This window comes from Quercus suber, unplaced genomic scaffold (genome assembly GCF_002906115.3).
Source record: "Quercus suber isolate HL8 unplaced genomic scaffold, Cork oak 2.0 scaffold_243, whole genome shotgun sequence".
NCBI classification, from domain to species: domain Eukaryota; kingdom Viridiplantae; phylum Streptophyta; class Magnoliopsida; order Fagales; family Fagaceae; genus Quercus; species Quercus suber.
In genome coordinates, this window is record NW_027069700.1 from 844,654 (window position 1) to 898,808 (window position 54,155).

The 54,155-nt window shown below is 34.7% G+C and overlaps 3 protein-coding genes and 1 pseudogene across 3 annotated transcripts; 1 reads left to right on the forward strand and 3 right to left on the reverse strand.

Moving 5' to 3' along the window:
• Positions 1-3,827: 3,827 nt before the first annotated feature.
• Positions 3,828-10,858, reverse strand: LOC112004114 (protein trichome birefringence-like 2). Its single transcript, XM_024036332.2, has 5 exons — positions 9,624-10,858; positions 8,688-8,880; positions 8,401-8,591; positions 5,261-5,419; positions 3,828-4,437 (listed from the first exon to the last, which is right to left on the reverse strand). The coding sequence occupies exons 1-5, from the start codon at positions 10,595-10,597 to the stop codon at positions 4,092-4,094; spliced, it is 1,863 nt and encodes a 620-aa protein (XP_023892100.1). The 5' UTR covers positions 10,598-10,858; the 3' UTR covers positions 3,828-4,091.
• Positions 10,859-21,293: 10,435 nt separating this feature from the next.
• Positions 21,294-29,202, reverse strand: LOC112004125 (replication protein A 70 kDa DNA-binding subunit B-like; annotated as a pseudogene).
• A 1,453-nt stretch (positions 29,203-30,655) lies between these two features.
• LOC112012778 (replication protein A 70 kDa DNA-binding subunit B-like) lies at positions 30,656-31,425 on the reverse strand. The gene is made up of 3 exons (XM_065780713.1): positions 31,325-31,425; positions 31,108-31,234; positions 30,656-30,820 (listed from the first exon to the last, which is right to left on the reverse strand). Exons 1-3 carry the CDS (start codon positions 31,423-31,425, stop codon positions 30,656-30,658), a joined length of 393 nt encoding a protein of 130 aa, XP_065636785.1.
• Positions 31,426-47,978: 16,553 nt separating this feature from the next.
• Positions 47,979-50,361, forward strand: LOC112008451 (uncharacterized). Its single transcript, XM_065780714.1, has 3 exons — positions 47,979-48,210; positions 48,450-49,017; positions 49,239-50,361. The coding sequence occupies exons 1-3, from the start codon at positions 47,979-47,981 to the stop codon at positions 50,359-50,361; spliced, it is 1,923 nt and encodes a 640-aa protein (XP_065636786.1).
• The last annotated feature ends 3,794 nt before the right edge of the window (positions 50,362-54,155 follow it).

A 54,155-nucleotide genomic window follows, 5' to 3' on the forward strand; every position in this document is an offset into this window, starting at 1 on the left:
TGAGTGTTGGGGGAGAAAAATTTTGATGGGATACATTATTTTGAGAACTAGCTTCTGCTATTAGTTATTACACTGAAATTCTGATTAAAATGTCATCATGTTGATTATGACATATTAGAAAATAGTGTTTGCTAATAATTTAGCCTTTAAATATTTTCTCTAATGAATAGAAAATAAAAAATTAATACCCACAAAATCAATCACAGTAGTGATTTTTAGTTGGATTGCATGACCATTTGCAATCTTGTAGATTTATCATTTATCACAGAAATGTTTTTTTTAATTACTATTTAACAAAAAATCAATTTCTTTTTTAAAACTGTGGTGGAAAAAAACTGAATTTTATGGTAATATATATATATTTATATCTTGATTTTTTTTTCTTTGAAGAATCTAGTATATTGATATTTGATATTTTTTTTTTTTTTTTTTGAGAATCTTAAACTGGGAAACTTTTTTTTTTTAGAGAGTTTTTAACCTATGGTGTCCGCTCCTAATGATAGCTCTTTATCATCAAACCAAAGATACCAATCAATTTTTAGTATAAACGGAGATTGAACCCCTGATTTCTTATACAACCATAAAAAATTTTACCAGTTGAGCTAATTGGAACCCACATCGGGGAAACTAAATATACAAAGTGTCAAGGTTTTACCAAGATAATTGAAGCATACTAAAATCGAGTGTCTACCTAACAATGGCTATCTAAATCGACATCATTTTCCTGGTGGGTTTTGAGAGAATCAGAGAGTATCTTTCAGAGGGAGAAGTGTAGAGAAAAGGGGCCCCAGAAATTGATTCAGAATTGAAACAATTCATGGGCGGCTTTCAATTATTAGTGGAGGGTAGCAATGATGGTCACTATGATAGTGATATAATGGCTGTAATTATTCAAAAATTAAACCCAGATTAAACTAAGCATTACTTTTCCAGAAGTAGTCATAAACCAATAAGCCTAAAGTATGTTGGTCACCTTGTCATTTTGATAGGACATAATTTTCTCATTATTGCACCTTTCCCTGGACTTACCTAAATTGGTTTGTTCTTCTGTAATAATTGTTACATAATCTACTAGTAGTTCTAATAATACATATATTGTCACAATTTTTATCACAACTATCTTACGTATTAAATTGTGATTGGCTGCTTCTTACTTTCACATGGACCCACCACTTTTTTTTCACAATTCATAGTATGCCATATGGACAGTTGTGGCACAAATTGTGCCATTTTACATGGTCTTAATTTTTTTTTTTTTTATTATAGAATCTCTCTCAAATAAATATTCGCCAAATCTTTCACTATGTGTAGCAAATTTCTTGATGTGGAATTAACAAAACTCTAAGTGCAAACAAAAGAAAATAAACAAATTAGCAAAGTGAGATTCTATAATGCAACACAAAAGTGATTGTTTTTTGTTTTTTTGCATTGGAAAAATAAAGCAAATGGAAAGCATTAGTGGGTACCCCAACTGTTATAATTGGGTGCATTTCTGAGGAGGAGATCACTTCTTTTTGCTATAGAGTGAATTTGAGTACCTAAAAAAAAAAAAAAAAATTGGCAATCTATTGCAAGTTCAACCTATGAATTGTAATTTCCATTTCATATGAAATAGAAAATTCCATTTTTTGATTTAAATTATGTTATTTAAACCTAAAGGAATATGTGATATCATGTCAATATGTCATCTAAAATTAGGTCATAGCACGTTTAGTTGTTCATCAATAATGAGAACAGTGTAAAAATCCATTCAAAGAGAGCCCCATATATAAGAGATTTTGGCTTTGCTTAAATCAACTTGGCTTTGGATAGAAAATCAGCTTGAGATGGTGATTTGTTGGTTCAAAGTTTGAAATACAAAGGGGAAACAAGCTTGTTGATGATGGTTTAGTGAGTCAATGAGCCGTGTCCATGGCTCACAAAAGCAAAGCTTGGTTGGCTGCCACAGAAAATGGGGGATTAGTGGAGAATTAGGAGGATTTTGGAGTTGGAAAAAGTAGTAGCTGAGCATCAGTTAGTGGATCCACTGATACAATACAAAAGTAAAGAAAGTCTCCACTCATCTTTTGTTATATTGACCATAATATCCTTTTGTTGCAATAAAACTTTTTTTTTCTTTTTTCTTTTTTTGCATAGAAATGCCATATTGACTTGTCAAAATAAGTGATATATACCAATACCTCTTTATCAGTGAAATTACAATTTGGTCTAGCGGGACTATATATTTGGGAGTAATCTTCCAAACACATCATTTTCAGAGTCATTGAATTGACAATTAAGTCTTAATTTTATATGGGTTCATTACTAATGTTATTTTATTGTTTATTATTAACAATTTACTTTCTTGACAATTATAAAAAGTGATGTGAGAATAGTTATTATGACACTTATTAACTAATGAAACAAAATTAATGAATAACAGTAGTTAGTTGTAACTTGTAAGTAGTAGTCTAAAACCATAGTTTCAAATTTGGATTATAGGCTTCTGACAAGCTTACGTTCTAATTGGTGTTTTAGTCTGATGATAAAAAACATTATAGATCAAACGCCATAAAAGTCCACAAAAATATGTTCACCAAAACACATAAATGTTTAACAAATTCTGGTATTTGGGCGAGTGGGTATGATTGTCATATGATGGGAACAAGTACAAATTATTGGTAGCTTTTCCTACCATTGCAACTTTCGATGGTTAAAGTTTAAAGAGAAAAGCAAGAGTGATGTTGTAGATAATGAACAGGTAACATATCAAGGTGCATATGACATACCACACCACTTCTCAAACATCAGCTATTTAAAGGCCACACAGCCAGAGAGTAACTTCTCCTACCATTGGAATCTTGGATGTCATGTAAGCTTTACATACTTATCAGATTCTTGAATCTGATGAGTATGGAATTCTGCTACTGATATAAATCCATCCATGGGTCCTAAAAAGGCATGGGGTCTGAGTGAGGGCTTCATCACCCTCACTCTGCTCCTACATTCAACAGTTTGCCTTTGCATAGTCATTTACCTCAGCACATGAAGAAGAAGAAGCACATTAATTCTCTTTTAGTGGTACTGGTCTTTGGTTGAAGCATGGCAAACCGGCAAGTCAGAAAACGGCATCAGATTTTGAAGTCTTTCTAGCTCTCTCTCTATATATATTTCCTTCTGTAATGTTGGTGTAGTTCTTGCGTGAGAGCAATAAAAGTAGTGTGTGTTAAGAACTTGTTTCCAGATCTACCAAGGTGAGCCTTCAGAATTATTCCATTTGCAGTAGACTAAACTATTGTTTCCTGCAAATTTGAGTAATGATGTGACCACCTCTCTTTCTGTGTGTGCGAGTCCATGCATATGTGTGTTTCTGTAATTCAAATACGATTGTAATATCCTATATGAGCGGTTGAGATCTTATTTTGTTTTCAATTGGTAGTCCATCAACCAATAAAAGCTAAGAACTTCGACAAAAATTCATTCTGTTTGAGATATGTTCTACTGCATGATATGGGACATGACTGAATTTCTCTTCTGAAGAGCCAATTTCACCTTGTACTTGATCTATTTAATTTATATTCTTTCGAGTTTGAATTCTTCAAAGCAAACATTGATTATATTCTCAGGCTACAGTATGGGAATCGGTCAACACATTCAGTACCATAAACCAACGAAAATTCTGCTTGTTTTTTGGACAAGTAACTAATGGCTGGTTATGGAACTAACATAGAAAATCTCAGAATTTTGAGCTTCTTTTGACTGCTTTCAACCAGCACGTGTAAAATTCAGTACATGCAAAACTTTAACTGCAATGAACTCGATCTATACAATCCAATAGAAATTGCAAGTAAATGAAAAAATTCATCTCATTTCTGATATATTGAAATGCAAAATGTACATAACTTGTGACAAGTGACTGTATATCCACCCACTTTGCATAGACTAAAACTCAAGACAACCCATTTGGCCATCTGGATCTATAGCCTAATAAAAAACTCACAACACATATGAGCTCAGATAGGATATCAAATTACCAAAAAGAAGAAAAAAATGGGTTGTGGATAAAGAATAACAAATTAATATGTAACTGGCAGCTTGTGTACGACCCTCATTCAGTTTTTCCAAGGCCCCTTTCCTAACTTTAAAAGAGAAGCATATAGCAATTCATTCCAAGTATCTGGTACTCCAGGCAAGCACCAATGGCTGCAATCTTGAAATTGTTCAGCGGCAGCATTCTGTTCTTCTACTGTCTTGTATTCCCTTCTGTAAACGGACGGGTGTCCATCTTTTCTGTAATCCGTAAGCCTACTTATGTTCATATATACTACAGGAGATCTCATGCTTTGGAGCACGTGCTCTAGAGTTCTCATCTTTGAAGGGTACTTTGCTAAGTATGTTTCATTAAAGATTGGCTCAGTTTCTTTGTGGCACTGTCCTCCTGAGTTCCATTGACCCCCTCTGCAGCAACATCAAACAGGTCAGTGGTGCAATACCACAGGTAGAGGCAGAACAGGTCTAACTTCCATTATTCATATCTACATCCCTTACAGTGAAAGAAAATATCAAGGATGACATAAGTTTTTGCCAGGTTCGGAAAATGTTTTAGCCTTTTCAATGTAAAGCAGCATAGATGAATTCAAATGTTGAAAAATGTTCTCTTAGACTCAATATAAGAGGACATCATTACATGAGAGAATATTTACTTCATCAAAAAAGCTCAGAACTTGATAAGCTTGAAAATTATTTGGTACAGCACTATATAAAGTCAGTCCACTCAATTTGAATGTGTCAGGTCCATGAATAAAAATATCTGACAGAACTGATGGGAGGTTTGCAATTACTACTTTATTTAGTTGTGAGGTTAAATTTGCAATTGACTAGTAAATATTTCTTCTGAAATATTCCATAAGTTTTAGCTATGGTTCACTACAAACAAAGACTTCCCGACATAGTCCAGGTATTTATCTGTTAATTCAATTTATCAAAAAATTAAAGTATTTTACCAGTTAATTCTAGACATCAAAATTCCAACAATGAGCTTATGCTAAGTTTCAATAATAAATCAACACATAAAGATTAGGTCCACTATGCAAGTTTGCAACTCAAGATTTTGAATGGTCAATTATGCAGAGTTTAGCTGTACAAAATTCCTTACTTAGCCTAATAACTCAAAAAGCTACTAGAGTACGGCACTGTGAAAATGGAGCAAAGAGAAAAATGTAGGTTGTTAGTGCTTAGCACATAAGTGGAGGTAAGCTAGAGTAAAGAAATAGTCCTAAACCTGAAATGGGTGACTGAATATCCTCTGAAGAAAACCTGAGTGCGGTTGAAATCAATGTTCTTGTCAACCCATCTAGCCCAAGTGGTGAGAGCCCTCTTGTATGCTTCCAAAGCCTTGAGTCTTGGGTGCACATAGTTGCCTTCTTGATAATAGTCTTCACTGTAGGACCACCAATGCAAGAAATCAAGAACACACAAGCTTATTTTTCATGATCACAATAACAATCATGCGATACAGATAATAGTAATATGGTAATTTAAATGCAAAATTCTATTATTTGTTCCTAAATTACAAAACAGGCTAAAATAGATTTTATTGCCCCTTAGCTTTAATGTCGTTTCTCATTTTGGTCCCTAATGTTACATTTCAAAACTTACAATTAACTTCTTAAATTTTCAAATTTGGAGAAGGTGTATGACAAGCTTGAATGGAATTTTATAAGGGATATGTTAATCAAAGCTAATCTTCTGGAGGATCTCATTGACATCATAATGAGTTTTGTTTCGACCGTGTCAACATCCATTATGGTTAATGGAGAAGCTTTAGACCCAATTTATCCTTCGAGAGGGATAAGGCAAGAGGACCCCTTATCCCTGTACCTTTTTATCCTTTGTATGGACTTTCTTGGCCAACTAATAGAGGAGAAAAGTAGTATGAAGGAGTGGCAGCCTGTTAAAGCTTCGCAAAGTGGCCTGGCCTTCTCCCATTTACTCTTTGCCGATGATTTGGTATTCTTTGCTAAAGCAGACCATGCTAATTGTGCTGCCATTAGAGAGGTTCTTGATGTTTTCTATGGTGTTTCGGGGCAAACTATTAGTGAAGCTAAATCTAGAGTGTATTTCTTGCCTAATGTGGATGATGTTACCAAGGAGTCCCTTTGTGATGTTTTGGGTTTTGCCTCAACTCCGAATCTTAGCAAATACTTGGGAATTCTTATTAAGCACTCCGGATTATCTTCCCAAAACTATAATTTTGTCCTAGATAGAGTAAAGCAAAAGCTAGCTGGCTGGAAGTCTAATTTGCTCTCCATGGCTGGTCGGAATGTCCTCATTCAAGCCTCTTTAGCAACAATCCCAGCCTATGTCACGTGGTGTGCCCACCTTCTGGGAAGATTCTTGATGGGCTGGATAGGGTTAACAGAAACTTCTTGTGGGGTACATCGGAGGCAGCAAGGAAGATTCACTGGGTTGGGTGGCATAAAGTGACCAAACCGAAGGATAGAGGTGGTCTTGGCCTGCAAACAGCCAGGGGCAGGAACACTGCCCTTCTTGCCAAATGAGACTGCACAATGAAAGAGGCACCTTATGGGCAAAAGTGCTTGATACAAAGTATTGTACTAGCAGAAGGCGCAATTCTAGTAATGCTGATAGGCTTCCTTGCTCAAGGATTTGGACAGCCATCAAAAAAGGAAGGGAGGTTTTTATGAAGGGTAGTAGGTGGACGGTTGGTAAGGATAGCAAGATCAGCTTTTGGTATGGAAATTGGACTAAACAAGGTCCTATTTCGACAGTTGATCCAAGGACCCTTAATTCAAGAAGCATCCATGCTAGAAATTAAGGATATGATACATGACTTGGGATGGAATTGGAACAAGCTGCCTTTTGAGTTTCCTTTGGATTGCAAGTTAATTCTTCAAGTTATTCCAATTTCTTTTCAAGGAAGAGGCGGTGACAGATTAGCATGGGTGGAAAATCCTAGGGGCATTTTTGATTTGAAAAGTGCTTATGGGATTGCAATGGGAGATGATACCAATCTGCCCTTCACTGCAAATTGGATATGGAAACTAGCGACGTTAACTTGTATCAAGTTTTTTCTGTGGAGGTGTGCCCATAATAGTATTGGAGTGAAGGATTGCCTCGTAGGGTGAGGGTTGGGCAGTGATAATCAGTGTTCTATATGCCAAGGGGTGCAAAAACCATACTCCACGCTTTAAGGGACTGTCCTCGGGTTCAGCTTATTTAGAGGCAACTAGGAGTGCAGGATACTAATCATGGCTTTTGGCGGTCAGAGTTGCAGGATTGGTTGAGTTTAAATGGGAAGTTGTGCAAGAGTGTCATTGATGGGCACCCTCCCGGGAAGTTGCTGTACTACTTTGCTGTCTGGCATATCTGGAAGAGTAGGAACAATTATGTTTTCAATGGGAACCAAATCCAAATCTGGCTACTGAGATAACCAACCAATCAATGGAATTCATGTATTGTTATTCTTCTTCTAAAGCTCCTAATGGCAGTACAAACAAGCTGGTGCAATGGGAGAAGCCACCAAGCGGCTGGACAAAACTGAACACGGATGGGGCTTCTTTGGGCAACCCGGGTGTAGCAGGCTGTGGCGGTGTTGTTCGGGTTGAGAGTGGCAACTGGATGGCTGGGTTTGCAAGGAGGATTGGGATTACCAGCAGCTTCGAGGCAGAGTTATGGGGCCTGCGGGATGGGCTTACTCTGTGCAGCAATTTAAATATCTCTGCTCTTATAGTTGAATTAGATGCTAAAGTGATTGTTGATATTTTTCACAATGTTAACCATGAGAATAATATTCTATCTCCCATTTTGGACGACTGCAGGCAACTCATGTCCAGGTTTGAACAGGTCCAAATTAAGCACATTTATCGCCAAGCTAATTTCTGTGCGGACGCTCATGCTAGGATGGGTGTTGAGCAGGATAGTAGTTTTCTATCTCTTACTTGTCTGCCTGTGGACATGAGAAGTAGGTTGGAATTTGATGTATCTGGTTTGTACTCAGTCGGGCATGGCCCTGATTTGAACTCTGTTATTTAGTTTTAATGAATTCGTCTTTTAACCCAAAAAAACAACATCATTCTGTTAAAAAAAAGGGAGGACTGGAGGAGGGGTGGGGGGGAGTAAACCTAAGCAACCACAATGACAGCAATTCAATAACTTGGGGTTAATTGCAATTTTTAAAAATTGAAGGACCAAAATAATAGTAATTCGAAAGTTCAGGCAATTGCACATATTGAAACTTGGGGACCAAAAATGACAGCAATGCCAAAGTTTAAAGGAACTAAAATGTATTGCAGCCTAAAAAATATTGTAACCAATGGCTTTCAGCATTTTCAATACCACAATGCTAGGCATACACAACATAGAAGCAAGCTTTTTTAAAACCAGAATGACAGCACTCACCCTCTTGATGTTTTCTCATGGGTCCACCAGTGGCCTGTATTGAAGACTAAGACATCGGCATCATGATACATTGAAGTTGTCTGGTCCATCAAATCCAATCTTAATGTCTCAAATGACCCATTTCTACCTTTGAAAGATGATTCTCTAACAAGGAATGGAGAAGGAACAAAATCCAGAGAACAGTTATAGTCCTAAAATACAGCAAATGCATGGGGAATTAGAGGGTTACATGCCAACATCTTAGATTATGTTTTAAGGATATTAGGATAATACTCTCAGAAACTTGCCTCAAATCTGAAAGCATAAATGCCCTTCTTCTTGAATTCTGTCCTTCCTGAGATCTCATAAACCTTATCCTTGTTTTTGGCTGCATGGCGGAGTATACACACCAAAGATTCCCACATGTTCCTATTCAGTGAATCTCCCACAAAAGCCAGCCTCTTTCCTCTCACTCTCTCCAGATAATCAGTGGCATTCAGGCTGAGAATAACATCAGAAATTAACAGAGGAATAAGAACAAGGATTTTATATTTTTAGTTCATAATAGACAAAATTTGATAAAGAGGTTCCCATATTAACAACACTGCACTTCAAACATCAACCATACTACACTACAGGGGAAGATCCCCTACCTTATAAGTCCTCCAATTCTCTCCAAAATTTATCCAGACATGAGACACATGGTATTCAGGAAATTCAATGGTCTTAAAAAAAACCTATGAAACCACACAAAGACCATCGGCTTTTTTAAACACCAAGTGCCTTGGACTTCAGGATAAAAATAAATATAGAATATCGACATTATAAAGATTTGGTCAATTATCCATAAATAAAGTTGATTAAAAGAACAAATCTGGTAAATTTTTCATATAGGAAAAACCAACCATTTGATATGCTACCAAACATTGGGTATGATTCCTGCACCTTGCTATGAATTTTATCCCATTCACCAATTTCTAGTACCCATGAAACCATGCCGAGTAACAAGTAACAAGTAACAATACTCACTAAAGATGGCACCAGATTTTCCCGGTCACCTCACATTAAACTCTAAGTTTGTATAACCAACTTGTAATTATGGAACACATCGAGCTAACAATGTAACTTCCCTATTAAGTAACTGTTTGTTCATTCTTTCAAGAACACTATGCAATTAAAAGTTGAATTTTCAATTGAATTTTTCTTGCTTACAAAATCACCAAAAGCATCAAGAGAGACCATACCTTGGGATGTCACACCCATTTGGCTGCCATTTCCATTTTAAAAATCCATCATCGGGCCTCTGATGTAGGTGGCAATCAAAATCCCTATCAATATGAGGGCAAGAACCAGCAGGATAGTAAGGCTTTGAATCATCTCTCACCCATCTACCATCAAATATGTCACATTTCTCATTAGAACCACCATCCATTTTCCTTAGTAGAGAACCATAATTAGAAATTGTGCTTTTGTTCTTCTCATCCGAATTTCCTTCTTGACTTGCCTTGTAAGCAATTTCTTTACTAGTAGCAGCTTTATCTAGTCCTGCATTGTACGAAAAATTGCCCACATTCTTATTTTCTGTGCCATTATTCCGATTACTCGAATTCCTTGCAGATTTCCCTGCTACTGAATTCATATCTTTTACGCTAGAAAGGCTCAAATTCTCAATAACAATTCCTTCTTTACCACGCAAGCTTTCATCTTTCACAGTCTTAGAGAAGTTACCAGAATTATTCTTCCTTAAAATCAATCCTCCATCTGAAGCCAAAGAATCGCCCACTTTCTCTTTATCAGGAAAGCTTCCATTTTTAAGGCTCTCAGTTAAATTCCCAAAATGGGTTTTCCCTGAACCCATCCTTGCCTCCTTAAGATCTCCCACTTTAGTGTCCCCTGAAACATTTGCTTCATGGGTTTTGTAGGGCAGATGTCCTTCTTTACTCCCTTGAAACAAACCCACATCGCTCTCCACCTTTGAAGTAGCATTAGTATTACTAGCAAAAGATGATAGAGACCCAGAAGTACTTGAAAATGACAGTGTAGAATTAACACCAACACTATCAAACCCTTGCAACCAAGGTTTGCCAACCAATGACTTATTCAGCAAAAATACAACAACAAGAAGAAGAGAAACTCCAATCCCCAAACCAAACCCAGAAAATACTTTTCTTCTTGGCAGTACAAACTGCTCTGAAAGTGGTAGTTTTCTCATTTCCATGTACAATGAAGGTGATGGAAATGTGAAGGGTGAGAGAGGGAATCTATGTGAGCGCAAAAAACGTTTGGACTTTTGGCAAAGGAACAATATCAAGTAGGAAGAGAACTTGAGGTTCGGAGATCACAAGGGTGAAGCATCGGATAATGCTTGACCTTTAGTTCTGTTTTGAAAAAGATAAAAGAGAACAGAGTAATAGCGTTGAGGCAGAGGTGACAGTGTTTGAAGAGGTTTCTACTTTCTAGTTTCTAGTCAATCACTGTTTTGCGGAGAGAGAAAACTGCAAGTTGTAGTAGAATGACCATAGTGCCTATTCTTTTCAGTTGTTCCAATGGTAGGAACTAGAGATAATAATATTATCTTCTTCAAATTTTCGGCCAAAACTCACATTCAAATTGTCGATTTATCTCCTATCAAAAGAAAAAAAAATTGTCAATTTATCCTATAAAAAAATTTGTTGATTTATTCTAAATAAAAAATAAAAAATAAAAAATTTTCGATTTATCTCCTATAAAAAAAAATGTGGATTTATCACAAACTTCAAAGTTTAAACTCTTATATTATTATTATTTTTTAATATATGGAGTACATTTTAAGTGAGGGAAGGGAATTTGAATGTGGAATGTTAACCTTGAAAAACTAAGAAAATTTTTTAACTTAAAAATTATAGATCTATTTCCCATAATAAATAATTTTGACAAAAATACAATTTTTTTTAATCCTTAAAATTACAAATTTATTTTATAAGTTTGATGAATTGTTATTTTTCTCATATTAGTTCATTAACTTTGACAATGTTGGCATTTTAATCATTTGGTTCATTGTTATTAAAAAAAAAAAAAAAAAACTACATTAACTCTCTTAAAACAACACTGATTCATGTCTTTAATATTAAAAAATGATTTGAATAATGTTTTATTCATTTAATTAAAAAATTAAACAAAACCGATTTTTGTTGTTGTTGTTGTTGTTGTTGTTGTTGTAATCTCATCCACCCCAACTCCAACACCAACAAGAAGTCCAACTTTTTCATCAAATTTAAGCTTAAATTAACTTTCCCATTACCAATTCTCCAAAACCCTAATCCCATTCAATTTAATTCCACTTTTCTCTCCTTATTTCCAATCCCTCACAAACTCATTTTTTTCAAAATTGTGTCCAAAATTACCACTTTATTTACAATCCTTAGAATCCCTAATTCAATTCATACTCAAATTCCTATGCTCCTCTTATGCTTAGTACTAGCACTGACACTCTAAAAAACCCTTCGATTGGAGAAAATCTTAGTGAGGTCAAAAGATCTAGGGCTTCTACCTCTCAAGACAAATGTCATGGACCACTAGACACATGTATCGGCATTGTTTAAGGGATTAGGGAATGGGTGTGTGCGCCAAGGAAGCTCATGTTTTAAGGTGTACCTAAGAGAAGCAGTGTGTCTCATATTGTCTTCTTTGTGTTGTTGGGTTCATATTTGTGAAGATCTACATGTTATTGGGTTCATTTTTAAATTTTTTTTTTAAATGATTAAAGTTTTAATGCTAAACTTTTTTACAAACAAAAGAGTATGACGTTATGATGAACTTACAATACTAAAATGACAAAAATGAAATATATAACATGAAAATGACAATTGTTCAAATTAAAAAGACATAATATTTATTTTTGCTATTTTTTTTTTAAATACAAGCTTATAAATGGTTTCAAAGAAAAAAAGAAAAAGAAAAAAAAAAGAGAATAATTCCCATTAGCAAAAAAGAAAAAAGAAAAGAAAAAAAGAGAATTGTATTAGATATTCATATTGCACATATATAGAATTTACTATAAAAGAGTTGATTAATTGAAGGGAGCAACCCATAAATTTTTATGTTAATGTATATAGGTCCATTGGGCTTTAGTCCCACACTCCCACCTTAAATTTCTTATATTGCATGCATACTTGTATTACACATATGAACAAGACTTAGATATACTAGTACTTAGGTGCTGTTTTTTAGGTTCCATCTTAAAATTCTAACGTTTGGTTTTTTTATTATTATTGATGAAAGTATATTTTTTTATTAAGTGGCCACATAGCAGAATTTAAGAGGTGAATACCCAAGGTACTTGTACATAATTTTTTCCTACTATCTCCATATCTCTATATATTAATAGAATTCAAAAAGTTTTATTGTCTTTTTACTTCCGAAAATACCCCTAATTTAATTAATTTATTCTTATTCTCTAAAACATAAAAATGAGATTAAAACTATATATTGACAAAAATTAAAAACAAAAACATAGCAATGTTTATAAAACTAAACCATGTTCTATAAAACTTTCCACTACCTCATCTACACAACTAAAACTATTCCATCTTATCAAAAAAAAAAAAAAACTATTCCATGTTCCTATAAAAAAAACTACCCCAAGTTTCTATTAAAAAAAATCTAAAAAAAAGAGCCTCATTACATGCACGAATCAGTACGATGAAACTAGTATATATTTTATATAAATGCATCCATGCACAGTTTACTCTAAGTTGACGATTTTTGCAAGAGGGAGTTGCAGCCCCTTAAAAGATTGGCATGAGATTGTTGTACGGTAGATTTATCCAATTTGCAGTTTGCATCACACGTTTCTGATAATCAAATCAAACCTTACACCACAACCATGTGTTAACTGATAAGCTTCCAAGAACAACTTTATTGCTATCCTTTGTTTTCTTTTTGAAAGAGAAAAAGGATTAAAAAAAAAAAGTAATAATGATATTTTTTACTATCATTTTACCGAAAAGCCTGTACTATATTAATCTCATATAAAATTAGGTCTCAATCTTATCATAACAAGAATGCAATGAAATTGTCTAGTATATACCATACTACTATTTAAGGGGTTTTCTCTTTTTTGGGAGTCCTCTTTTTTTTTTCAAAAATGTCACTATACCTCTATTTTAATAGAGAAAAATTAAAGGACAATTCAGTAAAAATAAAAATTATAATTCTCACTAAACATTGCTAAAAATATTGGCTACTCTCTTTTGATTTTTTTGAAAAGAAATGAAAGACTTTTGATTTTTAAATTGCTTTATTTACTTATAATTAAATTTTCAAAATAAAAAAATATATATAAAATAAAAATACAAGTTTTTTTTTTGCTACAAAAAAAGTCTTTATTATGTGTATGATGAGGCTAGTATAGTTTATTTAGTTTATAAATAACTTTTTAAAGTTTTATTTTATTTTATTTTTTTATTAAAAAAAAATGCAAAGGTGCTGAGGGGCTTTTATGTCAGAAGACGCAAATTGAAACTCAGTTCCCGCCGACCTTGTCGAACACGTGGCATATCCTTGTAATAAATACTAACAAAGTTTTATACTTATGGTGATGCGCACGTGCCGCTGTCTCTCGAGAAAAGCATATATGGGTCCATGATGATGCACCGCAGATTGCAATAATTGGAGTTTTAAAAACGTGGCACAATCTGGGAAGATCAAAACTGTCCATCACTTCGATCAATGGTCTGCATACTCAGGAATCTGGACTATGCAGTAGTATACTTGCTTGCACTAGAATCGCCGACGTTCTACATTTTTGAGACATTGAGCACAAAAGAAAACATAAAGTTTGGGCTGAACCTTGTGTTCTTTCGGTTTTGGAATAGGATTGGGTGGGTTGAGCTTTGTGGGCATTTGATAATTGGGCTTTTTTCATTTTTAAATTCTCATAGTTAGGGGAGAATTTGTTGTACATAGTTTAAATAAGTGATTCAACAGCATCTGAGGTAAGATTGATATCTCCACAAGTACTAAGTAAGGGTCCTTGGGTTGGAGGCAGAACAGGAAGGATAGAAATGAAATGAGAGAAAAGTGGTGAGGAAATATTTTTACTTTTCTAGTAGGCGCTTAGTTGGAAGGAGGAGAGGAATAAAAATTGATGGGGCCCAAATATTCTCTCCTGATCCACTAAAATGTTTTCTCCCCAAATTGGAAAAAAAAACAAAGAGAGAAAGGTTTGGACTAAAACACCTTGTGTACAATGTGCTTGGTTTCTAATTTGTTACTTTTTTTTTTATTATTATTATCTAGTATGGGCATGAAAGTAAATTTATTCAAATTAATTTTCTATCCTTTACTTTTCCACCCCTAAAGCAAACACCATGAGAGGAAAACTAAGAATTTTTTTTCCAATTAACCTTAAATTGCTAACAATTTCATTAGTTGTCCGGTTTTGAAACAATGTGGGAAACTAGCATCTCAAGTTTTTAAAATTCGAGATCAATGTAAAACTCAAGCTTCTAATACTCGAGTTAGGATTTTTCATACAATGAGTGGACAAATTTTTCCAAGTGGATATTGAGTTTATAAAACTTGCTTTTAAACTCGAGTTAAAGAGACTCTTTTCTGACCATTTAAACCTACAATCCAGACCTCACTTGTCACTCTTCATTTCAAACACTCAAACTTTCAAACACAAACTCCCTCTTAGACACCCAATCTATCACTCTTACACTCACTCTCAACACCCAAATCTATCACTCTTACACTCACTCTCACACACCCAAATTTGTCCTCCTTCAGGCACCGAAACCCACCAAAATCACTCACTCTCACCCTCAAACACTCTCCTTCTTCAAACACTCTCGTCCTTCAGACACTGGAGGCCACATATTTGGACAACCAAACACCGAAGATGCTCGCTCACTCTAATAGAGACACTCCTCTCATCGGCGGACCAAAGACCCTCAGTCATAATCCTCCTTAAGGTATGTTCTTTGATTTCTATGTTTTTCAATTTTCATCAAAGGTTACTTGTCCAGTTCTCTTAGAGTTGTTTGTCTTCAGATGCTGTAACTGTTAGCTAGGTCATTTAGTGATGTAAATCTAGAAAGGAATTTCACTTTGGATAAGATGTTTTTTCTTGTATTTGCTTATTACAAAGTTCTTTAACAAATTTCTGTATTTTGTAACAATTACAGTGTGTCTACAATATGCAGTAGATTTTGCAGAAATATGAATTTGGCTTTGTCAAATTTCCCAACTCTCAACTTAAATTGCACTCTTCATCATTTTTATGGCATGCTTCACANTGAACAATTGTTCAAATTAAAAAGACATAATATTTATTTTTGCTATTGTTTTTTAAATACAAGCTTATAAATGGTTTCAAAAGAAAAAAGAAAAAAAAAAGAAAAAAAAAAGAGAATAATTCCCATTAGCAAAAAAGAAAAAAGAAAAGAAAAAAAGAGAATTGTATTAGATATTCATATTGCACATATATAGAATTTACTATAAAAGAGTTGATTAATTGAAGGGAGCAACCCATAAATTTGATGTCGCGGAAGCCTGAAGAGAAGCACACACGATACTCTCTTGATGAAACAGAAACTAAACTGTTAGTTCCTGAGTAGTAAACCTCGAGTCCACGAGGGGTTCCTTGAATCCACAAGGTGATAGGTCTGGAATCCACCAGAAAATACAATAGACACAAGTCTGAATTTTTATTGATAATAAACTATGAAAAGCGTTTACAGACTTAGAGGCCTATTTAAGGGTTCCTTAAAACTTGACATACAAGAAAATATAATCTAAAATAACTCCTAATTGATACCTAACCATAACAGGAACCAAATTTGACCTAAAAAGTATTAAATGCACCTAAAAACAAGGAAATAAATCATCTAAACCTAAAATAACGTTTTTTTACATAAAAATAACAAAAATAATAAATTACAATAATTAAATAGTAAATTGTGTCCTACATCAGACCCCTCCACTTGAAACAAACTCGTCCTCAAGTTCATCTTTGAAATCTAGAATCTCCCATGCCAAGAGAACAAATATGTTGAATACTTCATCTTCTTTGTCTTCTTGCCAAACTTGAAAGTCATTAATTGGGCAACTTGAACTTCTTCTCCCTTGATCTTCATGTAATTGACAATATTCACCAAATAAGAGTCAATGATCAAATCAAATCTTATCCACAAATCTTCCTCAATTAAGAAAATTCGTGTCTTCCAATAAAATAATAGGAGTTTGAATGTTGCAATCATCTAACTTGATTTCATCGAGATCGTTGACAACTTCCTCTATAATTTCTTTTTTAATGGTCTCTACTATCTCAACCTCAAGATCTTTCTCTATAATGGGGTCCTCATTAATCTCCTCCACAATCTTGATTTTAGGTTCTTCTTCTATAACAAGGCCTTCATTAATTTCCTCAGAAATATCTATATTTTCTTCTTTGACTTCTCCATATTCTTCAAAAACAATATTTTCTTTAACATGTAATTCTTCCTTTAACGGTAGAATATTTGGCTCTTCAAAATAATTCAAGTATGAATTTCTTGGCCAATAATAATCTTGTATTGTATACGACAAGATTTCTTCACAATCCAAAGGATAAAATTTGATAGCAAGCATCTTTTTCATCCTTGGCCACGATTGAATTTTGTCTTTACCTTGTTGAATTCTATCAGATTGTACTTGTTCCCACCAACGTAAGGCATACTTACTATGTTTATACAAAGCAAGTCCAACTTTTCTCTCATAACAAATATTCTCATAGTCAAATAAATCCTCTAGATCAAGTAACCAATCAAGAAAATCTTCTTTTAAAAAATAATCATTAAAACTTGCAATTCTTTTATAAGGTCTATATGAAATTTGCTTACCAATAGGTTGCCCGTGAGTAATGTCTCCGCTGCAGTTATCCCTATTGTTTCCATTCTTCAATGGCGTCATCCTAGCATAGATATTTGTGAGTGCTTGTTGTACGTCACGTAATACTCGCTAAGTTATTCGTCGTTGTTGTTGGTGGTGGTTACCGTCTCGTCGGTTAGCAATCAGATCAGGGTAAGTCAAGGCTCTGATACCAACTGATGTCGCGGAAGCCTGAAGAGAAGCACACACGATACTCTCTTGATGAAACAAAAACTAAATTGTTAGTTCCTGGGTAGTAAACCTCGAGTCCACGAGGGATTCCTTGAATCCACAAGGTGATAGGTCTGGAATCCACCAGAAAATACAATAGACACAAGTCTGAATTTTTATTGATAATAAACTATGAAAAACGTTTACAGACTTAGTGGCCTGTTTAAGGGTTCCTTAAAACTTGACATACAATAAAATATTATCTAAAACAACTCTTAATTGATACCTAACCATAACAGGAACCAAATTTGACCTAAAAAGCATTAAATGCACCTAAAAACAAGGAATTAAATCACCTAAACCTAAAATAACGTTTTTTTACATAAAAATACCAAAAATAATAAATTACAATAATTAAATAGTAAATTGTGTCTTACATCAAAATTTTTATGTTAATGTATATAAGTCCATTGGGCTTTAGTCCCACACTCCCACCTTAAATTTCTTATATTGCATGCATACTTGTATTACACATATGAACAAGACTTAGATATACTAGTACTTAGGTGTTGTTTTTTAGGTTCCCATCTTAAAATTCTAACGTTTGGTTTTTTTTATTATTATTGATGAAAGTATATTTTTTTAATTAAGTGGCCACATAGCAGAATTTTAAGAGGTGAATACCCAAGGTACTTGTACATAATTTTTTCCCTTATCTCCATATCTCTATATATTAATAGAATTCAAAAAGTTTTATTGTCTTTTTGACTTCCGAAAATACCCCTAATTTAATTAATTTATTCTTATTTCTAAAACATAAAAATGAGATTAAAACTATATATTGACAAAAATTAAAAACAAAAACATAGCAATGTTTATAAAACTAAACCATGTTCTATAAAACTTTCCACTACCTCATCTACACAACTAAAACTATTCCATCTTATCAAAAAAAAAAAAACTATTCCATGTTCCTATAAAAAAGACTACCCCAAGTTTCTATTAAAAAAAAATCTAAAAAAAAGAGCCTCATTACATGCACGAATCGCATACGATGAAACTAGTATATATTTTATATAAATGCATCGCATGCACAGTTTACTCTAAGTTGACGATTTTTGCAAGAGGGAGTTGCAGCCCCTTAAAAGATTGGCATGAGATTGTTGTACGTGTAGATTTATCCAATTTGCAGTTTGCATCACACGTTTCTGATAATCAAATTCAAACCTTACACCACAACCATGTGTTAACTGATAAGCTTCCAAGAACAACTTTATTGCTATCCTTTGTTTTCTTTTTGAAAGAGAAAAAGAGATTAAAAAAAAAAAGTAATAATGATATTTTTTACTATCATTTTACCGAAAAGCCTGTACTATATTAATCTCATATAAAATTAGGTCTCAATCTTATCATAACAAGAATGCAATGAAATTTGTCTAGTATATACCATACTACTATTTAAGGGGTTTTCTCTTTTTTGGAGTCCTCTTTTTTTTTTTTCAAAAATGTCACTATACCTCTATGTTTAAATAGAGATAAAATTAAAGGACAATTCAGTAAAAATAAAAAATTATAATTCTCACTAAACATTGCTTAAAAAATATGGCTACTCTCTTTTTGATTTTTTTGAAAAGAAATGAAAGACTTTTGATTTTTAAATTGCTTTATTTACTTATAATTAAATTTTCAAAATAAAAAATATATATATAAAATAAAAATACAAGTTTTTTTTTTGCTACAAAAAAAGTCTCATTATATGTGTATGATGAGGCTAGTATAGATTATTTAGTTTATAAATAACTTTTTAAAGTTTTATTTTATTTTATTTTTTTATTAAAAAAAAATCTTTTGATTTTTAAATTGCTTTATTTACTTATAATTAAATTTTCAAAATAAAAAAAATATATAAAATAAAAATACAAGTGTTTTTTTTTTCTACAAAAAAAGTCTTATTACGTGTGTATGACGAGGCTAGTATAGTTTATTTAGTTTATAAATAACTTTTTAAAGTTTTATTTTATTTTTTTATTAAAAAAAAAGTGCAAAGGTGCTGAGGGGCTTTTATGTCAGAAGGACGCAAATTGAAACTCAGTTCCCGCCGACACTTGTCGAACACGTGGCATATCCTTGTAATAAATACTAACAAAGTTTTATACTTATGGTGATGCGCACGTGCCGCTGTCTCTCGAGAAAAGCATATATGGGTCCATGGACCATGATGATGCACCGCAGATTGCAATAATTGGAGTTTTAAAACGTGGCACAATCTGGGAAGATCAAAACTGTCCATCACTTCGATCAATGGTCTGCCATACTCAGGAATCTGGACTATGCAGTAGTATACTTGCTTGCACTAGAATCGACCGACGTTCTACATTTTTGAGACATTGAGCACAAAAGAAAACAATAAAGTTTGGGCTGAACCTTGTGTTCTTTCGGTTTTGGAATAAGGATTGGGTGGGTTGAGTTTTGTGGGCATTTGATAATTGGGCTTTTTTCATTTTTAAATTGCTCATAGTTAGGGGAGAATTTGGGTTGTACATAGTTTAAATAAGTGATTCAACAGCATCTGAGGTAAGATTGATATCTCCACAAGTACTAAATAAGGGTCCTTGGGTTGGAGGCAGAACAGGAAGGATAGAAATGAAATGAGAGAAAAGTGGTGAGGAAATATTTTTACTTTTCTAGTAGGCGCTTAGTTGGAAGGAGGAGAGGAATAAAAATTGATGGGGCCCAAATATTCTCTCCTGATCCACTAAAATGTTTTCTCCCCAAATTGGAAAAAAAAAAAACAAGAGAGAAAAGGTTTGGACTAAAACACCTTGTGCTACAATGTGCTTGGTTTTCTAATTTGTTACTTTTTTTTTTATTATTATTATCTAGTATGGGCATGAAAGTAAATTTATTCAAATTATATTTTCTATCCCTTTACTTTTCCACCCCTAAAGCAAACACCATGAGAGGAAAACTAAGAATTTTTTTTCCAATTAACCTTAAATTGCTAACAATTTCATTAGTTGTCCGGTTTTGAAACAATGTGGGAAACTAGCATCTCAAGTTTTTAAAATTCGAGATCAATGTAAAACTCAAGCTTCTAATACTCGAGTTAGGGATTTTTCATACAATGATGTGGACAAATTTTTCCAAGTGGATATTGAGTTTATAAAACTTGCTTTTAAACTCGAGTTAAAGAGACTCGTTTTCTGACCATTTAATACCTACAATCCAGACCTCACTTGTCACTCTTCATTTCAAACACTCAAACTTTCAAACACAAACTCCCTCTTAGACACCCAAATCTATCACTCTTACACTCACTCTCACACACCCAAATCTATCACTCTTACACTCACTCTCACACACCCAAATTTGTCCTCCTTCAGGCACCGAAACCCACCAAAATCACTCACTCTCACCCTCAAACACTCTCCTTCTTCAAACACTCTCGTCCTTCAGACACTGGAGGCCACATATTTGGACAACCAAACACCGAAGATGCTCGCTCACTCTAATAGAGACACTCCTCTCATCGGCGGACCAAAGACCCTCAGTCATAATCCTCCTTAAGGTATGTTCTTTGATTTCTATGTTTTTCAATTTTTCATCAAAGGTTACTTGTCCAGTTCTCTTAGAGTTGTTTGTCTTCAGATGCTGTAACTGTTAGCTAGGTCATTTAGTGATGTAAATCTAGAAAGGAATTTCACTTTGGATAAGTGATCTTTGTTCCTTGTATTTGCTTATTACAAAGTTCTTTATACAAATTTCTGTAATTTTGAACAATTACAGTGTGTCTACAATATGCAGTAGATTTTGCAGAAATATGAATTTGGCTTTGTCAAATTTCCCAACTCTCAACTTAAATTGCACTCTTCATCATTTTTATGGCATGCTTCACACCAATACCCAGACCCCAAAGCCTCTGTCACTTTCTTGTTGCAAGTTTTGCAAGCCCGGTACCACGTTGCCTGAGCAGGCTTGATGAAGCTTATGTATCCGCTAATGCTGAAAAATACAGGCTAGCCAATGCAAACACAAAGTTCAGATCACTAAAACTGAATGTCCAATGTCAAGACAAAATCAACCTTAAGTTGTTTAATTTTAAACTGCAACAATATGTGAACTTTTTAAAACATTACAAAATTTCTATAGATGGAGACATTCCTGAACGGTTTTAGACCCCTTAGAATAACCAGATTGGTTAGCTCAGATTAATTAGCTAAGTTGTTACTTAGTCAAATTATGCAATTCTAGGTTAAAGCAATCAAATAATCATATCAAAATAATAAAGCAGCGGAATAATAAAAGACACAATGATATGATCACCCAGGAAACCACACGGTAAAAACCTGGGGAGGATTTGACCTAGCTATCCTCAAGGTAAACCTGAATCCACTATGCGAAAGAATCGAAGTTCATACAGAAGGACTACAAGCTCCCCGCTTGACTTCCTAATGCTACCCACCAGTAGAACTTACTGACACGACCACGTGCAAGCTCCGAATCCACGGACTCCTTCTTTCTTGGATTCTTCAATCAGCTACAAGCACCCACGCTTGATTATCTTTAAGCTTCAATGGTAGCAACCAAGTTGATCATCAAGATGTAGATAATATCTCCAACTTGAAAACCCTAAGCTTTGTGTAAAGGAAAACTCCTCAAAGATCTCACAAGAGATTTACACAAAACAGCAATGTATGAGCAACAATACAATTGGAGCAACCTTCAAAAACGTGGCTAGGGTTTTGTTTATATACCTAGGGTAAAAACATAAAACCCTAAACGTTTAATGAAGTAGGGCTGAGTTGGAAATTCTGCAGAAAATTCAACCTGTGCGATTTTCGATCGATCGAGTCTATTCTTCGATCGATCGAGCCAGGCCGAAAGTCCCAAGTACTTCTGCAGCCACTCGATTCCAACTTTACAATATTAAACCAACTTTGAGCAAGTCTAAATAAGACTAAATACAATGTTTTGATCATGGTTTGCCAACATTACAAATTAGAGTTCTAAATACATAAAATCCTAAGACCTTAGAACCTAACAAACTCCCCCTTTGGCAATCCGTGACAAAACCCTAATTAACAGCTCAAAGTTTTACAAATAAAAAGCCCTTTACAAAGATAATGCTCATAAAATTCAATTCAGCCTAACTACTATCCATAGTTGCAAGTGTAGACAGCAGCTTAGTTGAATCAACCTGTATAATCCTGAAATACTCAACAAACGCATAAACGCATGTGTGACAGTAAAGAGTAAAACAACAGGTATAACATTCTTGTAAGATCCACACAACACAAAATAAAGACATATAAAAATGAACAAGTCATAAATATAAATCAATACGCAGTGAATCATAAAGCAACAAGAATCAATAAAAAATATCATGTATATCAATCAATGTTACTCCCCCTAACATGAATATCCCCAAAAATGATATACAAAGTGAAGCACATAGATACAATCTAAAAACTCCACAAGCTCCTCTAAAACAAAAAATATCCCCCTAACTACAAAAACTCTACTACAAGTCAAAACTCCACTCCCCCTTTTTGTGACGGAATGCCAAAGGGCAATCACAAGTCGCCATCAAAAGGAGGTGGTGAGGGTGAATGAAGACGCGCAAGATCAGCTCGGAGAGCACGCATCTCATCCAGCAAGTCCACCAAAATCTGACCATGAGCCTGCTGAACAGTCATGACAGTCTCCAAAGTACGACGAACATCAAAGTCGGCCGAAGGAGGTGGAGGAACATCAGCAGCAGCAGCATCATCACCAACTGGAATAGGAATATCCTCACCAGCCATACCTGCAGAAGAAGAAGGAGGAGGTGCACTACTAGAGGGCTCAGATCTAGGGTGTTTAGAACCAGCTCGAAGATGAGCGGCCCTCTGTCTAAGAAAAGACGCACCTAAAGGTCCTATCACATGGACGGGCTCAGAGGAAGGAAAGTCATCAAGACCAAGAAAGAGAAGAATCCTATGAATGAAAATAGGATGAACAAGAGCATGAGCAGTAGATGAACTCCTATAAACTTCGTTCAAAGAACGAAGAAAAAGATGGGGAAAACTAATAGGAGCATCAGTAACAAGAGCGTACAGAAAAACACACCTCTCAAGAGGAATGGTGTGAACATGGGAAATAGGCCAGATCGAATGACAAGCTATCCGAAAGAACAGATAGTGCAACCCAGAGAGCTCAGCAGAAGTGATCCGAGGATCAGAACCCCACTGGACAGTAGTACCAGTGACGTATGACAAAACATCGCTAATCTCGGGAGACTCATCATAAGGATAGACAGGATGCTGGACCAAAGGTACCCCTAGAGCATCAGCCACTACCCGAGGAGTAATGGTGTACTCTACGCCTCGTATCCAACTCTTAACTAGAGTGTTGGAATCATAGACGCGGATAGAGATGTTCGAATAGAACTCTCTAATCAAGGCAGAAGGTGGAGGAGGATCAGAAACATCCACCAAGGGTAACCAACCCCGACGCTCAAAATTTGCCCTAATGGCAGGATCAAGCTCATCTAACAGCACAGAACGCTCAGCCCAAATCTTTCTCTTAACGGTCAGTTTCTCAAAAGTCTCTTGGTTTTCCTCACTCGGAAACCTCTCACTATCAAAGGATGGAGGGGGTGAAGGAGAAGGTGAGGGAACACTCCTACGGGCTCTAGTTTTCCTAGGCATAGTGCTAAGGAAAGGACAGAGACACAAAGAGAAAAACACAAAGAAACAAGAGAAAACAAAACCAAGGGCAGACTGCAAATTAGCACAATAAATAATATAGAACAAAAATCTATATGATGCATGAACAATAAAATGTTGTGATGCATGATCTAAATGCAGTGACAAATTAAGTTTAATTGAGAGTAATTGGACAAAATTGGCTTGAACAAGGAATTTCTATCAAAAATCCCAAAAATTTGAAAAACCACTTGAAAATTTTGCAACAAATTGATGAATTGAGCATTACAAAACACAGCACATAGATTATAATGCTTAATTACACCAACACAACAAGCCAATTTCATCAAATTCTACCCAATTTAACAAAAGCCCCAATTCGGATCAAGAACAAACCCTAGAATTTTCAATTTTTCACAAAACACAAAATTGATCAAATTAACCACCAAGGATCATTAATATAATGTGTCCCCACAAAAACCCAATGATCAATTTCATAAAATAAGGTTTGAATCAACAGAAAATCCAAAAAGAATAAAGTCCGAAAATTACCCTTAAATGCATGGATTTATGCATGAAATAATGAAAATAACATCAAAAGGAAGGGCAAAAGAGTCTTACCGGCTTGAGGAAAGAGAGATTTTGCAAAAACAACGGAGGAAAACGACAAAAATCCTGAGGTGTGGAGCCTAGCCAACGCGGAGAGAGAGAAAAGTTTGAAAAAAATTTGAATAGCACCTTTGAAAAAGTCAGAACTGAACTTTTAAAAAGCTTTTCCACGATATTCGATCGATCGAAAAATACATTCGATCGATCGAAAAGCACAGTCATTTTAAGACAAATGAGAGCACTTTTTCGATTGATCGAAAAATAGGTTGGATCGATCGAAATGGGCAGAGGCTCACTAAATTTTGGAAAAATCACAGTTTTTGAAAGACACAAGCCGAATTTTGAAAATAACTCCTCAAAGCATTAAATTGAAGAAACAAAATGCATGAGTATGAGATGGAATGCTTTTTCAAAAACCCAAAATTTTGAACCCAATATTCTTAAACAAATTGCAATCAACCTCCCATTATATTTTCTCAAGCAACAAATATGTTGTGCATAAATCTCAAGATATTTTCAAACTTGGTTGGTCAGACCAAAAACACACACACTAGCATGTACAATGTTTAACAAAGAGTAACTTGTGTAGTGTGTGATACTAGCAAAAACTTGAGATACATGTGAGGTGATATGTGAATAGCAATCAAACACAAAGTCTACACAATTCATCACATAGAATTTAAAAGAGACTATCACCTAAAGAGTTACATCCTATAACTCCCACATCTCCTAGAACAAAAGCTTGCAATCATGTAAGTTTCTTGCATTTTTGCCTCTTATTTGTATGAAATGGCATTCAGCCTAATAGTATACACCGGTTTGAATTAAGTGAATTGGCATCAAGCCTAATAGTACACACCAGTTTTAATTTAATTGAGGCTACACCTTATGTTCTTTTTGTGCATGTGCTACACTTTCTCGAGTACAAAATCTTATGATATGCACTAAGGTGTTCATGATTGGCTAGTGAACAGTGGTGAGATGGTTATTTATGCCTTTCTCAAAAGGATCAAGTCCGACAGTCAAATAACATGTGACTTCAAGATTAAGACAAAATGATAAACACCATAAACATCTTTCCCACACAACATGCATTACAAAGTTTCAACTAGTAAAGTGCAATAATTAAGCTCATCCGAGCTAAACAAGGTACATAAACTTGTTATGTAAAGATAAGGTGGCCAACCTTGATTTCAAATCCATGATATGAAATACAAAATACAAAAATCTTTTTGGTTTAAAAAATTTTATGACCAAAAACAAAAAGCACACATTATGCTAAATGAACAATGCAAATGCAATGCATGACAATGTTTAACTAAGCTATAGAGGGTACACAAATAAGAAATATTAATTTCTTAATTAACCCATGAGTATATGTACAAACTAGTACATACTCACACAAAATCAGAAATAGCTTAGCATACTATTCAAGTTTCTCCACAATGTTAAGCATGTTTTAAATTAAGAGAGAGATATCATAACTCATGTAATCCTCAAGAACAATAAAACAAGACACAAAATAAAATATTTTTGTCTTTTTGAAAATTTTCAATGTTTTTGGATTTTTTTTTTTTAATAAAAAAAACCTAAAAAACAAAACAACCAAAAACAAAAACAAAACATGTCCACAAATAATTGAAAGAATTAAATCAGGGACAAGTTAGCAACATTCACCTTGGAGAATCTTTTCTCACCCATTTAGCACGAGTCTTCGGCTTTGTAGGTGAAAATCCATGTGAAGCAGAGTGCATTTGAGGAATTACACCAATCTTCTGAGAAAGATTGAAATCCTGCAAATTCCTTTCATAAGCCAACAAGCTCAAATTTTTCAAAAGAACATGAGACAATTTATATGGACTTATGGCAAGAGAAATCTCATCACATATCCTAGATTGAAACATAGAATGCTTAAATTTCAATTTATGACAATTAGGACGAATGTGACCAGAGACACCACAAAAGTGACAAACAAGAACAATTTTAGGAACATTAGTATTCCTAACAGCAAATCTAGTCTCAGATTTTGGTTTTTGTCTCAACAAAGAACAGTTTGGTCTAATATGACCAACAACACCACAAAGGTGACAAGTAGGCACAAAAACAGATTTATCATGCTCTCTAACAGTAGGTTTAGACATAGGTTTAGACATAGGTTTAGAAACTTCAGCGTCTACATCAGAACTTTTACCTTTGTTTAACCTAGCAAAATAAGCATTTTCTTTATTATTCCTCTTAAAAGGAGGGATATAAACTTTCTCAGTTTTAGGCTTAAGAGAAACAGAAACGCTTCTGTTATCAACAACAGGCTTAGTACTAGTCAAATTTTCAATTTTAGTTTTAGATTCAACTAACTCTTGTTCCAAGCTTTTCATCTTCTCATCTTGAGAGGAAATTTGATTTCTCAAAAATTCATTCTTTTTATTAGACTCATCTAATCTCACAATCAAATCCTCTTTTTCAAGATTAGCCAATTTTAACTCTTCTTTAAATTTCTTAGAAATTTTCAAAGATTTAGATAATTCCTTACGAAGAGTTTCAAAAGCATCAAAAAAATCAACAGAAACAATATTGTCCTTTTTATTCAAATCATCATAGGCATCAATAAAATCAGCAGAAGCATGAGCAGAAACATGATCAGAAAGACAATTCAAATTATCCATGACAACAGGGGTCAAGGATCAGCTCTTAGATCAAAAGATCTAAAACAGAAGAGCTACCTGCTCTGATACCACTTGAACGGTTTTAGACCCCTTAGAACAACCAGATTGGTTAGCCTAGATTAATTAGCCAAGTTGTTACTTAGTCAAATTATACAATTCTAGGTTAAAGCAATTAAATAATCATATCAAAATAATAAAGCAGCGGAATAATAAAAGACACAATGATATGATCACCCAGGAAACCACACGGTAAAAACCTGGGGAGGATTTGACCTAGCTATCCTCAAGGTAAACCTGAATCCACTATGCGAAAGAATCGAAGTTCATACAGAAGGACTACAAGATCCCTGTTTAACTTCCTAATGCTACCCACCAGTAGAACTTACTGACACGACCACGTGCAAGCTCCGAATCCACGGACTCCTTCTTTCTTGGATTCTTCAATCAGATACAAGCACCCACGCTTGATATTCTTTAAACTTCAATGGTAGCAACCAATTTGATCATCAAGCTATTGATACTATCTCTAACTTGAAAACCCTAAACTTTGTGTAAAGGAAAGCTCCTCTAGATCTCACAAGAGATTTACACAAAACAGCAATGTATGAGCAACAATACAACTAGAGCAACACCCAAAACGTGGCTAGGGTTTTACCTTATATACCTAGGGCAAAAACATAAAACCCTAAACGTTTAATGAGTTAGGGCTGAGTTGGAAATTCCGCAGAAAACGCATTCAGGTCAATTTTCGATCGATTGAATCTATTCTTCGATCGATCAAGCCAGACCGAAATGCCTCAATGCATCTGCAGTCTCTCGATTCCAACTTTACAATAATTGAACAACTTTGAGCACACTATAACAAGACTAAACATATTGTTTTGATCATGGTTTGCCAACATTACAAATTAGAGTTCTAAATACATAAATTCCTAAACCTTTAGAACCTAACAATTCCCTTTTGAAAACCACTATCATCACCACTCTAATCATATAAAACAATTATAAAAAAGAAAAATACTATTTCAACAGGGACTTATATACACTTATTTTCCTATGAAACCATCACATATCAAATTCTTTAAGGAAATTTCTTTACAGCGAAGAGCTCCTGATATAATACATTTTCCTCACCCAAGGATGGGTTCTTCAGTATGTGAGAAAGAGAGACCTGGTCAGAGTACATTGACCTTGAACCACTCTTTGATGATGGGCTCATACCAGAACTGACAGATGCCATTGAACTTTAATTACCCTCTGAATCATACCTTTCCAAGGCAAGACAAGAGGGCGATAGCTTTCTGGCAATTACATACCTGGATCTCAACTTCTTTGCTTCAGGTAAATCTGGATTTGTAAGCACAACACTTTGCTTAGTGTTGACAAAGATACACCTAAAAACATGTAGAGCATGCATAATGAGTTGAACCCCATTTTCCTTTCTTTCTAGAGAATACCAATGGTTGCGACTGAATTAAGCTTAAAACTAGTTTTACCTTTAAATTCCCCAACTTTAAGGGATTTAATTGCAACTATAGGTGATTTATCTGCAATATCTAGCAATTCCTGCCCCACACTTGTTGCAAGGTCATTCCACAAGGAGACCACAACTGTCTTTTTCCTACAATTCAGGTATTCATGGTTTCAATATAACACACAAGACAAGAACATAAAAAATAGCAGTCAGCACCAAGTATAAACTCACGTCTCATCGGCAATAGTAATATCACGCTTTGGGATAGTATCATTGTTGCTCTTCCTCCGAATGCTCATTGTAGAGGAGACATTTTGAACAACACCAATGACATTTGAAATTTGTAGTCATAAACATTCATTATGCATGAAAAGAAAATACAAAACCATTTAACACAAATGGTAAGAGTGTGATCTTACCCACAAATGGTAAGAAAATACAAAACCATGTAATGCATTTATATAGTTGACTGATGTAATTTTTATTCTTATAATTATTCTTATGTCATACATAGCTTATTAAATTAAAATATATATTTTTAATACGTAATTTAATTGTATTGAATTTTGCCATACATAGCTTATGTCATACATTGCTTATTACTTATTCTCATGTCATACATAAGCTTATTGCATTTATATAGTTTGCCAAAAAATTATATATATATATATATTAAGAAAGCCATTGATTATATTATTAATTTCAATATCTTTATGAGTATTTAATTGATATCAAATCTTTTTGATTTTTTGGCTAAGGAGAAGTTAAAGGTCCGGCTATATATATATATATGGAAAGAAATAAAGTAGTAGAGACACATTATTCTTGAATTACAAAGCTGAAAATTTTTTAAAAATAGTTTTTATTGTCCTAAACACTTACCATTTATTGTTTCTTACTACTCACAAAAATATTCTATCTTTTACAAAATTTTCTAGGAAAAAGAAAGTACTATAGAGAGCTTATATCCTACGAGCAGTGTAGGCTCGCAAGGATAATCAGCAAAAGGTGGCTGGGCTGTTGTATCCTGGGGGCAACATGCAGAAACTATTTGTCTAACTACATCGGATATACCGTAGACGGCACGATTTGTCTCAAGACAGTGACTTGGTCCACGCCTCATCTCTGCCACCTCTCTTGGTAAAATCAAATTGTGTAAATTTTCAAGGAAAATTCAGGTATTATCTCTCCTTTATTTCCAACACAAACTCCCTCTTAGACACCCAAATCAATTACTCTCACACTCACTCTCACACACCCAAATCTATCACTCTTACACTCACTCTCAAACACCCAAATTTGTCCTCCTTCAGGCACCGAAACCCACCAAAATCACTCACTCTCACCCTCAAACACTCTCCTTCTTCAAACTCTCTCGTCCTTCAGACACTGGAGGCCACATATTTAGACAACCAAACACCGAAGATGCTCGCTCACTCTAATAGAAACAGTCCTCTCATCGACAGACCAAAGACCCTCAGTCATAATCCTCCTTAAGGTATGTTCTTTGATTTCTATGTTTTTCAATTTTTCATCAAAGGTTACTTGTCCAGTTCTCTTAGAGTTGTTTGTCTTCAGATGCTGTAACTGTTATCTAGGTCATTTAGTGATGTAAATCTAGAAAGGAATTTCACTTTGGATAAGTGATCTTTGTTCCTTGTATTTGCTTATTACAAAGTTCTTTATACAAATTTCTGTAATTTTGAACAATTACAGTGTGTCTACAATATGCAGTAGATTTTGCAGAAATATGAATTTGGCTTTGTCAAATTTCCCAACTCTCAACTTAAATTGCACTCTTCATCATTTTTATGGCATGCTTCACACCAATACCCAAACCCCAAAGCCTCTGTCACTTTCTTGTTGCAAGTTTTGCAAGCCCGGTACCACGTTGCCTGAGCAGGCTTGATGAAGCTTATGTATCCTCTAATGCTGAAAAATACAGGCTAGCCAATGCAAACACAAAGTTCAGATCACTAAAACTGAATGTCCAATGTCAAGACAAAATCAACCTTAAGTTGTTTAATTTTAAACTGCAACAATATGTGAACTTTTTAAAACATTACAAAATTTCTATAGATGGAGACATTCCCTTTTGAAAACCACTATCATCACCACTCTAATCATATAAAACAATTATAAAAAAGAAAAATACTATTTCAACAGGGACTTATATACACTTATTTTCCTATGAAACCATCACATATTAAATTCTTTAAGGAAATTTCTTTACAGTGAAGAGCTCCTGATATAATACATTTTCCTCACCCAAGGATGGGTTCTTCAGTATGTGAGAAAGAGAGACCCGGTCAGAGTACATTGACCTTGAACCACTCTTTGATGATGGGCTCATACCAGAACTAACAGATGCCATTGAACTTTAATTACCCTCAGAATCATACCTGTCCAAGGCAAGACAAGTGGGCGATAGCTTTCTGGCAATTACATACCAGGATCTCAACTTCTTTGCTTCAGGTAAATCTGGATTTGTAAGCACAACACTTTGCTCAGTGTTGACAAAGATACACCTAAAAACATGTAGAGCATGCATAATGAGTTGAATCCCATTTTCCTTTCTTTCTAGAGAATAACAATGGTTGCGACTGAATTAAGCTTAAACTAGTTTTACGTTTAAATTCCCTAACTTTAAGGGATTTAATTGCAGCTATAGGTGATTTATCTGCAATATCTAGCAATTCCTGCCCCACACTTGTTGCAAGGTCATTCCACAAGGAGACCACAACTGTCTTTTTCCTACAATTCAGGTATTCATGGTTTCAATATAACACACAAGACAAGAACATGAAAAATAGCAGTCAGCACCAAGTATAAACTCACGTCTCATCGGCAATAGTAATATCACGCTTTGGGATAGTATCATTGTTGCTCTTCCTCCGAATGCTCATTGTAGAGGAGACATTTTGAACAACACCAATGACATTTGAAATTTGTAGTCATAAACATTCATTATGCATGAAAAGAAAATACAAAACCATTTAACACAAATGGTAAGAGTGTGATCTTACCCACAAATGGTAAGAAAATACAAAACCATGTAATGCATTTATATAGTTGACTGATGTAATTTTTATTCTTATAATTATTCTTATGTCATACATAGCTTATTAAATTAAAATATATATTTTTAATACGTAATTTAATTGTATTGAATTTTGCCATACATAGCTTATGTCATACATTGCTTATTACTTATTCTCATGTCATACATAAGCTTATTGCATTTATATAGTTTGCCAAAAAATTTTTTTTTTTTTTTTTCATATGATATAATTAAATATGCTTTTATTATATACTAGTGACATACTTGTATTAAATCTGCTTTTCAGACATTTTTCTTACTTTGTAAATTCATCAATCATAAATGTTACGATGGGTTTAAATGATCTCACAGTAGCACTCTTTGCAGTATGGACCCTCGGATCGGTGAGGAACCATAGATTGTGCGCCCTAATCCCATTGATAATTCAATGCTGTCACAACAACCAAATCATGAATCAACTAATATTTGGAATGACGAGGTGAAATATCTAGTTCTAGCAACCACTTTAATTTTTACGTTCTCTTTGACTTTTAGCGAGTTCTTTCAAAGTTGTATATCTAGTTCTAACAACCACATAATTTTTATTGATTTTAGAGGACCCAGACCCACTTGAATGTTGTGGTCGCTCTAAGGAGATAGCAAAGATATCAATGCAAGACAATCGGGTGATAGACATTATCAAGTTGGTGGAGCTAGAAGGATTGTTTAGGGCCTCGTCCAGAGAGATAGATCATGGCCTAATATCGGCCCTAGTTAAGTGATGGCGGCTGGAGACCCATACATTCCATCTTCCATGTGGTGAGATTTCAATCACCCTACAAGATGTGGAGCTCATTTTAGGACTTCCTATAGACGGTGAGGTATTGGTTGGGCCAACTGGTAGAGGAGGGGGGAGGTTAGAGGTATCTGTGCGCGGAGTTGCTTGGTTTTGAAGTTTTGGAGAATGAAAAGAAAACTTTGGTGGGGCAAAGAATTCTCATCAACCGCCTCGTTGAGCGCATTGCAAAGCCACTGCCTCATGATGCAACAGAAATTCAGATACATCAGTATGCCCAATGTTATATTTTAGCATTACTAGGGAATTCGATTTTCATGGAAAAGTCAGGAGATAGGGTGCATCTGATGTTCTTGGAGTTCCTACGGAACTTTCGTGATCCGCTACAGTATAGTTGGGGTAGTGCTTGTCTAGCATGGTTGTACAAAGAGTTGTATCGGGCAAGCCATAAAGATCATTCGCAGATTGGTGGGGCGTTACAATTGGTCCAATATTGGGCATGGGTGAGGTTGCCATTCTTGTGCTCAAAAATAGAGCCCCCACCTAGATGTAATTATGGCCCATGGCCAAAAGCTTCACTTACATTTAAGTAAGTATTTTCATGATATTCAGTGTGTTATACAATGTACTCTTCTTAGCAACTGAGTGATATTATCTTATTTTATGTTATTCGCTCATAATTATAGGTGGGTGCGGGTGCCAAGCCCGAGGAATAAGCCATCCGGCATGGCGTTGGTCCACTATTGCAAGCAATTAGTTATAATGGAGCCGGGCCAGGTAATAATATCCAAAAAATCTGTTTGGTTATACTGAATAAAGATTATTATTATTATTTTTATTATGCACATTATTTTTTGTCTGGGAAAAAAAAAAGACAAAATCAATTGATCAAGAAAATCAAGAGTAACACTCACCATTCTATCTTTATGTACATATCTTGTAGAAGCAAAGGTGTGTGTAATGTAAAAATAACTTGGCGTAAATGCACTTTTAGTCCCTATATTTTGAAGTTTTTCCATTTTAGTCCCTACATTTTATTTTTTCCACTTTTAGTCCCTAAAACCAATTTACGCCCTTCACTTTAGTCCTTGAAGCTAACTTTCGTCACTAATCTAACGGGAACACTGACGGATGAATAAAATAATATTTTATAATATTAGATTATAATTTAAAATATTTATTTTTTAATTTTAACAAAAGAAAAAATATGAGTAAGCCATAAAGATCATTCGCAGATTGGTAGGGCGTTACAATTGGTCCAATATTGGGCATGGGTGAGGTTGTCATTCTTGTGCTAAAAATAGAGCCCCCACCAAGATGTAATTATGGCCCACGGCCAAAAGCTTCACTTACATTTAAGTAAGTATTTTCATGATATTCAGTGTGTTATACAATGTACTCTTCTTAGCAACTGAGTGGTATTATCTTATTTTATGTTATTCGCTCATAATTCTAGGTGGGTGTGGGTGCCAAGCCCGAGGAATAAGCCATCCGGCATGGCGTTGGTCCACTATTGCAAGCAATTAGTTATAATGGAGCCGGGCCAGGTAATAATATCCAAAAAATCTGTTTGGTTATGCTGAATAAAGATTATTATTATTTTTATTATCCACATTATTTTTTGTCAAGGAAAAAAAAAGACAAAATCAATTGATCAAGAAAATCAAGAGTAACACTCACCATTCTATCTTTATGTACATATCTTGTAGAAGCAAAGGTGTGTGTAATGTAAAAATAACTTTCATAATTAGGGAAAATATAAACATAAAAGATAATTTTGCCATGTTAGTTCTAAACCAAAATTTGAATACAATTTAGATCTGGCTCAAAACTTGAGCAAAAGTTTAATATGCCATGCATATTAGATCTTGGTGAGTTATGTAAAAATAGGGGAAAAATTAGGCATAATTAAGGGCAACTTTTAATTGCTTCATAATCTTTTAACTGTGTATCCAATTTTCTATCATTAGGGACTTATATATATATATATATATATAGAGAGAGAGAGAGAGAGAGAGAGAGAGAGAGAGAGAGAGAGAGAGAGGAAACACACAGCTACGATACGCTTTGGTGATTTCATGAGATTCGTCAAGAAACCTCTTATATGGACTAGGTTTACCATAATAACATCTTCAATTGAGGAAGAGTGCAAGACGGAAATAACTTCCTCTGTTGACAGGATATTTGCTTAAGTATACAGAAATAAGTTGAAAAATCAATTACTTCTCAAAAAAAAAAAAAGTTGAAAAATCAATAAACCATCTTAATTACTGATCATCAACTTCGAAAATGTCTTATAAGAGCATTCACATCAGATTAGTTAAACTCTTTTAAAATAGATCTACAATACAAATTTTACACATTTTGGCTCAAAAATGCTCTCCATCAGTCCTTCTAAAATTGTGTAAAAATGTGTATATCTTTACACGAGCTACAGTAACCGTGTAAATATACACGGTTACTGTAGCTCGTGTAAAGATTATTTTAATGATTTCTATTCATTCCTTTTTTCTCTCTCTTCTCCGACTCAACAAACTCAGTAAACTAACTTTTCATCTTCTTCTTTTTCCTCAGATGCACACAATCACATCCACACACAAATACATCCACATAGACAAATCAACACAGAAATACATTTGCTTAAAAAATAAAAAAATAAAAACAAAAAAAACATAGAGATACACAAACCCAAACGGATAAACAACAAAGAGACAGATCAGTGCTTATCGGAACGATCGGTGCTTGACTGTAATGATCGTGGGTCTCGCTTGATCGGAGCTCGTGGGTATGGGTCTTGCCTTATCGGAGCTAGGGAGATCGGCGCTTGTGACCGAGATCGGTGCTTGTGCCTGTGACCGAGATGGTGTGGATTTAGACCGAGAGGGAGAGTTGATTCAGAAATTGGTATAGAGGCGGAGAGATGGGTATAGAGAAAGAGCAACAAATCAGACCGAAATTGCAAAAGAACAAGAAGAAAATGTAGAAGAAGAAAGAAGGAGAAGGAAAAGAAAAAGAAAGAAGAAGAAAAAATGGAGAAGAAGAAAGACAAAGATGCTAAAGAAAAAACGGAGAAGAAGAAAGAAGGAGAAGGAAAAGAGAAAAAGAAGAAAGTGAAAAAGAAAAAGAAAGAGATAGAGATCAGATATAGTGTGTGTCAAAATTAGTGGGGCCACGGTAGTTGTGAATAATAATAAAAAAATGTGAGAAAAATATTATTTAAATAAAAGAAGGTATAGAATAGACAAATTGATGTGAATGTTTTGTAAAAGTGATATATAATAGAAAAAGTAGGTTTTTTGTGTAAAATAGACGGAATCTTTTAGACGAGCTGATGTGAATGCTCTAAAGGTGGTCCTTTGTCATTAATACATCACTTAAAAACCTAGACGCACATATGGAAGTGCTTTCTTACTTTCAAATGTATTCAGCTAGGATAAATCTCAAAGTGAGAGCTCACAATGTGAGAGAGGCATGTCACTGAGAAATATTGTTAGCTGAACTGTCTTTTGGTTGCTGAGAATATGCGATATTGGTGTCAATGTGTTTGGTTGATGAGAAAAGGCGAGGGAAAAAAACTAAATTAAGGTTTTCAATCAAAATGCTTGGCCATTTATTAATTTTTTCATTTTCTTCAGCTTTTTAAGTAGAAATCCCTTTTTTCTTTTTCTTTTTCTTTTAAAAAATAAGTATTTAGATATGTATGTATAGCTAGTTGTGTTTGATTGGTGGGAAGAGAAGAAAATGGGATTTAAACATTTGAACCTAATGACAGGAATATTAAGAAAAAGGAAAAGAAATTCTTACACAATGCATTTAGAATAGTTGGGGTTAGGCTTTTCTTTATACTGTTCAGGAGAACTTTTTCGTTTTTTTGAACATGAGATATAGAATTTCCTTTTCTTTTATCTGGGTTTCTTAGCTACCAAATAGATTTTTGGGCTTGGGAAGATGGAATTTATAGGTGGGTGTGTGAGAGAAGAGTGGGGGTTGGGAAGTGAGTGAGAAGGGAAGGAACGGAGTGGGGGTTTATTATTGCAAGCATCATGAAGTATGTATAGATGATTATATGTTTTCCAAATTTTTTTGTGCCAAATCTTTCAACAGACAGGAACAGAGAACAAAACTTATGCCCACGCACAATCTTGTTCTTTGTCAATGACCTAAGCTAAGCTAAGCTCTCTCAAATTTAGGATTGGCAGCCATATTGATACTATTATCTCCCAAATAATAAACGTGGTTGATACAGTTACGACACATTTTTATTATTATTTTGGAAAGAAATGTTGTCATTTGAGTAGAGGAAGCTTTTTTGTTAAGAGGTTAGATTCAAATACTACATGTGGAAATCCACTATTTGTACACACACCAATTGATGAGATCCAGAAATGGTATTCTAATAATTTTATGTTTGATTTTTTATTTTTTATTATTATTTTTTTTTTTTGCACTCAATTGTGCTATTGGCAACCACTGCCAAGAGCTCATATAATGCTTTATCTGCAACTCTCATTTCAAGAGGGTAATTGCCATTTCATTACTCATTATTTTACGTGTAAACATTGTATTCTGCTTCAATTTTTTGTTTTTTTTTTGTTTTTTTTTGTTTTATAATACAGTCAGTGAGTACATAAAATTATATTACTAATTTTTATTTTCATTCTCTTTGTGAGAGTTGCTTTTTCTTCTCACCTTAGTGGCCCAAGGATCTTGGGCCAAAGAAATATTTTGGTGGACTGGGCTCGGTTCACCGCAGCTAAGAGGGCTGTTTCAGAACCGAGTGGTGCACAAAAAACAAGCTTCCTACAACACAAATAACTAACAAACAAAGATATTTGTATTGAATGACTTTTCAACAAATAAAGAAATGCACAGTAAAATGAAATATAATGTAAGAACAAGTTAAGGATCCTCGAAGTAGTGAGGCGTATTTTATTGATTTTCTTTAGTTACGATTGCAATGCTTACTAAGACGTGATGCAAGGTTCAACTAAGTTCAAAAACTACAGCCTTTGATATCTATTTAATCTTCAAGACTTACAAAGTTTGAATTTGTTGAATCCGAACATGTGCTATAGTGGCTGTCTCTGGAATACCGGGAACGGTTCCTCTGTTTTCTTTTAATTTTACAGAGCTCTTTTTTAGTTTTATAAAACTTTTAAAAAATGGCCGTGAATGGCTGTGAATGGCTGAGTGTTCTAATCAAAGATGAATCTCCCCCCCCCCCTTTTCAGCATGGACCCCTTCCTCCTTTTATAGCACAACTTCGGGCTCTGGGGACTATCGATTTCTGTCTCTGGAATACCGGGAACGGTTCCTCTGTTTTCTTTTAATTTTACAGAGCTCTTTTTTAGTTTTATAAAACTTTTAAAAAATGGCCGTGAATGGCTGAGTGTTCTAATCAAAGATGAATCTCCCCCCCCCCCCTCTTTTCAGCATGGACCCCTTCCTCCTTTTATAGCACAACTTCGGGCTCTGGGGACTATCGATTTCTCCCTTTTGCCCCTCAGAGTTCGTGCTGTGCCAGGTTGCTCAGGGTCATGTCGTTTCCTTTTTCTCTCATAGTTTCTTTCTTTTGGTCTGACCAAATGAAAGTCCCTCAACTGGCTTTCTATTCCCAGACTTCTTTGTTGGCTGGTCTGAATTTGTTTGGCTTTTTCCTTCTCAGTGCTCCAGCTTTTTCAGTGTACTTTTCCTTGTCACTTTCTTCAAATGGTTGGTACCAGACTCCTGCGTTTTTGCTTCATACCCTTTGGCTTCATTGCATGTCTGGGGCATGAGATTCGCATGCCCTTTGTCTTTTTTATCTCCTTTTGAATTTGCTTTAATCTTAATTCGCGCGTCCAGGGATCCCCTGACTTTGGTGACTTCTAGGATCCCGACCCAGTTCTTCTTACTAGGCTTTCTTTGATTTGCTGATTCTGCCTGGTTTGGGCTTTTCTTGTTCTTTCGTGGGTCTCTAGATTCCAACCCTCTGGGCCTCTTCTTTCTTCTCCTCTTTTCTTTACTGTATAAGCCCAGCCTTCCCTTTTTTCTCTTAGTTTTATTATTTATTTATCTTTTGTGTGAAATGGGCTCAGCGTTTTACTTCTTTGGGCCTTAGTCTGTGACCAATTAATTTTTGGACCTCAACACTCTTCAAGTCCATAAACTTTGGAATAGCAGAGTCATTCGAAATACAGGGGAGGCTTTTCATGAATCTTTTCTAATTTCATACCATCCATTTCAACATCATTAATAATACAAACTAATTATCATAAGGATCATATGGTGTTTTTATTTGGTCAATATAATTGGTGTTTCAGACTGGTACAGGAAAATGGTGGCAACTATGCATTAATGTGTTGGGACAATATTATAACATTTGCTCACGATTGGCACAACAAAATTCAATCTAGCAATAGGTTTATGATTTGAGAACGGGGACATTATTAAGATTTGGTCAAAATTCAAACATCTGAGAAGATCAAACTCATTTGCATGATAATTACTATGAAAACAAAAACACAATTATAGACTACTGGAACTACTTGTTCCTATGCATGACAATAATTATTAACATTACTACTGAGGTTATTGTCGTTTATAGGGCAATCTAAAGAAAAATAGACTAAACATGACAAACACAATTAAGTGTGTATTTTGATGATTCATGCTACATTCTTGCATCTTTCTCTTTCCTCTCTTTTTATAGATTTTTGACATGTCTAAAGCCCAAGAAAAGCATGTTTTGGCCATACAATATCTTGCTCCCAGATTAGCTGTTTTGGCCATACAATATCTTGTCATATGAGTGAAAGGTCATTTTGGAAAGGTCTAGTGATGGCATTAGGGGGCTTATTTTACAGTCAACTACAAATTATTTACAATTTTACCACAATTTGAAGAGAGTGAATTTTATGCGATTTGTCTAGACTTTTTAGACCATGTTCACTGTCACATTTTGTTACTAAATTTTGTTTCAAATTTTAAGATGTTATCATAATTGTTTTTGTTTCTATTGTAGATTATGTGGCAACCAAATGAGACAAACTTAGGCCACCTTCCTCCCTTCTGCGTTGCAGGGAGGGATATGTGGAGAGCAAGGGTGCTACTTGTGTGTTTCTGCATACTAGAGACACACCACCCAGACCATATCCTTCGACAGTTTGGGTTGGCACAAGTGGAGCCCGCTCATGTTGACACCAGTGCAAGACAACATGCAATAGACTTGCATGGGAAGGTGGATAGAAATTGAAGGAAGGAACACGCAACTTATATCTGAGAATGGGATACTCGACAACAACGAGTATGCCATGCACCTCCTCAGATTGGTGAGATGCCCCGCGATCTTGCCTATTACCGCTGGTACCGTCCGATCACTCAAAAGTATGTCAATCGCAACAGTGCTAAATTAGATATAATGGTAATGTGTTATAATTAGATTTTATTGCCTGCGTTTCTTTTTTCTTTAGTAGATGTATGAACGTAGAATCAACTTATTTCTTTGGATTTAGAATATTACTAATATTATCAATTAACAGTACTAATATATACATCATCGTCAATCCTCATCATCAAATAATAACATTGTCTGCATAGGGTTCACTACGGTCAAATATCTCATCGTCATCAATGTCTCTCTCAAAGTCCCCTTGTTCAATCCTCTCTTTATACTCATCTCTATTGACAAAATCTTCACCATTAATGATAGTTTCATCATCATCATCATCATCATCATCATCATCATCATCCTCTACATGTGTAAAATACTCATATTGAGCATCTGGAACTGTAATCTGTAAACTTGTGGTTGTTTGTTGGATCTCTTTGATACCAACTTCTGCACGCGGCTCCAACTGTATGTACAACTCAATACCACTTACTTCAGGTATTCTCTCCAACTTGTCAAACATGATCTTTACATGTTTATCTGCTTCTATTGCCATATACTTGTAATTAATCTGATTCTTTAGGATTTCATGTGGAGAACGATAAGTAATTTGTATGTTGTGCACAGTAGGATTCACACACAATTCTTCTATAACTATCATCTTTAATTCATCAAGGGCCTTTAACCTACGATCAATTTGGGTATAATAGCACTTTATACCCGGCCCTTCAAATGGCAATCCCTTGTTCGCAAAATTTAGCAGCTAAAATTTTCCAAAAAAAAAAAAGAGAAAAGAGCTTGGGCCCCCCCTTAGGTTTAGCTCGGGCCTATGAGAGACTGCGCCTCCAGCCCCTTTTTATATGATGCTGGGCCAAACCCACGTGAATAGATGGAGTCGTGTTATTGCCTCTCAAAATGGAGGTTCGACTAGTTATATTTTCCCCTTTAAATTAAGGGTTTTACAATGGAGTCGCCACTTATTTAATTATTGAGATAAATAAGAAAAGCAAAATTGAAAAATTCCTTATTTTATTATTTAACAATTGAATTTACATTGATCATAGGAAAATTACATGGCTTTGGTCCTAAATACAATTTAAGATAAAGTACATGACTTTGTTTCCTAGTTACAATCTAAAAATCAAAAATTACATGGGTAAGCATTTAATCTGCTAACTCTTAATCTAAGCTCGGAGGCTATGTTACAAGGTGGGAAGGTGTTAGGCACCCACTTTGCCCGGTGAAACCGGTCTTCTTGACTATGGTGGCTAACATTCATATCACATCATCCAATATGTTATCAATCAATTTGCATGTTGAATTTAATGTGTGTGCATGTGATAAACCCTAATTCAATTTATTAAGCTTGCATTTGGATTAAAAAATAAATTTTAGTGAATGTGTGTGGATGGTGATAACCTAGATTCAAGGATTTGAAAGAATTTTGAAATTCTAGATTAAAACTAGTGTTATGCATGAACATGGGATAAACAATCAAGAACATGTGAAGAACATATAAGAACAATTAAGAAAATTCAAATATATTCAAGGGGATTTAAATAATTTCTACCATGCTTTAATCTTAAATTCTTATCATAACAACATAAAAACTAGTTAGGGAAAGAAATTCTACCTTCATGCAAGATCCATATGGTGAAGGAGGAAATTCTTGGTAAGGTCCTAAGGGTGGAGGGGGGAAAAAAAAGAACTAGGGGAGAGAGAGTGAGTCTCACTCAATACCTTGAGTATTAGGAAGACCAAGATATGACAAGACCACTCTACTTCACTAGAACTCAAGAGAGGAGAAAGAGGGGGGTTTTTTGTGTCCTTTGGAATGAAGGAGAGGGAGGGTTTATATAGTAGTGGTGGAGAAAATATGAATGGAACGCCATTTAATGAGGATTGACAAAAAAAATCATGAACCTAGACCTCATTTTAGGCTTGGGAAAAATCTGGTGCATTAAATGGAAAGATTGGTGGGAGTGAGGAGCAAGCCAAAATTCGATTTTCCCGTAGTTGCTATGACAGCATGTAGAGCCAACTTCAAAAAATCATACCTGACTCAATTCTAATCGAAATTGTCTTGTTCTTATGCTCAAATTGAAGTCCTAAATGTCTAGTTTCTGGAAAAATTAACCTCATTCACAGATTCAAAATATTCTAAGAGATATCAATGAAATGATGAGCATAGGTCATTTGTTAGAAAATGGTTTCAGCACAATTAACATTAATAGGTCCCAAATTAGTTCCCAGTTAACATTAAATGGCTCCAATCACTTTTCTTTCAGACTTAATTGGTTTCAAAATTTACTCTAATTAAAAGATAATTACACAAATTACTAATTAAATAATTAATGTTTAATTATCTAATTAATTAGGTGTATGCAACCTTAGCATAAAATGTAGTACTAACTAATCAAATTATGATATATCATTGATTTCAAATTGATTACACTTATAATCAATTGTTTATAATCACATATAGTCGGACTCAATTTGTGATAGTGCATCTCAGCCATTAAAACTTGATTTGATGATAATTTTCAATCGGGTGGTCCGATTGGAGCTTATGACTAGTCAATTTGATCGTTACAACATCAAGATCATTTTGGTAAAATGAGATTAAGGATCTAATGGTTAGAATCAAGATGCATATTTTCAAGGCAAAATTACCCTTTTACCCTCCAAGTGAGGTTAAATGTGGGTTGCAAAATGAGGTGTCAATAGGGCCACCGCCACCGCCGATGCCTATGTCGTGTGGCCGTGACACTTGCAAGAGAGAGACCCATCTTGATCAGTTGATCTTGCTACCAGAGACCCACACCGGCGAGACCCACTTTCCGCCGCCCACTTCAAACTCACTTGCTGCCGTCGCCAGTTGCTCGAGACCCACTTGCTGCCGGCGCTCACAGGTATTTACTCTTATCTTTTCCTTTAAAACTTAATAAATATAAAATGTTTGTGATCTGATCTGAGAATCTAAGATTCACAGAAACTGTGCTTGTGCCTTGTGGACTGATGGTGTTTCATGTTTGTGTTTTTACTAATGAACTGAACTGATGTTGGTGATTGAGTGATTATGAATTGAATCTGTGCTGCCTGTGGTGTTTTTTTTTTTTTTTTTTTTTTTTATTTATCTTTTGTGTGAAATGGGCTCAGCGTTTTACTTCTTTGGGCCTTAGTCTGTGACCAATTAATTTTTGGACCTCAACACTCTTCAAGTCCATAAACTTTGGAATAGCAGAGTCATTCGAAATACAGGGGAGGCTTTTCATGAATCTTTTCTAATTTCATACCATCCATTTCAACATCATTAATAATACAAACTAATTATCATAAGGATCATATGGTGTTTTTATTTGGTCAATATAATTGGTGTTTCAGACTGGTACAGGAAAATGGTGGCAACTATGCATTAATGTGTTGGCACAATATTATAACATTTGCTCACGATTGGCACAACAAAATTCAATCTAGCAATAGGTTTATGATTTGAGAACGGGGACATTATTAAGATTTGGTCAAAATTCAAACATCTGAGAAGATCAAACTCATTTGCATGATAATTACTATGAAAACAAAAACACAATTATAAACTACTGGAACTACTTGTTCCTATGCATGACAATAATTATTAACATTACTACTGAGGTTATTGTCGTTTATAGGGCAATCTAAAGAAAAATAGACTAAACATGACAAACACAATTAAGTGTGTATTTTGATGATTCATGCTACATTCTTGCATCTTTCTCTTTCTTCTATAGCATGCAATAGACTTGCATGGGAAGGTGGATAGAAATTGAAGGAAGGAACACGCAACTTATATCTGAGAATGGGATACTCGACAACAACGAGTATGCCATGCACCTCCTCAGATTGGTGAGATGCCCCGCGATCTTGCCTATTACCGCTGGTACCGTCCGATCACTCAAAAGTATGTCGACCGCAACAGTGCTAAATTAGATATAATGGTAATGTGTTATAATTAGATTTTATTGCCTGCGTTTTTTTTTTTCTTTAGTAGATGTATGAACGTAGAATCAACTTATTTCTTTCTTTGGATTTAGAATATTACTAATATTATCAATTAATAGTACTAATATATACATCATCGTCAATCCTCATCATCAAATAATAACATTGTCTGCATAGGGTTCACTACGGTCAAATATCTCATCGTCATCAATGTCTCTCTCAAAGTCTCCTTGTTCAATCCTCTCTTTATACTCATCTCTATTGACAAAATCTTCACCATTAATGGCAGTTTCATCAACATAGTCATCATCATCATCATCATCATCCTCTACATGTGTAAAATACTCATATTGAGCATCTGGAACTGTAATCTGTAAACTTGTGGTTGTTTGTTGGATTTCCTTGATACCAACTTCTGCACGCGGCTTCAACTGTATGTACAACTCAATACCACTTACTTCAGGTATTCTCTCCAACTTGTCAAACATGATCTTTACATGTTTGTCTGCTTCTATTGCCATATACTTGTAATTAATCTAATGCTTCAGGATTTCATGTGGAGAATGATAAGTAATTTGTATGTTGTGCACAGTAGGATTCACACACAATTCTTCTATAACTATCATCTTTAATTCATCAAGGGTCTTTAACCTACGATTAATTTGGGTATAATAGCACTTTATACCCAGCCCTTCAAATGGCAATCCCTTGTTCGCAAAATTTAGCAGCTAAAATTTTCCAAAAAAAAAAAGAGAAAAGAGCTTGGGCCCCCCCTTAGTTTTAGCTTGGGCCTGTGAGAGACCGCGCCCCCAGCCCCTTTTTATATGATGCTGGGCCAAACCCACATGAATAGATTGAGTCGTGTTATTGCCTCTCAAAATGGAGGTTCGACTAGTTATATTTTCCCCTTTAAATTAAGGGTTTTACAATGGAGTCGCCACTTATTTAATTATTGGGATAAATAAGAAAATAAAAATTGAAAAATTCCTTATTTTATTATTTAACAATTGAATTTACATTGATCATAGGAAAATTACATGGCTTTGGTCCTAAATACAATCTAAGATAAAGTACATGACTTTGTTTCCTAGTTACAATCTAAAAATCAAAAATTACACGGGCAAGCATTTAATCTACTAACTCTTAATCTAAGTTCGGAGGTTATGTTACAAAGTGGGAAGGTGTTAGGCACCCACCTTGCCCGATGAAACCAGTCTTCTTGACTATGGTGGCTAACATTCATATCACATCATCAAATATGTTATCAATCAATTTGCATGTTGAATTTAATGTGTGTGCATGTGATAAACCCTAATTCAATTTATTAAGCATTGCATTTGGATTAAAAAATAATTTTAGTGAATGTGTGTGGATGGTGATAACCTAGATTCAAGAATTTGAAAGAATTTTGAAACAAACATGTTTTTCATATTTTTTTTATGTGGGTTATAGATTAAAACTAGTGTTATGCATGAACATGTAATGAACAACCAAGAACATGTGAAGAATATATAAGAACAATTAAGAAAATTCAAATATATTCAAGGGGATTTAAATAATTTCTACCATGCTTAAATCTTAAATTCTTATCATAACAACATAAAATCTAGTTAGGGAAAGAAATTCTACCTTCATGCAAGATCCATATGGTGAAGGAGGAAACTCTTGGTAAGGTCCTAAGGGTGGAGGGGGAAAAAAAAAGAACTAGGGGAGGGAGAGTGAGTCTCACTCAATACCTTGAGTATCAGGAAGACCAAGATATGACAAAACCACTCTACTTCACTAGAACTCAAGAGAGGAGAAGAAATGGGGTTTTTTGTGTCCTTTGGAATGAAGGAGAGGGAGGGTTTATATAGTAGTGGTGGAGAAAATATGAATGGAAGACCATTTAATGAGGATTGACAAAAAAATCATGAACCTAGACCTCATTTTAGTCTTGGAAAAAATCTGGTGCATTAAATGGAAAGATTGGTGGGAGTGAGGAGCAAGCCAAAATTCGGTTTTCCCGTAGTTGCTGTAATAGCATGTAGAGCCAACTTCGAAAAATCATACCTGACTCAATTCTGATCGAAATTGTCTCGTTCTTATGCTCAAATTGAAGTCCCGAATGTCTAGTTTCTAGAAAAATTAACCTCATTCACAGATTCAAAATATTCTAAGAGATATCATTGAAATGATGAGCATAGGTCATTTGTTAGAAAATGGTTTCAGCACAATTAACATTAATAGGTCCCAAATTAGCTCCCAATTAACATTAAATGACTCCAATCACTTTTCTTTCAGACTTAATTGGTTTCAAAATTTACTCTAATTAAAAGATAATTGCACAAATTACTCATTAAATAATTAATGTTTAATTATCTAATTAATTAGGTGTATGCAACCTTAGCATAAAATGTAGTACTAACTAATCAAATTATGACATATCATTGATTTCAAATTGATTACACTTATAATCAATTGTTCATAATCACATATAGTCGGACTCAATTTGTGATAGTGCATCTTGGCCATTAAAACTTGATTTGATGATAATTTTCAATCGAGTGGCCTGATTGGAGCTTACGACTAGTCAATTTGATCGTTACAACATCAAGATCATTTTGGTAAAATGAGATTAAGGATCTAATGGTCAGAATCAAGATGTATATTTTCAAGGCAAAATTACCCTTTTACCCTCAAAGTGAGGTTAAATGTGGGTTGCAAAATGAGGTGTCAATAGGGCCCCCCTCCCAAAAATATGAACCCCTGCCCATCATCTGGCCAGCCCATGACCCATGTAAATCTATAAAATAAAATAAAAAAAAATAAAATAAAATAAAACCTCAGCTCTTAGTAGCCCAAAACCAAACCAAACAGAGAAGGCAAAAAAAAAAAAAAAACAAAGGAAAAAAAAAGAAAAAAAGAAAAGAAAAGAAAGGAAAGTGAGACTTGAGAGCTGAGAGGCGAGACAAAGAGATTAGAGATAGAGAGGCGAGACAGAGAGACCCACCCCGTGACGCCACCGCCGCCGCCGATGCCTACGCCGTGTCGCCGTGACACTTGCGAGAGAGAGACCCATCTTGATCAGTTGATCTTGCTACCAGAGACCCACATCGGCGAGACCCACTTTCCGCCGCCCACTTCAAACTCACTTGAAGCCGTCGCCGGTTGCTCAATACCCACTTGCCGCCGGCGCTCACAGGTATTTACTCTTATCTTTTCCTTCAAAACTTAATAAATATAAAATGTTTGTGATCTGATCTGAGAATCTAAGATTCATAGAAACTGTGCTTGTGCCTTGTGGACTAATGGTGTTTCATGTTTGTGTTTTTACTAATGAACTGAACTGATGTTGGTGATTGACTAATTATGAATTGAATCTGTGCTGCCTGTGGTGTTTTTTTTTTTTTTTTTTTGGCTTTTTGGCTTTGAGACTCTGTGACTCTGTGTTTGTGACTCTTTGTATAGATAAGAGAGATAGAGAGAGAGTAGAGTTTGTAGTTGTAGTGATTAGTTTTTTCTTTGTTGACTGCTAGTTAGGCATAATAGGGACAAGTGGAGTTGGGCAATGGACAAAAGGTAAAGTCAAAGTCTTTAACTTTACCCTTTTTTTTTTCCTGTAAGGTCAATTAGTGTCGATAGTGGCCAATGGGATTCATTGGGTTAATGGGTCAATGTTAGAAAGAGGGAGACAACACAAAGACATAAATAAAGGCAGACCAAACATAAAGACATAAATAAAGGTAGACCAAAGACAAAAAGAAAAAAAAGAAAAAAAAAAAACAAATCATATAATATAGAAAATTGTCACACAAATTTAAGAAAATAATGGTGATTCTTATATGATTCTTATTTTATTTGTATATCATGAAAAAATCAACTACAATGCTTGATTTTTTCATAAGAAAAGGTTCAACTTCAAATTCTTTCGAAGTTAACATGGAATTTCCAACAACTAATGTTGCTATTCCAATTCTAGAAAATGTGGATGTTCCAATTTCGAAAAATGTCGATGTTCCAATTCTAGAAAATGTCGATGTCCCAATCTCTCAAACACAATTTCAAAGAATTGACCTTGATTCTTTGGATTATGATCCCAGAACATGCAAACAAATATGGGAATATCATGTTAATCAACGTGATGAAATTCGACAGGATTACATTATAAAAGGTCCTCACCAACCTCCTCTAGAGACATTCAAAAAAAGTGGAAAGTGCAATCATAGCTTTCAAGCTTCTTGGTTTAGAAATAATTCAAAATGACTTGAATATTCTCCTACAATAGATGTAGCTTATTGTCTACCTTGTTTTGTCTTTCATAATCCAATGGGGTTGTGGGACAAAATGCATTCATTGTTGGTGGATTTAGATCTTGGAAAAAGGTTGGAGGTAAAGATTGTTATTTTCAAGGTCATATAGGAAAAGATCCTAACTCAGCTCATAGAGTTGCCGAGCAAATGTGTAAGGATTTGATGAACCAATCGCAACATTTGCAAAGGGTAGTTGATCATTTCACTATTGAACGAATTGCAAATAATCGGTTGCAACTAAAGGCCTCAATTTTTATTGTCCCGTATCTTGCCTTTCAAGCTATAGCTTTTAGAGGTAATGATGAAAGTTTTAGTTCATTAAATCGTGGGAACTTTTTTGAATCATTGGGTATTGTGACTTTTTGGAATGAGAAGGTCGCTGAAATAATAGAAAAAGCTCTCAAAAATGCAACATACACATTACCTAGGATTCAAAAGGAAATTCTACATGTTTTCTCAGCCAAAGTGAAGAAGGCCATTCGGGAAGAAATTGGTGATGCAAAGTTTTGCATAATGGTTGATGAAACTCATGATGAGTCCATAAAAGAGCAAATGGCTGTGGTTTCTAGATATGTTGATGCAGAAGGTTTTGTGAAAGAACGTTTTTTTGGGCTTATTTATGTTGTTGACACTACGGCTTTGACTCTAAAGAAGGGGATATATTCTTTGTTATCTTAACATTGCTTAAATATACAAAATATTCAAGGGCAAGGATATGATGGAGCAAGCAACATGCGAGGTATGTGGAATGAATTACAAGTTTTGATTTTGAATGATTGCCCATATGCTTACTACATCCATTGTTTTGCACATCGCTTACAATTAGCATTAGTAAAAGCATCAAAACTCCCACTAGTCATTTTTTTCTTACATTGCTTTTTTTGATCAGAATTGTTAATGTTTCATGCAAGCGCAATGAGCAATTGAAAGTTGCCAATGCTAATGAAATAGCACGTTTGATTGATCTTGAAGAGCTTGAGATTGGAAGTGGACTTAATCAAATTGGCACTTTACAACGACCTGTAGAAACACGTTGGAGTTCACATTTTAGATCAGTTTCTAGCTTATTAAGGATGTTTACTTCAACTATTGAAGTTTTGCAAAATATAATTGATGATGCAATTGATGGAGAACATTGGGCAGAAGTAGAGTCAGCTAATAATAGTTTAACTTCATTTGAATTTGTCTTCATCTTGCATCTTGAGAAGGAAACTATGGAGATCATTGCTAAACTTTGTCAAGCTTTGCAAAGCCAATCTCAAGACATTTTAAATTCCATGCATTTAGTTTCATCTACTAAAGCACTTATCCAAAAATTTAGAGATAATGGATGGGATGGCTTACTTATCATTGTGATATCATTTTGTGAGAAGCATTGCATTGATGTCCTGGATATGAATGCTCGTTATGTTGCAAGGCGAGGTCAAGCTCGTAATCAACAAGATAACGTTACAAATGAGCATCATTATCAAGTAAATATTTTTTATGCTACAATAGATTCTCAACTACAGGAACTAAATTATCAGTTTAATGAAGATGCAATGGAGTTACTTAGGCTTAACTCAGCTTTATCTCATGAGGCATTAAAATCTTTCAGAACTAGTGATCTTTGTTTGTTGGTAAAGAATTTTTATCCACAAGATTTCACAAATTATGACAAACAAGTGTTGAAGAAGGAGATTTATCATTTTAAGCATAGTGTAGTCCAGGATCCAGAGTTCAAAAAATTGAAAAGTTTATTTGAGTTGTTTCAATGGTTAGTGAGAATTGGAAATTCAGAATACTACAAACTTATTTATAGAATGGTGAGACTTGTGCTTACTCTTCTAATTTCTACTACTACTACAAAGCGAGCATTTTCAGCTATGAAAGTTGTCAAAACTAAGCTTCGAAACAAAATGGAAAATGATTTTTTGACAGACTCTTTGATGTTATACATTGAAAAGGATATAACTTCCACATTTAGTTTGGATTCAATTGTAGATGATTTTGAAGATTTGAAAGAGGGTTGAGTTCACTTTTCATAAATAATTGTATAAAGAAACAATAGTGTTTCGTGTCTTTTGTTTTTGTTAGTAGATGATTGTATCTTAATATATTAAGAAACAATGATTTTTGGGTATTTGTCTTGGTTGATAGTTTATTAATACCATATGGATGCATATTTGAATTTTTTTTTTTGCTTATCTTCGCCCCCCCCCTAACTTAAAACCCTGCGTCTGTCCCTACTTCTCAACAAAGTAGACAAGTAGGAGTCTTGTTCTATATGTGAAAGCGCTAGTTCAGCTTTGCGAGAAGAATAATGTTTCTCCTACTGGCTGTCTAAATTTCTAATCCACCTTCCTTCTTTGGATTTTGTGACTTTCTGCCAACCCACCCAATGCATCTTCCGGGCTAACTTAGATGATCCCTATAAAAAATTCTTATTGATTTTATCAATATTTTCCAACACTATGCCCGAAATAGGAGCACATTGCATGACATAAGTAGGAATAGTAGAGAGAGAGGGCTAAAAAAGGACGACTCTACCAGCCATAGAGAGAAGGTTGGCTTTCCATCCTGCTAATTTCAATTTCATTCTATCAAAGATAAAATTGAACCCATGCGAGGAGGTTCCCGGATGCTTAATGGGAATGCCCAAGTACTTCCCAAAAGACGAAGTAGATCGGAATCCAAGGACATCACACAAAGATTCCCTCATGTATCCACATTAGGGGAGAAATACACCTTAGATTTGGCTTCACTTACAGTTTGCCCAGGTTTTTCGCAAAATTCTTCCAACACTTCACGGATGGCATTGCAGCTAGTATAGTTTGCTTTGGCAAATAAAACCAAATCATCAGTGAAGAAAAAATGGGAGGATGGACCATTTCTCGATGTTTTTATAGGCTTCCAAAGATTCTTAGCACACTTCCCTCCAATGAGTTGCCCCTACCAATCTATATAGAGGATGAATAGGTAAGGTGAGAGAGGGTCGCCTTGTCTAAATCCTCTTAAGGGGTAGATAAGTTCTAAGGTACCTCCATTAAATAGAATTGAGGAAGAAACAGATGAGACACAACTCATTATAATCTTAGTGAGCTCCTTTGGCATATTGATATGGTTAAGTCTTTTTCTGATGAAACACTACTCTAATTTATCATAAGCTTTCTCTAGATCAATTTTGATGGTCATATATCATTCTCTACCTCTCGCTCTACTGATGGTATGAATCAACTCTTGAACGATGATAGCATTATCTGTTCCATTTTGACCCGGCACAAAGGCTGTTTGCATTGGGGAGATGAGATTGCCCAGGAAAGGTCTTACGGTCTTAGCTGATTAACAATAATCTTGGACACTAACTTGTAAACAATGTTACAGAGGCTGAATGGGCAACAATTTTCAAGAGTTTATGGGCCTTGGATCTTGGGAATAAGGGCAATAAAAGTTCAGTTGAGATATTCAAGTACTTTCCTCAATGAGAAAATCTTTTTCACTTCTTGCACCACTTTTGTGCCGACCGTGGACCAGAATTGCTAGAAGAACCTAGCATGGAGGCCATCTGGGCTAGGAGCATTGAAAGCTTTCATGGACCATAGAGCCGCCTTGATTTCATCTTTTGAGACAAGATTAGCTAAACACTCACAGTCTTGATCTGAGAGAGAGACTTGCCATCTAGAATGGGGGGGGGGGGGTGGATGTGCTCTTAACAATATATTAGGTCCTTACAAACAAAAGAAAAATCTCAAGAAATGTTTTGTCTAACTAAAATTTTGATAGAGATGTAACTTGCAACATTGGTAATGACTATCATGCAAAAATTTCAAAAAAAAAAATTTGTAGAAAGAAATTGTAAGGCTTTATGTATTTGTGTTAGTGTGTGTGTGTGTGTGTGTGTGTTTTTTGGTCAATATATGAAGTTCTCTTTTAATTAAAATTTGGTAATTTAAGTTTCTTAATGACCACTTTGGAAAATATTCCTAAAGCCGCTATTGTTCTATCCTCCCATTTGTCCACCCCTCTAACCAAATGGACCTTAAGGATGTGTTTGTTTGGAGGTGAAACAAGATGGATGGAAAACTTTAGAGAGAAAATGGGAAGGAAAACATTTTTGGAGTGTGTTTAGTTGGATAGGAATGAAGGAAAATAAATGGTGGGTCCAAATGTTTTCTCCCCGAGCCCACCAAAATGGAGAGAAAACTAAGTGAGGATGTATTTTTTCTTGATTTACCAAAATGCCCATATGCATGTGCACATGAGTTGCCTTAATTTTTTTTTTTTTTTTTTTTCTTCTCCCCTAGGCAGTAACGTTGCCTTGTTGCTTTTTTTTTTTTTTTTTTTGGGCAACGTTGCATTTTTTTTTTTCCCCTAGGCCTAGCACCTTTTTTTCCTCTCTTTTGGGTAGTAACGTTGCCCTTCTCTCTTCTTCTTCTTCTTCTTCTTTTTTTAATTTAATTTAATTTAATTTATTTATTTTTAGTTCTTTTGATTTCTAGGGTTTGGGCGTGATAGTTTTTTTTTTTTTTTTTAACTAGACGAGATTTTTTTTTGGAACATGATTTTTATTTTTTTAATAAATTTGGGTGATTGCTCTTTTTTGTGGTCATTTGTCACTTTTTTTTGTTTTAATTGGACATTATTCTTTAACAAGGGTATATGAATAAATTTATTTAAACTCATTTTTTTCGTCTCTCCACTTTTCCACTCCCAACCAAACAAAAAGGAGAGAAAATAAAAAATAAAATTCCATCCTTCCACCATTTTCTATCCTCCCACTTTTCTACTTCTCCAACCAAACGGACCCCAAGTGTTTGATAGTTTGAGGAGGGGAAGCAAGTTCAACTTGTGGGGAAAGAGTGGTAATGAATATAAACAGTGACACTTCAAGAAGATGCTTAATGATACAAGGGATACTATAAATTTTACAACATTAAGCTTACAACCTATGTTAAGTACAACTAACCACTAACTCAATTTGATTTGACTTTTTATGACTTGATTCGTGGAAAGGCAAATGGGTAGTTTGAGACGAGTTTGGATTTTTCAAATATTAATGGAATTAATTTGAGATTGTAGAAGTAATTACTTACGTTTAAATTTTATTAATTAGTTTCTAAATATTCGAAGTTTAGGTTAACTTAATATGATTTGACTTGTTATGTCCTGATCTGTGGGAAAATAAATGGGTAGTTTGGGATAAGTCAAAAGTTTTCAAAAATAGGTGGAATTGATTAGGGATAAATTTTCAAAAATTTAATAGGGTTTTGTAAGACCCCTGAAAGTTTGGCATGTAAAATATTTAGAGGGTATGGATTTGAAAAACATTTTCCCCAACCCACTATTACCATTCCTATTTTGGATGTTGATGCACAAAAGATAATATCCAGATGTATAAAACTTGGATAGTTGGACGGCAAGCCTAATTGGAAGTTTGGAACATACGCTCGATAGTTAAGAGTATGCATGGGGTCAAAATGAATTGAGTTTGTGATATTTTTCAATCCAACCTTTCCCACTCAGGTTGAGAAATCCTCAATCTAGCCTAACCCATGGTGCCTCTAAAAATCACCTCAACATAACTAGTACAAAACTTTCAATACATCTCTTACCAAAAAAACCACATACACAGTATCATATTGATAGCCCAAAATAAGTCTCTTCAGTATGGTTTACCTATTTCTAACTAAGAGCTTTGGAACTCAATTAGCACCTCTTGGTGTTTTAAATGCACTCATCCACTGAAATACAAAAACACACACACACACACAAAAACCTCCCTGGGGTCCGAACCAAAAAACAAAACCCAACCAGCATATAAAAGCAT

Excerpts from the sequence above, each read along its gene's own strand:
- LOC112008451 (XM_065780714.1), top strand. The coding sequence starts at position 47,979 with ATGGAATTTCCAACAACTAATGTTGCTATTCCAATTCTAGAAAATGTG. Across the intron at positions 48,211-48,449 it reads ACAGGATTACATTATAAAAG|GTCATATAGGAAAAGATCCT; the intron begins GTCCTCACCAAC and ends GTTATTTTCAAG. Across the intron at positions 49,018-49,238 it reads AAGAAGGGGATATATTCTTT|AATTGTTAATGTTTCATGCA; the intron begins GTTATCTTAACA and ends TTTTTTGATCAG.
- LOC112012778 (XM_065780713.1), bottom strand. The coding sequence starts at position 31,425 with ATGCATGCTCTACATGTTTTTAGGTGTATCTTTGTCAACACTGAGCAA. Across the intron at positions 31,235-31,324 it reads GCAAAGAAGTTGAGATCCTG|TTCTGGTATGAGCCCATCAT; the intron begins GTATGTAATTGC and ends GGCATCTGTTAG. Across the intron at positions 30,821-31,107 it reads TATATCAGGAGCTCTTCACT|CCTGTATTTTTCAGCATTAG; the intron begins GTAAAGAAATTT and ends TGCATTGGCTAG.
- LOC112004114 (XM_024036332.2), bottom strand. The coding sequence starts at position 10,597 with ATGGAAATGAGAAAACTACCACTTTCAGAGCAGTTTGTACTGCCAAGA. Across the intron at positions 5,420-8,400 it reads CATGAGAAAACATCAAGAGG|TGAAGACTATTATCAAGAAG; the intron begins GTGAGTGCTGTC and ends GTGGTCCTACAG. Across the intron at positions 4,438-5,260 it reads TATTCAGTCACCCATTTCAG|AGGGGGTCAATGGAACTCAG; the intron begins GTTTAGGACTAT and ends ATGTTGCTGCAG.